The sequence below is a fragment of the Adiantum capillus-veneris genome, chromosome 24 (assembly GCF_014529385.1).
Source record: "Adiantum capillus-veneris isolate H3 chromosome 24, ASM1452938v2, whole genome shotgun sequence".
Lineage (NCBI taxonomy): Eukaryota > Viridiplantae > Streptophyta > Polypodiopsida > Polypodiales > Pteridaceae > Adiantum > Adiantum capillus-veneris.
Window position 1 is genome coordinate 63231686 of NC_140954.1, and position 72089 is coordinate 63303774.

The following is a 72089-nucleotide window of genomic DNA, read 5'->3' on the forward strand; positions in this document are numbered from 1 at the left end:
CCGCCATGGCTCTCTCTCTCTTCTCTCTCTCTCTCTCTCTCTCTCAACCTGTTTTGCCATCTGTCATATGGCAAAATACCCCTCAAATTTAAGAAAATCCTAGAGCACATATTTGTGATAAATTCCCAAAAACGCGCTTCAAATTTTTCGAAAATAATTGTAGCTTTTCATAAGAAGACTGATTGTCTATCAATACAAATATAAAACCACAATTTGAGCTGGTTATAAATTTTAGACATAATTGCTTCTTTTTGCGACGCAATCCAGCACTAAAAAGAGGATCTCAATTGTAAAAACAAATAAAGATCAGAAAATATTTATCAACCCAATCAAAATAGATAAAGGGTACTTCTTGAGATTTTAGGCGTATTTTGGAAATTTTCACAGATTATAGAGGTATTTTGCTATTACACCTGAAGTTTAGTTGGGAAAGTTGAGAGCATTCTCCAACCCTCCCTATCCCCGTTTGCCTTTCCTTACCTACCTTTACTTTTACATCCCTTTTAACAAAGGTATCTCCCTAGATTCCTAGAAAAAGAAATAGAAAAAAGATTAGGGAGACATATTTGATGCATGCATATAAACTATGTACTTTATTTATTTTATAAAATTATACACCTTTAGATGTATCCATAGAATGAGCAAGAGAGAGATTCCATGTGTGTGCACTTTGAGTAGCATTGACTAAGAGGGGAAGCTTACACTTACAGAAGAGGATGGGGATTTGGGGATTCAATGATCAGAGTTGAATCATCTTGGTAGATGCTTGAGGGCATCGAAGCCTTGAGTATAAGGTTATTCTCTAGAAACCTAAGACAAGAAAAAGCATTACGTTAAGAAGAAGAGGGTGTGGGTGAGTGGGCGCAATCCACTAAAACTAGTATGTGCCCACGATTTTTGAAAAAGAAAACCGTGGAGAATCTTGGCAAATGCGGATATGGAGCCTAGAAGTCCCGATTGCAGCGAACGGGGAGAGAGAGAGAAACAATTTTGTTTAAAATTTGGGACGCTTAAGGCCTATGTCACATTGGGACAGGCACGAGCAAGCCAAACTTAGCTGGCGACAGTTTATTGGCTGCGAAAAAAAGCTGCATATGGCCTCGCGCATTGTCAGAGGGGCGGCCTAGACTGCCCGATCAAGTATGCACAGGCGTGGCCGACTGCAAAAGCGTGCGCTCGAACTCAATTGAGAGGATTTGAGCTCTGACAGCTAGCGGAGAAGGCGGATGCCTATACATTTGGCTATTAAACATTTGCTGGATGGAGATTTTAAATTATGGTCAAGTGTGACATGGAGCAGCCGCCCACACTTCCAAGAAGGAGGCGAACGCCCGCCCTAGTGTGACAAGGGCCTTAGGCTTATGTCACACTGGGGCGAGCGCCCAAGATATTTTTTGGAAGGAGGCCGGCTGCTTTATGTCACACAAGGAAATATTATAATTGTCACACCCACAGGACATCAAATCGACGATAGCCAAATGGTGGGATTTCCGGCTTCCACGCTGCGAATCAGTGTTCAAGCCCTATCGGCGGTCTTCCCGCGTTCACTTTATGCAGTTGGCCACAACCTTCAAAAGTGGGGCAAGAAACATAGGCCGTCCCTCTGACAGCGCTCGCGGCCACCTGCAGCTTTTGGCGTGTGCAAATAGATGCGTGCCAACTCAGCTTGGCTTGCTTGTGCCCGTCCCAGTGTGACATAGGCCTTAGAGTCGACTGGATGTAGAGTTGGCTGTAATTGCTGCAAACGAGGCGCTCAATCACCTCTTACTGATCTCAAAATCGTGAGTTTTCAAAGGACTTAGCGATGGCGCGCGTGAAGGTGCAGGGTAGGAGGGAGACGACGCTACAGGTTTTGTGGCGGTGGTTAGGCTTTGAGGGCCCTTGCTGGTGGTTGTTGTGCGTGTGAGCAGGCTTGGAGTTGTTCTGCTCATCTTAGCTTTCCGTTGGCAGGGGCGTTCGCCTGCGGGCCTTGATTGGGGGTGCCGTTCTGCAGTGCTGCAGTAAGCCTGGCTCAGCCTTGTGGCAGTAAGCTTTGTAGCCCTGTCATAAGCTTGCGGTGGCTTGCGCGATGATCTTTCTGTGAAGGCTGCCATTGGATCACCATCTATTCTCAAACTGAGTGAGTGTCGGGGGTTGAACGAAGCTCAGGCTGCTGGAGGCTTCGTTTGCTAGGTGCTCAAAGCTCACCGAGGGCAAGCTCGGGTGCAGTCGGCTTGGGCATTCGAAGGTGCAGCCAGCCTTGGGAGCACGATCCATCACTACTTGGATCGCGATCCATCTGATTTTTAGACGCTTGGGCCACTCAGTTGACCCCTGCAGTCGAGAGTCGGCCATGGTTACCGTAGAGGCCCATGAACAAGCAAAGGATTCAGCGCCGGACAGAGCGGACAAAGGTCCGGGAGGGGTTTCGAGCCCTCCCCATGAGGGTAGCAAGGAGGTACTAAAAGAGCTCAAGGTGCAGATCGAGAAAAAACGCGCCCTCCGAGCCCTTCGATGTCGCCAAGGGTGATAGGGCCTATCAGGTTATGAAAAAACGCTCCCGCAAAGAGTGGAAGTGGAGGGATGCACTTACTGTTGCCGTCCCTCTTGCTTTGATCAAGAAACGCCTCGTTGAGGTTGCTAAATCTCCGCTTCTCTTCAGATTTATGGACAGGGTGCGTGCCAAAGCTGAGCTTATCAATTGGCTTCATAGCTCTTACGTCCTAAATCAAGAAGGAGCAGTACTACTTAACATGCAATATCTAGCATAATGCTTCTTCTTCATGCAATTCAGCGATGAGGCGGCAGTCACCAAGGTGATAACTGAAAGTCCGTTGTTTCTCTATAAGTCGTTGATGTGTGTACTTCCTTGGGATCCTTCATTCGAATCCCCTGATGCAGCTTCTAGGATATGTGCCCGATTTAGGTGAAATTTGTCAACCTTCTTGTGTGGTAAGAAGCAACTTGAAAGACCTTGTAGTAGCTCTCGGTTTCCCTTTATTTGTACCTTCAAATAGGGAAGTCGGTAACGCCACCAATAAAGTGTGCATTTGGTGGGACCTTAGGAAGCCTCAACCCAAAAATCTGGTGATGAATGTGGGGGCCGGTCTTAATGTTGTTCCTTTGAACGTTGGCACCTTCTTCGGTGCTCGCTTCAAGTGCAACAAATTTGGACACTTTGCTAGGTCATGTCCAACTACCTTGGTCTCCAACCCTAGCCCAGTTGTTGGGAAGAAAAGCATGCCTCCTACGCTTCAGATGGATATAGAATCAATGTCTTCTCCACCAAATATTAATGAACATACATGAGTGGAAGGGCTACCTAACACTAACAAACAAATCCACGAGAATCCGGAGAAGCCGAGCATAGTAATGGAAAGGCCAGCCCAAGATAGCGCTTCGCATCTGTCGCCCAGAAGAAAACAACCTCCCAGTGTTTCGGAAGATTGTTTTGTCACGCCTCGGGGGGTTCACCATTCAGTACCCCCCTATATAACGTGCGTTCGTGGGGTATTAAAAAAACCCCTCCTTTAACATGTCTGATCGAATAAATTAATGACCCCTTATTTTATAATTGTTTTCCGAAATTGAATATTAAAACCCCTTATTTTAATGTATCTCTGTTAAGTTGCCTACTTTTTTTGTATTTTAAAACCCCTTTTGACTTCACGTTATACATTAACATGATGCACCCCCCCCCCCCCCCCTTCCCCCCGAGTGTCACCCCCATTTGGTAAAAAGAATGAAGGTTGGTAGCATATATCTAATATCTCTTGCAAGAGGTTCAAATCATAGGCAAAGGCATCCGGCTTATGGAAGAAGCCCCGCCAAATATTCCCAAACCCCCCTTCTTCTATGATAATATCTTTGAGGTTCTTCACAATGCCAACCTGGAAAACCTCAAGGTAATTGAGGAGAAAGGGAAAGGACCAATGGAGAAGGACATTAGGAAAGGGGGCATGGAGGAAGAGTCCCTTGAGGTGGAGGATTTCGTACCCCTCTCCCAATAATGGAAGAGTTTATTTTTCAATCATGGAACGTGAAGGGGATTAAACGTGGAACTCTTCTGGAAAGAAGTCAAAAAAGGCAAGGATATATATTGTTGGACAATCCAGGAGCATCAATTTGATGCTAAAAGTAAAAGAAAGTAAGTAGTAGAAAAGAATCTAGTTCTCAACGAAGAGGGAGCTGATGGGTACAGTGACGTCCTTTCTATAGTGGACAGGGATATAGAGCCAAAGGTGGTCTTCAATCATCGTTTTGGGAGAGCTCTAGGAGTAAAAATCAAGTGGGCGGATCATCATATGGCTATCTTCAACATCTATGGACCTGCTCTACGAAGGAAAGGGCTGTGGGAACATCTTAAAGATATCCACGTGGAAGATGAATGGATTTTGGTGGCAGAATTCAATATGGCAGTGAAGAGAAAGGACATGACTGAATCCTCAAACATGCAATATCTGAAAGGACCAAATGGCTAAGTCTATGTGAGAAGTGGGCACTAACGGATTTGTGGGGCGTGGGCCCTTGGAATAGCTTGAGAGGGTTAACGTACACAAGCTTGTAGTATGTCGGTATGGCCTCTCGCCTCGATCATTGCTACACTTCACACCAAGCCGACTGGCTGCCCTAATGGCTGGAAATGAAGGTGATAACTTCTCAATTCTTGTCGGATCACCTTCATTCATTTGAGCATGAAATTAAAACGGAACAAAGGAGAGGGACTTTGCCCCTAAGGGAATAGAGAAGCTTCTTAGGATAGGGGTTCATCTTTTTAAAGACCCTCTCTTCAAAAGCCTAGCCTTGAAAGCCATGAAAAAGCTTCATAAAGATGTGGATTCAACAAGTCCTAAGGCCTGGTATATCTTTGCCAAGAATATTCAAAAAGCAATCAAAACTACGGGTCCTACAAGGAAGAAAGACCGTGAGGAGCACTTGAAGCTGCTCGTGGCAAAGTAGAGCTATTAACAACTTAAAAGAACACAAGATCGGCTTCAAACGTTGAGCATAAAAAGTGGCTAGAATCTAAGTGTGAATTGTCCGAACTGATACTCGAGGAGGTGAGAAAGGCCATAATACTATCGAAGAGACCTTTCTCCTATCGGAGGAGGGTAATCAAGCTCACTTCTATAGAGACCTCAAAGTCAAGATAAATCGAGGCCTTGTCACTGATGGGAAAGGAAATGATATTAATGACCCAAATGAAATGGCCATTTTGATGCTTGATCACCTACAGTAAACTATAGGGCAACCTAAGCCCCACTCCTTGGAGATGAATGAATCCAGAGCTACTCTTCATGGAGGTCTTAAAAAATTGGTTTCCCTTTCTCACGCCAACCTGTTGGAGAGGGTGTTCACCAAGGAGGAATGCTCTCGAGCATTACAAGCTTTGGGTAAAGAGAAGTCTCCGAGTTGGGATGGCTTGACTATGGAGTTTTCCAAAGAATTCTAGGATGATCTCAAGTCCCCCATAACAAAGTTGGCTAACCAAGCCCTGACCGAGGGAGTCCTTGATTGTAATGGAATTTGCCTATTCAATTTGAGAGTAGCAGAATTTAATGAGAGTACTTTCAAGAAATGATTTTGTGAGCATAGCGGGTTGACATAATTGAAGATAGCAACATAATCATAGCAATTAGTTAACTTGGTATAGACAATACTTTTGCAAGAGAGAGAATTTAGAGAACATGACAACAGTTGAGGACCGGATTTATGTGGAGCCGGTCCCCCCTCCAATAGGCATTTGTATTATGATTTCTCCCATAAAGAGAGACTTGTTACAATACATTCTTTGTGTTCCTTGTGACCTAGGTGAAGCAATGAAGATGGAAAGCTTCATGCATCATCATCATAGCATAACCTAAACTTGAAGAAAGCTTTAACTATACCAAGCCTCAGTCCCAAGACCTCAAACACCTTCGAAGGTGGAGAGAGCTAGCAGGGAATGAGGGTAGGGAAGAGGAAGAAGAAACATTTCATACGAGAAAGAGCTAGTTCCTCACTTATCATAACTCTTGTGCTAGCATACATAATAGCATAGTAATGAAGAAGAAATAGATGGCAAGCTCAAGCATTGAAGCATGGCTCTTGGATGGATTTGCACTCCATAGCCAAGAGTGTTGGTGTAGGCTCTCAACCTCTACTTCCTTGGAGAAAGAGAGGGAGCTCTTGCACTTTGCATAGTACACAATGAGAGTGTTTGTGAGTGTGTGTGGGTGAGTATACCCCCTAAGCACCCCCCTAGCTTGCTTGGGTCGACCCCCCCTTGTAGCTCATGCTTGAAGCTCATTAGACCCCTCCAGGCCTAGCCAATCACAAGCAGAAGCCATTACAAGCAACAGGGATAGCCTTGGGACAAGTGTCCCCCTTTCCCCTTTGAGAGAGAGGACTTGATAAATGCAAAATCAATTAATTAAATATCCTTTATTATCATTGGACCCCTTGGGTGGCCAACCAATAGGTTTCAGGCACACCATGAGGGCAACATGAGGAGGAACTTGACAAGTGTCCTTGCTGCCTCTTCAAGCTGGGGCTTCCCTTGTGTGTGTTCTCTCTCATCCCCCCCCCCCCCCCCCCCCCCCCCTTGTAGGCTTGCCCCCCTCCTTGTAGGGATCTTTTTGACTTTGGATGAGCAAGCCCCTTAGTCATCAAGCATGACTAAGCACTTGAAGTAGGGGGTGTTCCCACAAGCATCTCAGGCAAGCTTCTTAAGCACCTTAATCATGCACCAAGTCAAGCACCTCAAGCATGGAGCCAGTCAAGCACCTCAAGCATCTTAATCAAGCACCTAAAGCATGACAAGCACCTCAAGCAGGACAAGCACCTCAAGCACGACAAGCACCTCGAGTTTGGGCCGGGTTCCCACCTCAAGCTCAGCCCTAGCTTACCTAAGGTCAAAGGACTTTTACACACATTATTGGAGGTCTTCAATGAAGCTAACCCTAAGGTCTTATGCTCCATTGGTTAGCCTTGCTCTTGATAGACCATCTCCCATTTGGGCCCCTTTACTATTGGCCCCGTGTTGAGATAGATCTATAAGCACATATCTATATCTTAACACTTGTTCCCGTTTATTCTCCCACATTAAGTGATCAATTTAACATGAGAAAATCATTTGGGTTGGTTAGATATTAGATTTTATGACATTAACTCTCTCTTGAAATCATAGTCGTCCTCGACTATGAGGTAGAAGAGATAAAGCCTTAGTCATTAGTCAATCGTACTTAGCGGGTAGAGGATCCCTTTTTTACCCTACGACATCTTTCCAAGATGGATGACTAATCCATTTGGTGTTTGGGAGACATAGCTGCCGCAAGCATGTCTGCTCTTTAGTCCATTTCATTCTCCCAAAGTAGAGTGACAAATTCTACTTGGTGTTTGAGAGACGTCGTCATCACAAACATGATTCTAAGCATGCATACTAGTTAAATTTGTGCACAATTAAAAAGAGGACTATTCTTATAAGACAAAAACATGAGTCATTTAAAAGAAATTTGTACATTTGCTTACTCTAATGTAGCATTGTAAGCATTGACAAGGTTCATACTATCCTAAAGTTGTACTCCTTGCATCCATGTAGCATCTTCAAAAGGATAATTTTTGAACTTAATAAGATACCGTCGGATTATCTTACCATGTCGTAGTACCTTGTCTTCATGCCGAAGGACAGCTTCGGGTTGTAGCACCTCTTCTTGGTCTTCAACTTCGGGAGGGTCTTCAATAATTGGTTCAGTTGGTGGCTCTCCTTTGTAGGGCTTAAATAGGCTTACATGAAAGGCATTGTGTATAAGCCAATGGTTGGGCAACTTGAGTTGATAAGGGGTCTCATTGATGGGCTTCAAGATTTGGAAAGGACCATAGTATCTTTTTGCTAGTTTAGCATAATACTTTTGATGGCCCGTAGGATTTTTGCCCGTCGTTTGCCTTAATCGAGCCTTAGGAAACTTGAGTAAGACCCAATCATTTTCTTTGAACATTAAGGTTCTTCTGTGCTTATCAGCAGCAGCTTTTTGCCTTTGTTGAGAGATGGCTATAGCCTCCCTAATGTTTTGAAAAGATTCTTATAGGTCACGGCTATACTCATCGGCGGCGAAGATCTTCCCATGTACTTTGAGTAGCAAGGGACTTTTAGGTCTTCCCTCTAGATCTCGAAAGGTGCTTTCCCTGTAGAAGTATGGACAGTATTATTGTAGGCATACTCTACTAGAGGTAAATACTTTTCCCATTGTGAGTGTTGATCTACTTCGGTAACATAAGTCTTGAGTAGATCGAGTATCGTAAGATTGACTATCTCACTTTGGCCATCCGTTTGTGGGTGATAGGCCGAAGAGAAATTCAATCTTGTTCCTAGATTTTCAAAGAGACCTTTCCAGAAATTACTGGTCATTCTAGGATCTCTATCTGACACGATGGATGTGGGTAATCCATGGTGCTTGAAAATCTGAGATATGAAGAGAGTTGCCATTTGATGTGCCGTAATAGTCTTTTTGACAGGAATAAATGTGCTTGCTTGCTAAACCTGTCGACTATTGTCCATATTCCTGTATTCCCATGGATAGACTTGGGTAATCCAAAGATGAAATCCATGGATATACTCTCCCATGGTGAATTTGGAATAGGCAATGGCTGGAGTAATCCAGGTTGCTTCCCTCTATCATACTTGGTCTTTTGGCATACTACACATTTTGAAACATACTCTTGTATGTCCACTTTCATGGTAGGCCAATAGAAATACGTCTCTACTCCTCGGAGAGTAGGTTGAATACCTCTATGCCCTGCATATGGAGGAGCATGGGATTCATACATAACCTTCTCACGAAGGGAATGGGTAACACATAGCCTATTGCCGTGGAGAAGATAACCATCCTGCAAGGTGAATGGTTCCTCTTTCTTCCCCAAAGCAAGGGCTGACATTATGTCTCTAAAGTCAGGGTCAGTAGCATACTCATCTATCATGGAGGATAGATCATTGTGAGTAGCTATAGACACCGCATTAACTTTTGGTCGTCGTGAAAGTGCATCGGCAACTTGATTGTGCTTACCAGCTATGTGAGCAATATGGAAATTAAATTGCGAAAGAAAATTTGCCCACCTCATTTGTTTGTCGGAAAGCTTGGTTTGCGTCATGAAATACTTGAGACTTTGGTGGTCGGTTCGTAGGATAAATGGAGTCCCCAATAGGTAGTGCTTCCATGTGTCTAGGGCATGTAGAACAACTAAAAGCTCTTTCTCATAAATGCCCAAGACTCGTTCATCACTATTGAGCCTTCGGCTCTCATATGCTATGGCATGCCCTTCTTGAAGCAAAACCGCTCCAAGGCAATCACCACACGCATCACATTGGACCTCAAATAGCTTTGAGAGATCCGGAAGCATGAGGACTAGTTGGGAAGTAAGCTTCTCTTTGCGTTTTTCAAAAGCATTTTGCTCCTTAGCAGTCCATACAAACTTAACGTTCTTCTTTGTTAAGTCGTGTAGTGGTCCTGCTACTTGAGAGAATTTTGCTATGAAGCGTCTATAGTATGCACACATACCAATAAAGCTTCTTAGCTCATGTAGATTCCTTGGGTTAGGCCATGATTTTATTACCTCTAACTTTGATGGATCCATACGAATACCATCGTGAGAGATAATATGACCTAGATATTGAATCTCTTGAAGGAAGAATTCACTTTTCTTTTGGTTGAGAAAAAGTTTGTTCTCCCTCAAGGCTTGAAAAATCACTTGGAGATGTTGCTTATGTTCCTCCAAAGACTTGGAGTAGATGATGATATCATCAAAGAACACTCCAGTGAATTTACGATATGGTCTAAAAATTTTCTCCATGAGACGATTGAAAGTAGCTGGTGCATTAGTCAAGCCAAAAGGCATGACTAGATATTCATAAAGACCAAATGTTGTGCGAAACGCGGTCTTTAGGATATCTTCATCCACTATCCTTATTTGATGATAGCCACTCTTAAGGTCAATCCTACTGAAGTAGGTAGAGCCTTGTATCTTATCAAACAGATCTTCTACCCGAGCAGGGGAAATCTGTTTTTGATAGTGATATGGTTTAGTGCTCGATAGTCCACACACATACGGTATGTACCATCTTTCTTTTGCACTAAAAGGACTAGAGAACAAAAGGGAGAGGAACTAAGCCTCACCATCCCTTTGTCTACCAATTCCTGTACTTGCCTCATAATCTCCTCTTGTTGAGCTTGTGAGACTCGATAAGGAGGTTTGTTAGGCGGTGAGCTTCCTGGAAGGAGCTCAATACGATGGTCATCATCCCCTCGTTTTGGAGGTAGGTCCATAGGGATATCATCGATGAACACATCTTGGAATCCTTTTAGAAAAGTAGATAAGTCTAACTCTTCTTGATTCCTATCATTTTCATTTGATGAAACATTATTAGCTTTTAGAGACTCTTTGACATAAATCATGTACGCAGAAACTGAGCTCTTCATTGATTTATCAAAAGAAAGAGGATTTACAAGTGGAATAGTGCGACCACGCTCACTAGCATCTATATACATGTTCTTTCCCCTGTAGGTGAAGTAAATTCTCCTTTCAGGGAACTTCATGTTGGCAGCCATGCGATCAAACCATGGTGCCCCTAGGATAACATCGTGATGTTGGAGAGGAGAGATGAAGAAGTCTTCTTTGTCGACATAGCTTTGGACATGAAGCCTCAACTTCCCAATCAAGGGAGTAACGGAGGCTTGTTGCCCCTTGAAAGCTGCATCAACTGTTACTATATCTCCCATCTCAAAAGCTTGAATGCCCAACTTGGTGGCCAACTCTATTGATATGAAGTTGAGAGTAGAGCCTGGGTTAAACAAGATGAAGGCATCATGCTCTCTTACCTTTCCCCACGCATAGGAAAGTGATGATCATTTGCAATGAGCATCCTCTTTTGGAGCTTCGATGGTGGAAGCCCTAGGAGTCTCATTGCGAGTATTCTTCTTGGGGCAAGAACGATAGCCATGTCCTTGCTCCCCACACTTGAAACACTTATGGTCCTTGCGAAAAGCTTCAAGCTCTTCAGGAGAGAGTTTGTTTTTACCTTTGTTAACTCCCTTCTCCTTGGACCGATTGTTGTTGTTGTTATTGTTGTTGTTGGAAGTGCCTTGGGAATTATTTTGAGCATTGGATTTCCCCTTTGCATCATTTTTATCTTTGTTTTCCATGGGCTTGACATTACGTCTAGCCCCTTGATGGAAATTGATGCGTGAAGCAACCATGGTGTGGTGGATTACTTCAGTAATAGTACTGGGCCGTTGAGAGTTGATGTATTCGGCCATCTCTTCAGGTAATCCCGCACAGAATTGCTGTCTTTGCTCGGCAAAGTCTATCTTTTGAAAGACAGTAGCTTTGAGATGTAAATCCCAAAACTTGTCTACATACTTGTTGATAGACTCATGAGAGAGAAGCTTCAAGCCGCGCCATTCGGTAAGAACTTTATCTTTAGTATCACTTGGAAGAAATTGCTTCATGATGGAAACTCGTAGAGTTTTCCATGTCTTTGGGGCTTCTCCATTGCCACGAAGGCTAGCCCACCATTGACGAGCTGATTTTTGGAAGTGCATAGCTACATGGCGTAGCTTGGAGGACTCTGTGAAGCCCTCGTCCCCAAAGGCCGCATCAAATTGCTGGATGAAGGCCAACACTTTGTCGGTAGCACCAAAGGTGCCATCATAGGTGAGAAAAGAGATACTCTTTCCTCCCTCCTTGAACTTCTTTAGCTTTTGTGACCTTTGCCATGCAGGAAATGATTTGCGATGTCCTCCCCTCTTGTATTCTCTAGGAGAATAGCCATAACTTTCATCGGAAGAGGAGGAAGGTGAAGAAGAAGGAGAAGAGGGTGACCTCTTCCTAGCCCTTTTCTTCCTTTGTTTCCTCTCTTGCCTTTCAGAGTGATGAGGAGAAGGACTATGGGTTGCTCTTTTCCTCTTGGGAGGAGTAGGCGATCGTCTAGACCGCCGTCTTCGTGGAGCCACATCTTCAGAAGAACTTAGACTGTCATTGCTTTCTTTCTCTTTGGATTCCTCCTCTCGAATGGGAGAGAGTCTTCTTTTGGGGGTCTCTTCAAGAGGCCTCCTAAGCTCTCTCTCCTCTGGGAGAGGAAGGGAAATTCCATAAGCACGAAGTTGTTGAGTAACTTCGGCTTGCAAAACAGGGTTGCCCATAGCTTGTTGCAACCTAGTGACGAGATAATTCACAAACATGGGAGCATCATCATTAGCACCTTCATGTGCAAAATCAAAGCTATCAATGTTCATTCTACTGTCTTGATTATTGTCAGCCATGTTAACAAAATTTATGTTTATACTTAGTGTATGCTTTGGCAATACAAAACCTTAGTTGCCACTCCTCTTAGCCTTTGAAAATCGGCTCTTAAGTATCTACACCCACGGCTCAAAGTGGTTAATTATAGAGAGTAGAGGAGTAGGTCTAACATAGCAGAGTTGCCAAGGGCTAGCTCTTTTCGGACTTCTTATGGCTCAATAATGGTAAAGCCGTAGGCAAGTCTAAAATGACTCCATTATTAAGTCCAAAGCTCCCGAGGTGTGCACCATCCCCCACATAGTGGGCTTAACAAAACCGATATTAGATCCCAATTCCACTTACTCTATTATAATTAACAACATCAACCATTTATAGGCTACTGAAGGACCTCTCTTCTTAAGCAAGAAAAGAGAAACCAAATGCTCTGATACCAATGTAATGGAATTTGCCTATTCAATTTGAGAGTAGCGGAATTTAATGAGAGTACTTTCAAGAAATGATTTTGTGAGCATAGCGGGTTGACATAATTGAAGATAGCAACATAATCATAGCAATTAGTTAACTTGGCATAGACAATACTTTTGCAAGAGAGAGAATTTAGAGAACATGACAACAGTTGAGGACCGGATTTATGTGGAGCCGGTCCCCCCTCCAATAGGCATTTGTATTATGATTTCTCCCATAAAGAGAGACTTGTTACAATATATTCTTTGTGTTCCTTGTGACCTAGGTGAAGCAATGAAGATGGAAAGCTTCATGCATCATCATCATAGCATAACCTAAACTTGAAGAAAGCTTTAACTATGCCAAGCCTCAGTCCCAAGACCTCAAACACCTTCGAAGGTGGAGAGAGCTAGCAGGGAATGAGGGTAGGGAAGAGGAAGAAGAAACATTTCATACGAGAAAGAGCTAGTTCCTCACTTATCATAACTCTTGTGCTAGCATACATAATAGCATAGTAATGAAGAAGAAATAGATGGCAAGCTCAAGCATTGAAGCATGGCTCTTGGATGGATTTGCACTCCATAGCCAAGAGTGTTGGTGTAGGCTCTCAACCTCTACTTGCTTGGAGAAAGAGAGGGAGCTCTTGCACTTTTCATAGTACACAATGAGAGTGTTTGTGAGTGTGTGTGGGTGAGTATACCCCCTAAGCACCCCCCTAGCTTGCTTGGGTCGACCCCCCCTTGTAGCTCATGCTTGAAGCTCATTGGACCCCTCCAGGCCTAGCCAATCACAAGGAGAAGCCATTACAAGCAACAGGGATAGCCTTGGGACAAGTGTCCCCCTTTCCCCTTTGAGAGAGAGGACTTGATAAATGCAAAATCAATTAATTAAATATCCTTTATTATCATTGGACCCCTTGGGTGGCCAACCAATAGGTTTCAGGCACACCATGAGGCCAACATGAGGAGGAACTTGACAAGTGTCCTTGCTGCCTCTTCAAGCTGGGGCTTCCCTTGTGTGTGTTCTCTCTCATCCCCCCCCCCCCGCCCTTGTAGGCTTGCCCCCCTCCTTGTAGGGATCTTTTTGACTTTGGATGAGCAAGCCCCTTAGTCATCAAGCATGACTAAGCACTTGAAGTAGGGGGTGTTCCCACAAGCATCTCAGGCAAGCTTCTCAAGCACCTTAATCATGCACCAAGTCAAGCACCTCAAGCATGGAGCCAGTCAAGCACCTCAAGCACGACAAGCACGACAAGCACCTCGAGTTTGGGCCGGGTTCCCACCTCAAGCTCAGCCCTAGCTTACCTAAGGTCAAAGGACTTTTACACACATTATTGGAGGCCTTCAATGAAGCTAACCCTAAGGTCTTATGCTCCATTGGTTAGCCTTGCTCTTGATAGACCATCTCCCATTTGGGCCCCTTTACTATTGGCCCTGTGTTGAGATAGATCTATAAGCACATATCTATATCTTAACACTTGTTCCCGTTTATTCTCCCACATTAAGTGATCAATTTAATATGAGAAAATCATTTGGGTTGGTTAGATATTAGATTTTATGACATTGACTCGAGCATTGAAACCTATCCCCAAACAAATATGCTGCTCCCAGCTGAAACATTGGCGCCCCATTATTACGATACCGGTGGCCTATAAAATTATTGCCAAATCCATAGACCTAAGACTTTCTCCCCTTCTAGACAAAGTTATCACTCTCCACCAGCATGGATTATCAAGGGGAGATCAATCTATGATAACATTCTAGCTGCCATGGTCAGCATAGAGTATACAACATTCACTAAACTAGAGTGTATTCTGCAGCAACTGGATCTTGATAAAGCTTATGATAGGATCACATGGTCGTTCATCGAAGATGTTATGAAAGTTTTATTCTTTGGACTGCGGATGTGGCACTTGGTTAGCACCCTTGGTGAGGGTAGACATCCTGAGCTCCTACTCAACGAAAGAGTTGTGGGGGCATTCAAGGTTAAAAGATCAATCAAGCAAGGCTTCCCCTTAGCCCCTATGCGAGTTAAGCAAGCACCACCACTCCAAATTTTGAGACCACCTATGCAACAATAGCCATCACCTACCACCTCAAGTTTCTATCCCTCCCTTTGCAAGCAAAACCTACTGCTAGATATCACGTAGTATGCATCATTAGCTTGGATGACAAAAGTCATTCTTGTCTCTGTGTTGTTGTAAGAGGCTCACTATAGAAAAACTAGGGCTAACCACTGTAGTGTCAAATAGGAAGTTTTGGCCTCATAGCAAAAGAAAAATGCCAATGTTGCCACTTTGAATGCTTTCATAGGTAGAAGACATGCCCACTCAGTTACTGCTTTTGTACGAGACTGGGCACCCTCCTGTTGTATGTGGTTACCTGCAATTGGGATAGCTGGCATAATGGTTAATTATTTGTTGTCTATTTGATTTTACTAATAGTGAGTTGATGATGATTTGATTGGAATTCTGGGAGTTGAAAAGGAGCGCTAGCAAATAATAACCCTCTCGGTCCATTTTACCTTTGCACAATATTTTAGACTTTTATTCAATAAGCCACTATGGCTGCTTGTAAATAGCTCTAGTGAGAACTCACCCTTATGGGACATGCAATAAGTGATGTGCTCCACTCAAGTACTAAAGTGGACTAGATGTTAAAGAGGGGCCTCCAATTTTGGCACCCAAAAAATCAAATAATAAATAAAATAACAAACTCCACAAGAAGAGGTGCCTTGGAGTTTGGGGCTATGATTTTAGGCCATTCACTTGCAAGATTCTCTGCTCTTCTCTCTTAGACTATGCTAAATCATGTCCTATACCCTCTAATCATGTTTACATCTTTTACAATCTCTTACACTCTGTCTTTGTCAAATCTATTCTCGTGTGTGTGTGTGTGTGTATTGTCCTAGTCTAGGTGTGTTATGTGTACTTGGATTTGGGGGAGAAGGTGATATGTTCATGGTGATGTGTGTGAGGAAGTGTTGAATTGCCTAAGCAATCGGTCTCCCCATCTCCCAACAATGGCATCAGAGCAAGGCAACGCTCTTGGAAACACGACCACCACGGAGATGAAGATTCATATTGGAAATTGGAGCTTTCGAAATCCTCTTAGCGAAGCAACAATTTCCAACCGTGAAGATCTTATCATCAATCATTAGAGCTAAGTTGATTTTATTTATGTAATGATTAATTTCAAGGGGATTTTTAATCTCATTAAAATTAAAGCATGATTCCTATTGGGTTATAAGAAAGAAGGTGATAATAATTTAGTAGTAAATAATGAGAGAGATCTTGTCCAACAACATCAACAATACGACTACCAATGAATTTGAAAGAGAATGGAAGCAAGAGTTTCATTGCAATTGTGAGCAAGCAATTGCATGAAGCTAAACTTTCAAAAAAATAAAAAAAGCTTTGCACCAATTGTGAGACATGCAAGACAATGCGCCGTTTGATGCTTGTGAAGAAGAAAGACTTTGACATTGTAGGAACAATCCCATAGAAGAGGGCGACAAGGTATTCAATCTCAAAAACGTACTCAAGGATTCACGATTTGAGTGCTCAAAGGTTTGAATTCCTCGGGAGCTATCTCTTGCACACACTTAAGCATCAACACGACTACCGATGAATTCGAAAGAGACTGGAAGCAAGAATTTCATTGCAATTGTGAGCAAGCAATTGCATGAAGCTAAACTTTCAAAAAAATAAAAATAAAAAAAAGCTTTGCACCAATTGTGAGACATGCAAGACAGTGCGTTTGAAGCTTGTGAAGAAGAAATATTTTGACATCGTAGGAACAATCCCATAGAAGAGGGCGAAAAGGTATTCAATCTCAAAAACGTACTCAAGGATTCATGATTTCAGTGCTCAAAGGTTTGAATTCCGTGGGAGCTGTTGCTTACACATACTTAAGCATCAACATCAGCCTCAACAAAAAAGTTTCCAAGTTGCTCTCATCTAGATCGCCTTCCCCTCCCAAACATTTTTTTGTGTGTGTTATTGCATTCTCTCGAGAGGCGTGCCATAGCTCATCCCATCACCTTCAACTTCGATCTCCCTCTGTGCACGACATCACTTTCCCCTCTTTTTTGCCTGCACGTTTGCTGCAGCTAAAATGTAAGGCTAGGGTCACACTGGAGCGGTAGCTATAGAGCTGAAAAAGTGTAATAGGACTTATTTATGGAAATTCTTAAAGTCAAAAAGAATGTAATAGGCAATACCTTTAGTTAAGCACGACTTGAAAGATTGTTGAATAGTCTATTAGATAGAGAGTATTAGTCTTATATAAATGAGTTTAAGATATTGAGAGAGAAAATATATTCTCTTCTTTTAAAATAAAACACTAAGGACATATTTGATAAAGATTAATGTATAATAGATAGTCTGTCTATGAACAATACAATAAAACGGTAGTTAAAAAATATATTTTTATTAATATCAATGTTTTATTTTTATGTGTTTTAGCGTAAAATACATGGGTAAGCTTAAAATAAGTTGAAAATGTCGTGGAGACCCAAAAATAAGGTTTCTATGGGTCGTGACCTTAAAGTTGCATTTTAGCCAAAAGAAGAGGTTTTTCGTAATTCTGTTCACGTAACCTTGTAGACCTGATATGTTCACGTCGTTTTGAGTACCTGGAAGTCTATATTCCGATTTCTATGAAAAAGTTATGGTGAAAACAAATTTCGACCAGCAACAGGGTAATTTACAAGCAGCAAAAGGTTAGCTTACAAATAGATATACACAGATAACACTGAAGTTGCATAAATCAATGTGTGAAACGGGATATGTGTAAGGTGCCATGATATTGAGATTGTGATCGTGTTACGATTCGGATTATGATCATTGTTGCCATCCAGAGATTTGAGTTGAACTATCTTGTGCATGATTTAGATTTAGTTAAAAAATATATTTTCACTTAGCCATTACTCAATTATAAGTAGAAGTGATGGCTTCAACCATTATGTGAGTATGATTTTAATTGAAATATTTGGATTGAGAGTGTGATTGAGATAAGGTCACCAATGCCTTGAGTCAAAGACGGATATGTAATATCATTTAGGTGGTCCGTGGTGATTTGACTGATTAAGTTTGATATGAAGTGAATAATGATCGTTTTATACTCTAGCATTATCTCTTATCTAAATCCTCATGTGGGAGAGATGTTTGAGAGAAAATTTTGTTTGCACAAGGGTAACTTGTATTATAATGATTACTTATATATGTCTGTAATACAAATGTCAAAATATATTCTTTTTAAGATAACCTTGTTTTAAATGAAAGATATAAAATAGCGAAATAGTCATTTTAAGGGTAATACTAGAAATCATTCGAAGTGTAGAGTTGGGTAGCTTAGAAGTAGAATTCTTGATCTTAAAGTTTTGGTTAAGTAAGATGTATCCTGTAAACGATGCCTCTTGGGTTAACTTCGATGTTTTGTATGTTGAAAACCCCTCTTTTCAACTCTGAGGACAAAGTTAATTTTGATAAGGGGAGAATGTAATAGAACTTATTTATGGAAATTCTTAAAGTCGAAAATAATATGATAGGCTATATCTTTCGCTAAGCACGACTTGAAAGATTGTTGAATAGTCTATGAGATAGAGAGTATTAGTCTTATATAAATGAGTTTAAGCTATTGAGAGAAAAAATATATTCTCTTTTTTTTAAATAATACATTAAGAACATATTTGATAAAGATTAATGTATAACAGATAGTCTGTCTATGAACAGTACAATAAAAATGTACTTAAAATTGATATTGTTATTAATATCAATGCTTTATTTTTATGTCCTTTAGCTTAAAATACATGGTTAAGCTTAAAATAAGTTGAAAATATCATGGAGACCCAAAAATAAGGTTTTTATCAGTTGCAAAAAAGTTGCTTTTTAAGCCAAAAGAAGAGTTTTTTTCGCAATTCTATCTATAGACCCCTTGGGGGATTCACTCTATTTACAAAATGGGACGCCACCTGCGATCGGACAACTTTGATAAAACCCCTATATATAACTCATATTAAAGAATATGACCCCCTTTCTACACTTATACGATAATCAATGCAGAAAACTATCATACCCCTATCTTACATATAAAATGTAGGTCTCACATTATCTAACTGAGTAAAACTAGTCAAAGAGCATGTAGCATAGTGATTGGCAATGTACAAAGGAACCACTTTTGTTGATAACTAGATGTACCCTCAATGTGTCTTAGTTTGACTTTCAAACTATGTGTCCGTTCAGCCTGCACTCTAGCTACTTGTCCAACTTGAACCCATCTAAATTACTCAAAAAACATGGTTATAAAGTTGTGTTAGATTCTCCGTGTAAATTTGCATATATACAAGCTCTTTATAGCTTTCATCCCTCAACAAATGAACTATAATCACAAAACAAGCAATTGATACAAAGCAATGCTAGTTCTTGCATGTATATTTGTAACTATTGACTCACAAGTTTGAGGGAAGACTCTTTTGGGAAGCCATGATTTTGAAACACAAAAACTTCCTCCCATCCCCCCCCCCCCCTAAATATGATACCCCTTCCCTTATTTTTAAGCTTGGGAGATAAATTATTAGGGGTCTTCCCCCTAACTTATACGCTTATGTAACTTGTAAAAAAACCCCCTCCCCTACACTTACGTGGTGCGGTAAGTTTTCCATGGTGAATCCCCCGGGATAGAGCCTTGTAGACCAGATCTGTTCCCGTCGTTTTGAGTATCTGGAAGTCTATATACTGAGTTTATATGACAAAGTTATGGTGGAAACAAATTGCCAGCAGCAGTAGGGGAACCTACAAGCAGCAAAGGGTTAACTTACAAATAGATATACACAGATAACACAGAAGTTGCAGAAATCAATGTGTGAAATGGGATATGTGCAAGGTGTCACGATATTGAGATTGTGATCGTGTCATGATTCGGATTATATTGATCGTTGTTGACATCCAGAGATTGAGAGTGTGATTGTGATTGAGATTGCGATTGTGATTTAGAGTGAGATTGAGATAGATCGGGGGTGGTTGGGAGGTTATGAAACGAGCTATGCTCTTCTTGTAATGATTACCTTACATCCATACAGACTCTTTATTTTATCTATTCACTCTCCGTGGTCTATATGCTCTTCTTGTAATGATTATCTTACATCCATACAAACCCTTTATTTTATCTATTCACTCTGTGTAGTATGTATTTTCCTTGTTAATCAATCTATTTTGCTCTCCCGTGTCGCGTCACAAAAAGAGTCTTTTTTTGGGTCGAACACCTAAGATATACAATCTTTTGTCGCCCTTAGAGTCACTCTAAAGGGTGGAAAAGTACTTAGACCACTCTTATGTCATTGCCTCAAGGTTCACACTTAGGCCACCAAAGAGTGTAAACATACCATTGCAAAACCTTGGTAGAGCACCATAAAACACAATACAAGCAATTTAACTATTGTCACGATACTTGTGCTAATCGCTCCGATGTGAGCCATCCCTTCTTGGTCGGTTGCCAGGAACAATCAGTTATCATCGAATGATACTTTGAACCTTTCTCTCTAGTGTCTATGCAAACAAGATATTGGCAAGAGATTTTTGCCTCTCTCTCTCTCTCTCTCTCTCTCTCTCTCTCTCTCTCTCTCTCTCTCTCTCTCTCTCTCTCTCGACACACGCCCATCGTCGCCCACACACAAAGGCTGAGCAGATGCATGCGCCTATTGCCGGTCATCTCTCTCTATCTTACACACACACACACAAAGGCTGTGCGCCACATGCTACAACTCTCTCTCTCTCTCTCTCACACACACACACACTCACACACACACACACACACACACACACACACACACACACGCTGCTGTTAAAACGAGGATTAACTCCCTCTGGTATACTAGAGGGGCCTGTCTCCATTGCCTCAGTATAATTAACTGGGGTTTAGTCTCAATATCTTGGGTTCAATCCCCCCTTGGCGACCTGAAGACATGTTCCAAGTCCCTAGGGACTATTCCCATATGTGTGTGTGTGTGTGTGTGTGTGTATGTGTGTGATGGGATGCCTCTCTCCCTACCTGTGAGGCCATTGTACATAGGGTGTGTGCGTGTGTTTCAAAGTTCTTGTACTCTCTAAAAATAAAAAAGAATCTTGTATTGACCTAGGAAATCTCTTGTAAAAAAGAGGGGTGTGAATCTAAGAAGTGAAATTCTTAAATAGGAAAATTGTTGGTGGATTCTTAATATATTACCTAACACCTAGTGAGTTAAGGAAGCGTTTGGGCGAGCTAGCTCGACTCTGCATACTGTGTCCTCTAAGCTTGATGATGCGGTGGCCCCCCTGACAACATCTGCCATACAACGCATCTCTTGCGCTCTCATTCTCTCTCTCTCTCTCTCTCTACGAGGCGGCACTGATGCTTTTTCCCCCCTCTTGAAGACGGACCCGCCTTGCTGCTATGAATGGAATGTAGCTACTGTCTCCGAAGCCTATAAAAGGTGAGCTTCCATGCTCACTTAACATTGGTACTGTTGTACGTCTATGGTACGTATGTGTACTAGTGAAAGGTGTTTGTACCTTGAGATTGTGAGGATTGAGCCCGGAAGGGGGTGTGTGTTGTTGGCTCTATGGAAAAAGGCAAGGACAAGCAAGCCATTGTGGAGCTAGCTGCTCTGACTCAATCTCAAGTGACTTTGAAATCAATATGGACTATTGTTCAAGCTACTTGGTTGTGGTGTGATTCACCTTTTGATATTGTAGTAGAACTCATGCATGTTCTTCACTATACTAAGTCGAGATGTATGACAATTATGAAAATAGTGTTGGGGTATAGGCGCCTGTGCCTTGCCCGGCCGCCCAGAGTCTGGGCGCCCACTGACTTGTATACCTTATACATAGCATAAGTGTATAGGGGGCTGCTCACTCTTTGGAGTCTCCCCACCCATATCTGTGTGTCGTGTGTCTCCTTCTCTCTCTCTCACTCTCCGTCTGTGGTGCTCCCCGATCCCCTTCAATTGGTATCAGAGCTATGGTGACCGCGGAGAGCACGACGGCTTTGAGAGCTTCGAGGCGATAGCTCGCTCGCTCTCGACGGTGGAGTTCGATCGCGGAGTTTCACGGAGAGCGATTTTAGCTTGAGGAGCATTGTATTTGGAGCTTAGGAGCTTGGTGTGGTCAAGCTTGGTCGAGGAGGCGGTTGCGGCTTCCTTGGTGAGAGGAGCTTTTGAGCTCAGTGGAGCTCGTTAGAGAAGTGCTCGGCGGAGGAGAGCTTGACATTCGAGTGCTTGGATGCTGTTGTGGCAGAGCTCTTGTGTTGGAGCTTGCATTGAGAGGACATTGCATCACGCAGAGTGGAGCAGGAGCAGGTTCAAGACTGTGTGCAGCTCGTTTTTGCCATTTTCGGGCTCTAAAACGCAGTTTTTTGCGTAGCTCCGTCATACAGAGTCAGATCTACATGATCCAGGAGTCTAGGTCAGGGTTTTGGCACGCTCCGGACGCGATGGTGATGTCTAGTTGCTGAAATTATGCTTTGAATTACAGCAGGTACAGCAGCAAGTTTATTTGTGCACTCTCGGGTCCCAAAAACACTGTTTTTGGCATAGCTTTCACACCCGGACTCGGATACATATGATCCAGGAGTCTACCTTGGGGTTTTGGCATGCTCCGGACGCGCTCGTCATATCAGAATTTTAAAATTCTGAACGCTGAATTTTCTGCAGCAGCAGCAGTTGTTTATTGTGTGTCGAGGATTCCACACATGGTTTGCTTTCAGATGTGAGAGTGATATTTGCTGCAAGTTTCCTCACAGGTGGGAGGATACGATGTATGCCTTATGTGGTTTGATGCTCAGGGAGACTAATGTGATTGCATTTTGAGCTCGGCAATGTATGCCTCGAGCATGTTTTTTGGCAGTCACAGGTAGAGCAGATATTTGTGTACTAGATTTGCAGGTGTTTGCAATGATGTATGCAAAATGTGGAGATTGGTGCATGCATTTGGAGTGTGATTTGATGCGCTTTGGTTGCTCATGGTTTTGAGCGTGCAGTCAGTTTGGTTACTGGTTTTGTGGCCATTTTACTGACGAAACTCTGGCGAAATTTTCCCAGGAGTTTTATGCGCATCATTTATGCGATCTAGGTAGAGATTGCGGGTTGCACTCAACATTTGTGTGCGGTGTTCTCTGCAGGTGGGAGATTTGTGCGTGTGTATGCATCGATACCGCACAGTGTGGGCTTGGTGATTAGCTCACAGATTGTAGTGTGATACTAGAGCAGGCGAGGCTTGTATTGACATTGCGGGAGCTCTATTTTGGAGTGTGTCTCACAGGTTTTACATTGTGTTTCTGGCCATATTGGTAGACAGTTTCCAGGTGTTATTGGTGAGGTGGTTTTGCTTTCTAGTTTGCTACATTGTGCTCATGGCAGAGACAGGTGATCGATCAGATTGTGACCTCTCACAGATGCGCGTGTTTGATGGGTCAGACTTTGCGGCATGGAGAGAGTGTATGCTTGATGCATTGACACAGCGAGGATTGCATCGACCATTGAGTGGTGATGCAGGTAGACCTTCAAACATGTCTGACGATCAGTGGCAGGAGCTAGAGGAGATGGCACTATCTACGCTCTCTTTGCACCTTGCGGAATCTGTATATGCTCTTGTTATGTATGAGACTACTTCGAGAGCACTTTGGCGCAGATTACATGATATGTATGATAGATCTGAGTCATCACGGACTCGTGTGAGACATGTACATTCACGAGCACGCCGACAGGTAACATGTTGGTATTGTGGTCATTCTGGACACGTTAGACGGCGCTGTTTTCGTCGTATGCGACATCGTAGGAGACATGGCAGTCTCAGAGATGTATGTAGTGATGCCATGGACTCAGTTGCTTTGACAGTTGAGGCACATGTAGTGTCGGAGTATACTAGTGACGGGGACGTCACTTTTACCTCGAGCTATGCACGAGATGCTATACATGTGGATAGTGCACTCCCTTCGCAGTGGTTGCTAGACGCAGATGCTATGTTTCATGTCACGCCGCATCGTGCATGGTTTTGTAGCTATTCTAGCGGGATGCTTGGCAGTGTACGTTTGACCGATGGATCGGTGCATGCGATAGCAGGTGCAGGAGATGTGAGACTGTCATTACCGAGTGGTGCATCTTACTTGTTACGACATGTGCGCTATGTACCAGATTTGACAGTGAGTTTGATCTCGATTGGTCAGCTTAGAGATTGTGGATGTCAGATTTCGCTACGAGAGCGAGATTTTGTGATGCATTTGGGTTCGCTAGTGATTGCGAGAGGTGCCAGGAGTGGTACAGGTTACCCATTGCATGTGGATCACGCGAGAGACGGTGTTGTCTCTGTGATCACGCAGCCAGGTAGAGAGCGAGAGAGCAGGCGAGTCTCTTTTGCTTGTGGGTTGCAGGATGCTTTGCATGGAGTGCAGAGTAGTGAGCTCGTTGTGCACACAGTTGGGGCACGACTTGAGCAGTCACACAGAGAGGTGACAGAGTCAGACACGCATGCTTTGCTAGTGACTGAGCAAAGTAGAGAGTCAGTTGTGCGAGATACTTCTATGCAGGATAGACAGGTAGAGCGGTCTTGCTCTAGTGAGTCACGACAGGAGGACGTTGTGCAAGAGTCTATGCATACGGAGTTAGAGCATGAGAGCTCTAGTGAGTCACAGCAGATTGAGTGGTCATGTTTGCAGTGGATGATTGCAGAGGAGGCTGAGATGTCAGCGATTATGCAGTCATTCCTTTCTATGCTCAACAGTGAGCATGGGGATATAGTTGTGCAGGATATGTCTTCCAGCAGACACCTAGAGCAGCTGGTTTGCTCTGAGGTTGCACGACAGGTTGATGCGTCTTTTGCGGACAGTCAGGGGATGCATGTGGCTGACACGCCTTGTCAGTCAGAGATGCCTATTGCCAGGGACATATATGTTGATGCATGCTCCGTAGAGCTAGCAGGGCCCGCTAGCATTGCATCGGCATTCGGTGGTCTCATGTATGAGATGCTGATCTTGAGACCGGATATCGTAGCTGCAGTGGGAGCATATGTAGTTGGGATTGTCAGTCGTTTGTTGACTGATGATGGCATAGTGCACGAGGGAGATATGCAGGTATTGCGTACATACTTGCAGTACGTGTGCGGTACGTCTGGTGGTGTATGGACTTACACGGGAGCAGGACAGCCGGATGCACACGATCACAGCCAGCCAGTGGGCATCGGTTGAGAGCGGTTTTCTCTCACCTTTTTTAGTCTTTAGACTAGGTTCCCTTGCTTAAAGGCACAGTCGCCTTTAAGTGGGAGGTTGTTGGGGTATAGGCGCCTGTGCCTTGCCCGGCCGCCCAGAGTCTGGGCGCCCACTGACTTGTATACCTTATACATAGCATAAGTGTATAGGGGGCTGCTCACTCTTTGGAGTCTCCCCACCCATATCTGTGTGTCGTGTGTCTCCTTCTCTCTCTCTCACTCTCCGTCTGTGGTGCTCCCCGATCCCCTTCAAATAGCTGGCTACTTCATCTGCTGACCTTAGATATCCGCAGCTCTGATTTTTTTAAATCTCTTTCGAGTTCAATGGAAATTTCCAAATTTTGTCTACTAAACTGTCGTAGGGATATATATTCATAGTAAAATACATTGAAAGCTCTTTCTCAATGCAAGTTAATGGTTGACTTGTGTTTCCTTAAAAAAAAGTAATGTTTGATGGTTCTATGACCCTAATTTATGGTAGGTATTGGCTTACCTTTGCGGTATAAGTCAAACGGCCTGGAAATGTTTGTTGGGACAACTACTGTGGTCACATTTCTTCGATGTAGTGCTTCTAGGGCTTTGGTATTAAGCTTACCTATCTTACTCAGGTACGGTCTATACTTGTTGATTGTTGTGTGATAGATCACTGCCAAGATACTCATGTGGCCAAATACAGTTGTATGGTTAAAATGGTAAGTGGCCGAATATGGTTATGAGTGGTTGTGAAGGGTATGAAATGTGGCCAAATATGTTGTGCCTAGTATGTTATGGCTACCCAATGGACAATATGGGTGCTACATATGGATATGGCTACTCATATGGCCAAGTGGTTGTGAATATGTTAATAAGGGTTGTGGGAATATCGTTGTGGATATGGTTGCCAAGTATGGTTGCGCATGGTACCTTGTGGCTGCTTATATGGCCAAATATGGTGTTTGTTGCATCTTATATAATGGGTATTGATAACACGGCCTGGGCATATGGAACAATTAGGTGACTCTGGAATGTCTCACTGTTATGGGTTTATGGTTAAAGGGATTTGAGCATTCATACTTACTATCTTTTATATGGTTTTTTGGACTCCAGCTAGGTACAAAGTAGTACACACTAACTAACATCTCTTTGTGTGTAATGTCTAATGGTTCTCTTACAAACTGGTAGATGACCCTATTTTAGGTAGGTATTGGCTTACCTTTGCGGTTTAATTCATGCGACCTGGGAATGCTGTGTTGGGAAGCTACTGCAGTTATATTTTTGGTGTAGTGCCTCTAGGGTTTTGGTATTAAGATTACCTATCTTACTTAGGTACGATATATACTTGTTGATCGTAGTGTGATAGATCATTGGCAAAGCTACTCTTGTGGCAGAATACGGTTAAGATGGTTGTGGCCGAATATGGTTATGATTATGGTTGTGAAAGGTATGAAATGTGACGAATATGTTATGCATTGTACCTTATGGCTGCCCAAGTGGCCGAATATGTTTGCTTTTTTTGAATATGACTTCTCATACGGCCGAGTGGCTATGAATATGGTAAGAAGGGTTCTGGCCAAACATGGTTGTGGATATGGTTACCAAGTATGGTGTGCATGGTACCGTATGGCTGCTTATATGGTCAAATATGGTTGTTTATTGCATCTTATGTGATGGACATTGGTAATATACTCCCTCGGCTTATGGAACAACCAGGGGACTCTAAAATGTCTCACAATTTTGTAATTTTATGGTTAAAAGGAATTGAGCATTCATACTTACTATCTTTTATAGGTTTTTTTGACTCTATCTAGGTAGGAGTAGTACACGCTTACTAACATCTCTTTGTGTTAACATGTGACTCCAAAGTAAAGATTGACTGCACGTATGAGCACTATTACTGACCCAAAAAATATAGCAGTAATTAAGCCCAAACTTTCTAAAGTTAAGAAATATGTATATGTAGCCCACTTTGGGGCTAAAAAACCTCACATAAAACACGTCTCCGGCCATATCTTATGAGAACTTGCAAAGCAAAAAAGGCCCCATTTGGTTTCCCTTCAACCCCCTGTAAATGAAACATCTCTGAATATATGTTATAGGTTTTTACTATTTATCTTTGAAAGCAATTTAGTTGGGTGACATCTACAACACATGGGATACCCATACATCACTTGCATACGGTGCCAATGCTAACTAAATGTTGTGTTGTTTCCATGGGTGCAGGTGAGGGTTACCTCTCAACTATGGTTTTCAAAGTTCCTTGGCTTGAAGATGGTGGATTTATATATCTTCAGGCTCTTGATTTTCTTTTACTTGTGTATAAGTCCGTTCTGTACTATGAATGGGAATTATGCCACCTTTTTATTGACATAATTTCTAGTGTCTTTTGTAATTTGAAAGGATTCTTTGGTGTTTATGTTATATTGTTACTGGAAAACACACACACACACACACACACACACACACACACACACACACACACACACACACACACACACACACACACACACACACACACACACAAAGTTAGAGTCCAAACGCTTGCACAATGCAAACAGTCCACGCGAGGCAAAAAGGCTGCAGTTTGGGACTCTGGGATAATCTAATGAGAAGACAAAGAGCACTACAGCCTCAGAGGCAGATCACAGATTTCTTCGGATCCAGAGTAGCAAAAGTGGAAGGAGAAGCAAGAGGCCAGCATCCAGCACAAAGGAGTACCCACATTCATACCAAAGGCACCCTCATTGACAGGGATTGAGCTTAGGAAATTGAGACGACCGCGACCGAGATGCAGAAGCACACTTCACCGGAGGAGACTACAACAAAGGATTAGAAGCATTCTAGCCAGACACCCAGAATGCTCCTAGGAAGTTTATTTAATACTTTGTATTTAGTTTCTCACATTTATTTTCACACTTTCACACTTTTCACACTTAGTACTTTGGTACTAAGGTACCCAGACAATGTAACAGATTCACCACTTTTGTATCAGTTTGGTCTCATAGGTCATTCCGGCCTTTTGAAGACGTTAATATAACATTTCATCTCATTTCGATTCTCTCTCTCTCTCTCTCTCTCTCACACACACACACACACACACACACACACACACACACACACACACACACACACACACACACACACACACACACACACACACACACACACACACAAACTTTTTGCTTGGCAATCAAAAATGTCTGGTGAGGGCAAGAAGGGGAAAAGGCAAATTTATTTTTCCCCAAAAACAAGAAAAGTAGTGTAAAAACCCAAAAAAATAACCTAATTTTCTAATTTTTTTGCTTGGAATATTCAAGGACAGCGGATCGAGCGCATAAATTTCCCCGAGTACTGACATGCATTGCAACCCCATGGAGTGCATAAATATGTGGACATATGGTTGGCCTCAAGAGGGCAATTTCGCAGAGCATAAGTCTGTGGATAGATGGCGCCAAGCTGAGATAGGTGGGAGAGAATGAAAAAATTGAGCTGAAAGCCGATAGCTCCAATGCAATCCTTGGAGCCTTTGCAACTACAAGGCAACTATATCTCTTGTTGCCGTAATGCATGCATTTGGTGGCTTGAAGAGAGAGAGAGAGAGAGAGAGAGAGAGAGAGAGAGAGAGAGAGAGAGAGAGAGAGAGAGAGAGAGAGACACTTGTTTAAACCCAAAAAAAGTTCAAACGTTCATAACCTTCCAAAATATGACGCGTAGGGGGGTTCTTTGAGCTTGAAAATTTTAAGCTCCGTTATAAAAAGTATAGATGGTAAAGCTATTAGAAGATTAAAAAGAAACAAGTGAAAGAGTCACTGTGGGTTTCTAAAATAACAAGAAAATGATAAAATCATTTGGTAGAGTTTAACTAGAATTGTATAAGGTAAAGCATTGTTCACGAATATCTCTAAAGCCTTGCATGGTTGGCGGCTAAAACTCCCAAAAGCCATAATATTTTAAGGCTTTTAACACCTTGAGGCTTAAGAAACATCATACATTTAAAATTTTAGAAAAGCCCAACTCCCATTAAGGTTTGGGATTGTTCTCTCAGCTCCATTACAATATTGTTACACATGTAACGAAGACACGGATATTGGGGAGAACTCTCCTTATATGGATATCCTACCCGGAATGGCTGAGTCAGACAATGTCGATTGGGTGCACCTAGCGGCAACTTTAAAATTTTATATAGTAACTCATGAAGTAAAATTTCAAGCCGACGGAGCACACATCCATTGTGGCTAGGCCCCTCATTTAAATTTCCCTTTTACTTATTATGATTTACTTATTATGTTTATTTAATTTTTTAAATATGCTAAAATTGGGATAACTGCTAATCAAGACCAAGTAGTCTTGTTTTGAGGTATTTTTGAAAGGAACTATACATTCCACTCCAACAATCAAAGCTAATGAACAATATATGGCTCTCGTTCGAACATGGACACCAAGTCCACAAATCAGCAAGAAATTGGTTTGCGAATGGAGCTTAAATGTCAAGCATTGTTGTCATAATCATGCCAAGCAAGGGACCATCTCAACAGGAGCCTGCGTGCCTAATAAATTGATAAGTCTTCTTACCATCCATAAAATTCTACACTTACAAATTTATACATTTAGTTGACTGGTGTCACATATATATAATTTTTAACTTCTTTAGTCCTTCAACATATCCAATATACACATTTGGAAGGTGTACCATTTCTCTCCTTATATCTTTGGAAGCTATCCAATCAACAAGCTACCAAAATGGGGCTAGATTGGTCACATGGCATATCCAGTGTATGTCTGTGAATATGACTGTTCACATTTGTAATTTTTTCTCCTTTCTCTCTTCGAACAAAAGTTATTATTCATGGTAATATTCATTTTTTTGTTATCATTTATGAAAAATTTATGTGACGGTTGTGTTTAATAATTGATGATTGCATATTACATATTTTTCAATCTTGACGCTACTAATCAAGGCATAAAGGCCACTTTTAATGTTGATATACCCCAAAAGCAATCTCTCTTGAGTGGTGATGAGTCAAGCATTCTAAAAACTAAAAATAAGTATCCAGCTTCCAATTGTTTGAACTCTTATTGGAGAAAAAGCCAAAATGCCATGTTATTCAATTGCTACTAGGCTTGTATCACTAATTTATTTACTACTAGTATGTTAAGTAAATTTCTAGATAGAAACATATATGTATCATGAAACACACCAATTGCTCAATAATAACCTTTAAATATTTGATTGTGAAATGCAATTCAACAAAATCAATAGGATACTGTATCTTGCACTTACTTACATTGCAACATCACGCTTACTAGCCTATGAGGTACTAAATTTTTGGTGGTGAAGTTTTCTTTTCAGATATTCAAATTTGTGGCCACTCTATGTGCCACTTCTAGGGATTTTAATGAAGCATATGATGGGCAAGAGGAATGTTAAGATTTTGTCCATTCTCCGTGCCCTTAGCTCATGTTTGGATAGTCACTACCTTTTGGGTCATGGTGTAATGCCCAAGGAGATTTAAAATGAATACGTAACCTTGTAATGTATTTTAATAGTTAATTACCTTCACATTAGCTGTCATTAAATCTAATATCTAACCAACCCAAATGATTTTCTCATATTAAACTGGTCATTTACTGTGGGATAATAAACGGGAACAAAGGTTAGAATATAGACATGTGCTTATGATCTATCTCAACACGGGGCCAATAAATGAGAGATGGTATGTCAAAGAGCAAGGTTAACTAATGGAGCTTCAAAGACCTTAGGGTTAGCTTCATTAAAGACCTCCAATGGTTAGTGTTAAAAGTCCTTTGACCTTAGGCACCTTAGGCAAGCTAGGGCTGAGCTTGAGGTGGGAACCTGACCTAAACTTGCCTTTGACCTTAGGCAAGCTAGGGCTGAGCTTGAGGTGGGAACTCCACCTAAGGTGCTTGTCATGCTTTATGACTAAGGTACTTGAGGTACTCGTCATAATTAATGAGGAAGGTGCTTGAGAAGCTTCCTATGCATGGGGGGTAATGTGCTTGAGTAAAAAAGAGACCCTACAAACTTAATGAGGAAGTTGCTTGAGAAGCTTCATATACATGGGGGGTAAGGTGTTTGAGTCAAAAAGAGACCCTACAAACTTAATGAGGAAGTTGCTTGAGAAGCTTCCTATGCATGAAAGTCCCAAAGTTAGGGGAATCTTTGACCTAACCTTCCACTCACCCAAAGGGCACCCCTTTTCTAAAAGGACACATGTGACATATGTTAGACTCTCACTAAGCTTAACCACATGGTGTGCTTGAATGCTATTGGTTGGGCTAAAGAGGGGTCCAATGAGCTTCTAGTTCCATCCAACAAGTATCTAGGTATTTTCAAGCTCTCTCTCTCTAAGGGGTAAGGAGGACACTTGTCAAAAGACTACCCATGTACTTGACTGCATGCTGCATGTGATTGGTAGGGGGAAAAGGGTCTAATGAGCTTGCAGCATGTGGAAAAGTTGCAACTCACCCCAAGCAAGCAAGGGGGGTGCTAGGGGGATATACACCACACACACACACACACACTCATTTTGTGGATCCATTCTCACTTGGTGAAAGTCGAGGAACTCCACCTCCTTCTCCAAGCTTGTGAGAAGTGAGAGCCTACACTAACACTCTTGGCTACATAATGCAAATCCAACCAAGAGCCATGCTTCAATGCTTAAGCTTGCCATCTTCTCCATCTTCATTACTATGCTATTATGTATGCTAGCAAGAAGAGTAATGATAAGTGAGGAACTATTTCTTTCTCCTATGGAATGTTTCTTCTTCCTCTTCCCTATCCTCATTCCCCGCTAGCTCTCTCCACCTTCGAAGGTGTTTGAGGCCTTGGGACTGAGGCTTGGGATAGTTGATGCTTTCTACAAAGTTTCTGTTATACTTGTGATGCACAAAGCTTTCCATCTTCATTGCATCACCTAAGTCACAAGGAACACAAAGATTGTATTGTACCAAGTCTCTCTTGATGGGAGAAACTATAATACAAATGCCTATTAGAGGGGGGACCGGCTCCATATGAATCCGGCCCTCAACTATTGCCATGTTCTCTAAACTCTCTCTCTTGCAAAAGTATTGTGCATGCCAAATTAAATAAGTACCATGTTTATGTTGCTACCATCAATCAATTAAGTTCACCCGCTATGCTCACAAAGTAATCTCTCAAAAGTGCTTCACCTAATTTCCTAATTCCACTACTTTCAAAGTTCATAGGCCATTTCCATTACATTAGCACATTCACAATGCATTTCATATTAGTTTATTATGACCCTTTGAGGACCCCTACCTACACATTACATATATGAGGAACCACCCACACTTGTAGATCAAGAAGAGAAACTCATACTTGACCAAATAGTTGATCAGGAGACCACCACCACATGCACTGACATGGTTTATAACCTCTATCTTTTGACTTTCAAAGGCCTCCCTAGAGAGGATGCCAAATGGATGCCTGAAAAGTTTTTCCGCAACTTCCCATACCTTCTCCACACTTTCCATCACTCATGGTCCAATTGATTCTCTATTGAGCAACTGAGGACAGTTGCTATCCCTCGTGGGAGGGATGTTACGAGACTGGGCACCCTCCTGTTGGGGGAGGGAGAGAGAGAGAGAGAGAGAGAGAGAGAGAGAGAGAGAGAGAGAGAGAGAGAGAGAGAGAGAGAAGTAGTGTTGTGGCACAGATGATCGACACAACCTATCGATCACAGTATGCCTTCTCGTGACCAAACCTCGGCATATGAAGATAGACCTTCATTTTATATTTGATATCACTAGTCCAAAAATTCCCTTATGCCTTCACTGTTGGACCACCACAAACACTCCCAAACATCATTCCCCCAAGCTATGCATGCATAACTGTCCTCCTACCATACTATCAAGATGATCCCTATGAATTTTTGCCAGTGTAGTACGAGATAGTGCTGCTATATGACTTCAGGGTATAAATGAGAATGAATGCACGTGCATTGGAGCCTCCTTGTTCTGGAATCATTTCTTCCTCTTAGCTACTAGATATACCCAAAAGGCACTTTGAGGGGGGGTCACAAAAAGCGCGCATCAAGAGCGTATGTTTAACAATATAATAGGAATCGCTCAATTTTGCACATCTTTGCTTCTCTCCTGCCAACTTTTCTTCTAATGGCTGTTGCTACAATCTAATCTTGGAGGTCTTGAAAGAGACTTTTCTCGTCTTTTTTCTCTCATTCTAGTGCTGCTTGCAGGCTTTCTTTGTTGTCATGGAGGCTATCAATCTATAGTTGGCACCTTGCATTCTCTCTAATGCTATGTTTGCCTCTTCTTTAGCATCTTTGGCATCCAATTCCCTCTTTGACATTCAATGAATCAATTGTGCTACAACTCTCTGGCATTGGAATTAGATTGTGATCATGTCTAAGTGCTACTCGAGCTCAAATTCTTCGATGAGCTTGTCAGCTTCTTCAATGGTAGCTCTAGATGGAGGTAGGACTTGTCCTCCCACTTGAGTAGTTGGTTGCCAGGAACTCCCTGGCATTGACTCTCCTTTTTCCTCTTTCTCTTGCTGGCTGCTCTTGTTCCACTTTTTTGTTGTTTTGAGTAGTTGTCTCCTTTAGATCTGCTTTTGCCTCTCTTTGGTCCTTTTAATCTTTGGCTTCTTCTTTTTTCTCATCAGTAGCAGGAGGAGGTGTTGCAGGCTTCAAGGAGACCTATTGTTGCTTATCTCCATCTCTGTCTCTTGTTGCTTATTAGTGGTATCTTCCTCTTTGGGCACTTCATCATGAGTGGAATGTAGGCTCCTTGGTGAATCCACTGAGGATTCCAAATCATTTGTCTTTTGTCTTTTAAAATCTTGTGCTTCCCTTTGTTTAGCTTTTCTTTTTGATACATCATGTATATGTTGCTTGAATGAGCCAACTAGCTCAACTTCCTCTTCAACTTTCTTGCATTGATGTCTTTTGATCTTTTCCATTTGTTTGAATTTAATATTCTTGAGTTTTTTATCAAGCTCAATGCCATCTTCACCCTCTGTTTTTGAGCCGGCTTATTCCATCTTCTTTTTCTCGGTTGCTATCTTTGCAAACCATTCTTCTCTCAACCACTGAGCTTCATCCATGGTTCTTTGGACTTGGGTTTTTGGAATTTGCTCAGTCGGTTGGGGTTTTTTAAAGGATAAGTGGGAATGTGGTATCAAAGGCTTCTTCATCTTCTTCTGTTGATTGATGCTTTGATGGAATATTGCAGTTCGTGGGCTTTATTTCTCCACTAAGCTCTATGTCTAATTCAGTTGCTTCACTGTCTCGGTCTCGGCACATGAGCTCAGTCCTCTGGTTTGTCTTTTTGTGGGTGTAGTAGAGGAACTTTCCATACGGAATGGACAACATGCCTTGCTTTATGGAGTAATTCTAGCTGGGAATTTCTAGGGCTTGGTAGGCTATCCACGTGAGGATTGGACTGCATTCAAGTACGTCTTGTTTCTTTCACTACCCTTGAGATTAGCTTCCACTAGATTCTGAAGGAGATAGTTTCCCAAATCACATTTCATTACTCTTGTTTCGGCTAATTCCATGGTCATAACCACCGATATGTGCAGATTGGGCTTCGCATAGCGTGGTGGATTTTGGACTTTAAGGTGTTGGGATATCAATCGTAATGGCAACTTTGTCTCTGAATAGATCAAATCTTTATAAGTGAATTGGTGGACTTGTTGTTTGATGAAGGCCTTGTCATTGTCAACTGCTTTGGTCTTGTGCAAAAGGTTGTGGTTGCCCATGGGGATATGGAGGGCTTGATTGATTAGCTCGTCTGTGATTCTCATTTTGATCGTGGCACCATCCTTATCTGTCAAGGTTGCCTCCCGGTTGTATTGTATGGAGCTCATAAGCTCATGGGCTCTTTGGAAGTTTGTACCCCATGGTGGCAACCTGAAAATATTATCGAATTGTAGGCACCTCAAACCCTCTATCACTTTTCTTTGATGGTGACGTATCCATAGCTCTCTTGGGAATATGGTTGTCTTTAGTTTTGTTCCATCAGCTGCTTGGAACTTCCCAATGAAAACATTGGATGGAATCTTTGCCAATTCTTCATCCGTTATGTGAGCTTTTTCATTGGATGAAATGTCTACAACTTCATACGGAGCAGCTTCCCACTCCTTTCCAGGTTTCCTTCATGGCATTCTGCTATCAAAAAAATCATCTCTTTAGCTCGGACAATTAGTCAAAAAGCTGTCAAAAAAGTTAAAAAAAAAACACAAACTTGACCATAAAATAAAAAATGAGTATAATTTGATCAAAACAACTCCAAATTTGACCAAACTTCACCACTGCAACTATGAAAACTATGGGCACTAGGTCATGTGGCTACAAGCCAATTCTAGGTTTGAGGTACACATTTGGAAATTTTGCTTACACCATCTGATAGAGTATATTATGGTGACGCTATGGTACAAAAGTTTTGTGATTTGGATCACTGGTTTGGAATTTATGCCAACTCTTGGAAATTTTTCGCAGACTTAGAGAATTTTGGCACTTTAGCTTGGGTTTTGGTGTCCAAATGACTTGATACTTTAGGGTTAGGCTCTATTTGGCATTTGAGACCTGCCGGTTAGGTTTTGGCATGGAAAGGTGAAAAAGGTACATGGATTGCGATCCATGTTTAACAACATTCTGGAGTGAAACTTGGCAGGCATGTCCCTATAGCCTATCATAGCACACTAGTAAAATCTTTTCAAATGTGGATAAGTTTTTCCTAAGTTTACCTAATTCCCTAGTTTATGACCTAGTTTGGTCTGATTTTGCCATATTGGATTCTTGATGCCAGCTTTGATGAATTCCTATAGCTTGACTAATTGAAGTTTTGTAGATTTGATGATTGGAAGTTGAAGTACCCTTTCAAAACTATTTGTCTATCAACTTTTAGAGCATTTGAGATTGGTTTGAGCACCCTAGCCTTGGTGGAAATTTTGGCCCATTTGACAAGCATTTTTTGCATTATACTGTGATACATTTGAGCATACCAAACTTTTCAATCCACTAGGCCAAACACTTGACATTAACACTTGCACTCTAAAACTACTTAACTTTGAAATATAAACATTTTTGAGCCCAAAACATTGAGAAATTGCTACGTTCTTTCATAGTTCACTTGTGCAATCACTTTTTTTTACTCAATTCTTAACAATTTTGCTCTTGAGGTACATGGATCATGATCCATGTTTTGTGACCAATTGATACCAAATTTTGTGGAAAGGGTCCTCATATGTTCCCCAAGCTATTGGTCATCATATTTTTTTTGCACTTCCTGGGTTAAAATGACCATTTGCAGATTGATTTTTTGTTTTGCCAAGGTTTTGGGATGATTCTATGTCCATTTTCTCCCAAATTTGTAGGGTGATACCCCAAGGCGATGTCTACCTATGGACCCAATTGCATACTTTTGGCAATGTAGGGTACATGGATCGCGATCCATGTTGGGCAACATTTTGGATATGTTGCATTTGCATGACTAGATTCTGCCCTTTGTGGGAAATTCACTGGTAAAATATTTTTGAATTTTGAACTTGTTTGATGTCCCAATGGGCCATTGCTGACAAGTTGCAAAATCCCCATCTTGGATTGATCTGTGTAGTTGTTTTGATGTTTTTTGTGCAGTGTGGACCATACACAATTGATCTTGCTTGGTTAAGATTCATACCTGTGAAATCTGGTGTAGTAAGAGGTCTCTGGGTGTTTGTAGCAAGTAGAAAACTGGCGGCTAGCTCTATGTCACCAAAGGTCTCTCTCTCTCTCTCTCTCTCTCTCTCTCTCTCTTTGACAAAATGCAAATGAGCTCTATCTTGCCCAAGTTTGTGTCACATACATGTGGTAGGGATGTGTGTGAACACACTTAGGATCGATGAGGCATTTTTCCCTCACTAGGAGGTTTCCCCCCTCGTGCATTGTTTATACACCCATCATGCTAGGGCTATCTATCTTTTCCATTGCACACTAAGTAATACACTCTTTGTTGTGTGCTTTGAGCTTCCTTTGTCTTCTCCAAGTTGCATATGTTTTCTTGCAACCCTAATTCCAACAATTGGTATCAGAGCAAGTTGCATCCTCCCGGGCTTAGTTGCCAGCAGCTCCAACACATGCCTACTCACTTTCGTCGATTTTTGTGAGCTTTGGCGAGCGTTCATAGGTCAAATTTATTTTGGGAGATCTCAAAGAGTTTAGTTTGCTCAGATTTTTAATTTGGGCTCATTTCGACCTCCGTTTCCACTACAGGCAATACTGCACATGCTATTTTGTCATTTTGTGTAGAATTTTTTTGTGATGTTTTTTGCATAACAGGCCCTTACAGTCTTCTACGGTTTGTGCTATAGAGCACGTGTTGTTCTTGCTTCGTTTCTCCTCTTTTTGGACAGTTTTCACATTAGGTGCATCATTTACCATGGATGACAACAACAGAAATGTGTTCAAGATGTTTGTTGCTGAGGACAGATTGGATGGGGACAATTACTCTATGCGGGCTTACATGATGCAACATGTTCTTGTGTCAAAGGTGGTCTAGAATATTGTGAAGGGCATTGATGTATGTCCTGGTTCTGAGGATGTAGGCGATATTGAGGATGTTGTAGGTCTTGCTACAAGGATTGATGCTGTTAGAATTGTTTTGCCTACGGTAGAACAAGCTCATTGAGATGTAAAGGATGCACAGGCTCATGCATTGGTTGCATTGTCTGTGAAGCGTACCATTACTCCTCACATCCGTTCAACGAAATCTACAAAACAAGCTTGGGATGTTCTGACTAGTCTTTGTGCAAGCCGTAATGTGGAAAAATTTTCATTGCTGCGTAAAGAGCTAGAGTCAAAGATTATGCATGATGAAGATGATATGGACACTGTCCTTGCTGGTGTCAAGGATATCAATAAGAAACTTATTTCTGTAGGTGAAGTCATTTCAGACAATTCCCTTTGTGCAGATTGTTCTTGATGCCTTGCCAGACTCTTACTAGACCTTTGCTAGTACTTGGAGACTCATGACCCAAGGAAATCCTGAAGTTGTCAAGTTCGATGCATTGTGCACATTGTTGTTGCAAGAGTCACTTTCCACAAAAAAACAGGACTAGAGAGCATGAAGTTGAACATGCTTTTATTGTTGCTCAAAGAAAGGGTGGTAACAACAATGTAGCCACTTCTTATGGTTCTTTTGCGAGTGGAAAATCACCCAAGCTGGCAGCAATTCGTCTGGAAATTCTGGTGATAAGGGAAAAAAGAAGATGCGCTGCCATTATTGTAAAGGTAAAGATCACTTGATCAAGTAGTGTCCTAAAGTTGAAGTCCAAAGAGGCTAAGAAGAAAGAGGGTGGTTCCACTGCAAATGCTGGTTCCACTACAAATGCAGCTATTATTGAGTCTTCTGTGAAAGGAGACTGTGATGATGATGTTGATGCAAAATGGGCTTTTAGTGTAGAGTATACCTATAACCCTGTTGTCCCTGATGCATGCATGTCAATTGCTGCAGAGTCACATGTGTGGTATTTTGATAGTGGTGCTACAAAGCACATTACCTCACCTCGTGATTTGTTCACCTCTCTTGAGTCAGTCCCTCACGGGAATTTAGTTACTTGTGCCAACAATGCCTCTTATTCGGTTCAGAGAGTTGGAAAGATTGTGCTTACTGTTGCAAATGGAAGTTCTTTCACACTTGTTGATACACTTTATGTACCTGGGATCAAGAAGAATTTTTTGTCTCTATCTGCACTGCTAGACTTGTTTTGTAGTCAAATTTATGGATGACAGATGTACAGTACATTATCTCAGTTTTGGTGATGAAATTGTTGCATCTAGCATTTTATGCCGTGGGCTGCATAAGCTCACTTTGTATGACAAGTGTAGGCAGAATTTTCAAATGCAGCTGTGGATTCAAAGGCTATTTTAGATGCAAAATTTTGGCATGCACGTTTTGGTCATCTGAATTTTGTGAGTTTGCTATGTTTGCACAAATCTAATATGGTCGCTTCTTTGCCACCTCTTGAAGCACCTGTCAAATATGTTTGTGAAGGCTGTATTTTGGTAAGATGCATCGCTCAAAGTTTCCAAAGGATGGTCCAATTAGGTCCATATGCAGGTTGCGGCTTGTGCATAGTGATGTTTGTGGGCCCATACAAACTCCGTCCTTGGGCAATTACCTTTACTTCATGAATTTCATTGATGATTACTCCAGGCATGCATGGGTATTTCCGCTTAAAGCGAAGCCCAAAGTTTTTATGTGCTTCAAAGAATTTTTACCTAATGCTGAAACTTGTTACCGTTTTCTTGAATGGTGACATATTTGAGGAAGTTTATGTAACACAGCCTCACGGTGTTGCCAAGAAAGGACAAGAGGATAAGGTGTGCAAATGTAGCAAAGCTTTGTATGGGTTGAAGCAATCTCCTTGTGCTTGGTATGAGAAGGATGACACTCATTTGGTCAAATGAGGCTTTTGTAACAGTCCAATAGAAAGCACATTGTATGTAAAGCATGAGGGTGATGTACTTCTTATTGTGGTTCTTTATGTAGATGATTTGCTGATCACTGGACCAAATGAGAGACATATTGCTGAATTTAAGGCTCATTTGAATGCTACTTTCAAGATGAAAGATTTGGGGCTGTTGCATCATTACTTGTGTATACAATTTAAGCAATGTGATGGTGGTATTGCCTTGTGTCAGAAAAATTACATAGAGACAACGTTGCTATGTAAGTTTAAACTTGAGGATTGCAATCCTATTGCCACTCCCATGGAAACAGGTTTGAAATTGAGTTTTCATGATGCTGGTGATCCTGCAGATGTCACTCTTTACCAATTTGTTGTTGGATGCCTCATTTATGTATGCAACCGAGGCCAGATATTCAGTTTGCAGTCTCACAAGGCATCATATTTATGCAGAGCCCAAGGTCTAAGCATTGGCAGATTGTCAAGAGGATTTTCCACTACTTGAGTGGCACTCTACATCTTGGCTTGTTTTATCCCAAGGGGGGATCATTGCCACCAGACTTACATGCTTTTTTGGACTTAGATTGGGCTGGTTGTTTTAGCATGCGAGTGTCCACATGTGGTTTTTGTTTCATGCTTGGCAGTTCATGTATATCATGGTTGAGCAAGAAGCAACCTACTGTGGCTACTTCTAGTTGTGAGGCTGATTATATGACAATCTTCACAACTATGGTTGAGTGTGTATAGTTCAGACGCCTTATGTGGCTGATTTGGGTGTTGGACAGGACACTACCAACACTATCTACACTGACAGTCAGAGTGCATTGGCAGTTGCAAGAAACCCAGTTTTTCATGCTTGCACAAAGCACATTGAGGTGAATTACCACTATGCTAGGGAGAGGCTCTCAACAGGAGAGATCAGCTTGGCTTATGTGCCAACACAAGACAACCTTGCATATATTTTCACAAAGGCATTGTCTCGTGAGAAGTTCGAAGGAATTCACAAAGCTTTGGGCTTACTCATCTTTGTGGAATGATCATGTCCTCAGGGCATGGCACTTACCTTTACTCATGTGCCATCTCTCATTCACCGCATCACTCCACGTGGGATATGTTACCATATACATGTGGTAGTGATGTGTGTGAACACATCACTACCACATGAACACAATTGTGTGAACACAATTAGGAATGCCGGGTCATATTTTCCTCACTAGGAGGTTTTTTCCCCCTTGCATTGTATATATGCCCATAATTCTAGGGCTATCTATCTTTTCCATTGCACACTAAGTAATACACTCTGTTGTGTGCCTCGAGCTTCTTTCGTCTTCTCCAAGCTGTGTGTGTTTTCTTGCAACCCTAATTCCAATAGTTTGCCTATATGTGTCCGACCTACTCGGAGTACAAAGTGTATACTTACGTTGTTTGCTCTCATTTACCATGGCTCATTGTTTGGTTGCTCGGTCGTTAATTGCCCTCGATTTTGCAATTTTGGTCTAAGTTGGCCCAAATTTTACCTTGTGTCAAATCCTTCCAAATTTGACATGCTCAAAGCTCTTGCTTTGTAGATTTGGCTTTTGCTTTCAAAATTTGAGTTTGGATTTTTTGGCTTTGGTTATTAATTTTTGATTCTTATTAGGTCAAAAAGGAAAGAAAGTTATTGAAAAACTGTTATTATTTGGCCAAAAATTTATCCAAAATTATTCCATACTCTCATATATACATATTCTCACTCTAAGCATCATGTCTGCCAAAATTTATTGTCATGGATCATTATTATGCCCGATAAGGGTTAAATCCTACGAAAAAGCAAAAATTTAAGCAAAAAAATATACCTTGTACACTATATACACAATTTCTCAGCATCTTGTAGCTTTAGTTGTTGCAATAAGGTGCCCAAGCTACTATTACTCCCACCTTCCTATTGTGAATCGTCTCGGAAGAAGGTTTGTGCAATGTGCATGTGCGCGAACGACATGTCTATGCAAGGCTATGGAATGTGGCCCTATTATGCGTATGGAAGAGAAACATTGGGTAACAATTTGATGTGCAATATGCGGGTACTAAAATGATTTTTCAATGGTTTTCGTTAGCAAGGTTCCATCTAAAGTGCATCGTCCAAATAGAAGTTGTTGAAGATAGTGCGCCCTTTCCTTGACGGTTGGCATTGGGATTACTTTTGGGGGGCTGATCCTTGATACCACATTCCCACTTACCTTCGGCCTCATGGGTATATGCAACCCCTCTAAACCCCGCACAACACCCCCCCCCCCGAAAAAAAGGAATTCCACCCGTAATTGACAAAACCCTACCTCAGTGAACTTGGACCTCATGTATATATGCAACTCTTCCAAACTCCACCCATTCCCTAGGCTAAGTCAAATCCCCCCCTTTTTTTTGTCTAGTCCCCTTCCTGTACAATTTTGCCACTCCTTGCCCTAATGACTCTCCACCTTTCCCTCCCTTTTTTGTAAGTACCCACCTAAGATGAGCAATAACTTGTCTTTAAGTTAGCCTATCCTACCTCAAATGTGGTACCATTACAGTTTTTTGAGCCACATCACACCTCACTATTAATAGACCCTCCATACCCTCCTTTTTGTTTACACCACTGATGAGCTAATGAAAGCGCAACGCATTTGGTGTAAATTTGTATCTTTCTCCCTTCTTCCTTTCCCCTCTCCCGTCCCTCGTGTTTTTTTTCTCGCCACACCACCAAAAACTCGTATAGCTTTGTTTACTTTTCCGGCGTGTTGCCTAAGCAAAATTTTCACTCGCTAAGTCGGTTGCTTTTAAAAATCTCTGAGTAAAGTTGGTTTTTTGGAGGTTGGTTTCTTGTCTAATTTGGACTTTGGAATCCATTTATACTCGGGTTGATCAAATAAAGAGTTGGTCCGCTTTGTGGATTGCTTCTTCCAAGTATAACTGCTTTGAGTGCTCCTGTTTCCTCTTGATTGTGGTTTGATTAGACTAGGAGGCATATTTGAAGTTGGTGGTTTGGGAAGCCACAACTCCTTTGGTTTAGTTGCCATGATCAATTTCTTTACCCAAACTTGCTTTATTTGCTTTCCATGAGTTTGTGTAGAGTGTTTAGGCAGCAATCCCAAGGGATTCACCATGGAAAAATTACTGCACCACGTAAGTGCAGGGGAGGGTTTTTTTTTAACAAGCTACATAAGTGTATAAGTTAGGGGTAGTCCCACAATCATTATCTCCCAAGCTTAAAAATAAGGGAGAGGGGGGGGGGGGGGGGGGGGGGGGAGGGGGGACCTGACCAGGGTTGATTACTTGTAATGATTGTTCACTGATGTTCACTAGAGCTCGAATGAATTTAGGGAAAGTTTTTCATCAGGTCACACATCAAATTTTGCATCAAACTGGATAATGGCTTATTTGGAGAAGGTCAAGGGTTGATTTACACCAGGTTTGGATGGGTCGAAATTGGACGAGTAGACAGAGTGTAGGCGGATTAGGCACATAGTTTGAAAGTCAAACTAAGACACATTATGGGTACATCTAGTTATCAACATAAGTGGTTCCTTAGTACATTGCTAGTCACTATGCTACACACTCTTTGACTAGTTTTACTTAGTTAGATAATGTGAGACCTAAATTTTTTATGTAAGATAGGGGTATGATAGTTTTCTTCATTGATTGTAGTATAAGCGTAGAAAGGGGGGTCATATTCCATAATATGAGTCGTATATAGGGATTTTATCAACGTTGTCTGCTTGTAGGTGACGTCCTGCTTTGTATATAGACTAAATCCCCCAGGACTACAATGCAGGCTGTGATTTTGGTTGTACTAGCTGTACCTTTAAAATACGATTTGTTGGTGCCAAGGGAGTGACATATGATAAGTTGTTATCACTTCCTAGTCCACCCTCTAATGCGTGGTTCCTTTTTTGACTACTACTGTAAAATCAAACTCAAGCATTATAATAAACCATCAAACAATTTGTCGCGTATTGCATGGTTTGTTCACCAAGTACATTAGTACGTGATGATCCATAAAGAATACAAATTTATTTGTGAGAAGGTAGTGTATAATTTTTTCATTGCATAGACCATTCCCAATCCTTCTCTTTTTGTGATCGTGTAATTTCCCCCCCCACTATTAAGTTGTATGCTCGAGTAACAGATGGTAAAATCCATATTGTTATGTCTAGGCTAGGCTAGAATGCATTTGGTCGCATATGTCGATGCATCAACATGGACATGAAATATTTTATTCCAATCAAGAGCTTTTAGAATTGAAGCAGAAATCAATCTTTGCTTCAATTGTTGAAATGATTTCTTGCACTCTTCAGTCCACTCAAACTTTGTGATGAGAGCATAGAGAGGTTTTGCAATGATTGCATACATATGGATAAACCTTATGTAGTAACCACAATGACCCATAAAGGCTTGTATCTGTCTAACTTTTGTGGATCTTGAAAGAAAAACAATGACTTTCATCTTCTCAAGATCAGTGGAAATTCCATTTTTGGACACAATGTGTCCTTAAATTTTTCCTTGTCTTACTTTGAACACACATTTCTTTGGATTCAAGCAAATACAATAAGTCTTGCATTTCTCAAAGATCTTTTTTCAAATGCTCTATATGTTTGTTTCTCAAGAGAGAATATACGCATAAGTTATTCATGTAAATTTCCAAGAATTGTCTTAGATATTCTTTGAAGGCGTGACTCATTAGCCTTTGGAAAATGATAGGTGTATTTGTCAAGCTGAATGGAATTACTCTATAAGCAAATATGCCTTATTCTACTACAAAAACCATTTTTTTGCTGATCTTCTAACTTGATAGCAAGCTGATTGTAGCAGCCTAAAAAGCCATCAAGAAAGCTGTAAGCTTCCTTACTTGCAACTCTCTCAATCACATGATCTGCAATAGGGAAGGGATAGTTATCTATTATGGTGGAGTGTTTATCTATTTGAGATTTACATTCACTCGCAATTTGTCATTCTTTTTGGGTATTACCACAATTCTATGTGCTCGATCTCATAGATAAACTCCTCTTCTGTCATTCTCAAGCCCATCAGAAGATGTGTCCGATTCTTTGAGTTCCCTCATTGGCTGGTTGGGGGCTGGTTAACTATTTTGTCTTTTCATGTTAGATCCCTCTTTACTTTCCATCTCCATTGTCCAAACTTAGTTTAGGGTCTATTTTAGATTTTGATATTCACATTTTTGCTCATTTTTGGACATTTTTGTTGATGTTTCAACTATGTTATTGGGTCTCCTTTTACTTTGCTTCTTTTGATTTATATAGAAGCTAGTTTCTTTGGTTTTTGTGTGATCTTGTCCTTGACACAGTCATCTGCTCCAATGACCATAAAATACAACGAATTTCTCAATAATCAAGGCATTTATTTACTTCTTTGATTTCTCACTCGTTTCATTTAATATCTTTGTCGTCTTTTTTATTTTTGATTTGGAAAATAATAGAAAATCACCTCGTGATGTTTTAGTTTATCCTCGTGTTTAGAGCTACTTGATATCTCATCCTCATCATCAATCTCTACCTCTGCATCCTTGAATCTTGGAGCTCATCATCACTTATGTCAGTGATATCTCAAATGGAAACCTCATCCACTATTGTCTTTTGAGTTTTTGACGTTTCAGTTTTTACTTCAGGTTCCAAGATAGCATTCATTATCTGGAAGGGCATTATATCAAAACCTTCCTCGTCAGATTTTTTTGTGGGTGTTAGCTCATTTATGCACACATCTAAAGTCATTAGTATTTGATCCCATTCAAAGGATTCAAACAATTCCTCAAGAAATGTCTCTCAAATATAGCTCTTATCCCCTACTGACCACTCCACGATGCCATCTTCCTTTCTCAGGATTCCACATTTAGACACTCTGCACATCCAAACATGTGTATGGTTTGTTAAAAATGCAGGTAGTTGTTTATCAATAACAGTAGTTACGTCAAAGTACTTCATCGAGTTTCAATTAACGTCTTTGTAACAATGGTCCTTGATGCTAACCCTCGTTGTTATGCCCTTATGCTGCAAGTAGAGGTGGTCATAGCCCAAATTTTGCACCATTTTGAGTTGATGCATGAATCCCAAAATAACATCAAAGTGATTGATTTTACCAAAGTCTACTAAGGCAAAAGTATGCTCATATTCAATCCCACAAGAGGAGACAAATATCCGCTCTAGCATACACAAAAGGTATTTCTACAAATCCATTTGCTAGTTGTAATTTCATTCGTGTCTTCCTGAGAGCTAGCCTTTTCCAGTTCTCCCAAATTTCTTTTGTAGCTATGGCTATTCCAGTCCCGCTATCAAGTATGTCTATCGTTTTCAATCCCTTGTGTTCTAATGGTAAGGTGGTGTTCCCTTCTTCCCCTTTGCAATAATCACCCATCTTGTTCATAGGCACATGTTTTGCTTTTGATTTCTCAAGTTAAGTTATCCATGTTTTCAAATATAGGAACATCTTGAGGAGGGATTTTCAACCCCACCCTTTCCAGGATTTTTCGCATATGGTCCCATAGATGCGGTCTAATATGCAAGAGTTCTGAGAGAGTAATGGTGCATCTTATAGGAGATGACATCAATTCATGGAGACTTTTTGTATCCATCATCTGTGGAATTGGATTCCATTGAGAAGGCATGACCTTAAACTCTAAATCGTGTTCCCCTATAAAAGAAGGTAAAGTCTTTAATGTTCTACATTTACTCTTTGCAGACACTTCTATCCTTGCATCCCTTTATAATGATTGCATATCCCCAAGATAAATCTCATGATCCATGTTGACTTTTGGGATAGGTGCTGAATTGAAAGTAGCACTACCATCTTTGCAGTTTCCGATTGTTTTTCACAAGGATTATGGCCACGACTCTTCCACTTTTGGAATACTCCCAAGGCTTGGCCTCATCCGTTTTGTTATGTATCTAATGGTGTTTCATTTTCAGGTCCCATTAGTTCACTTGTTTTTTTTTTTGTGCTCACTTTGTCCTCCTTTTGAGGTATCGGTACTTCTTGTTTGGAAATATTGAAGGTTTCTAGCTATATTAGGGCTTGGACTGCCTCTATGAGCCATCTGCACATCTCCAATCTTCTTGTCTCAGTTTTTGGATGGGGATACGTCAACCATCTTTGCTCTAAGATACAGGTTGTTTTTCAGTCTCACCTTGTAGGCTTGTAACATAGCGTCTAATGGCTCCAGTACCTTTTCTATCAAGATTGAACCACCTGATAAAGTTTTTGACGCTTTTGCTCCCTCAACTTTTCCTTTATTTTCTAATTTGTGTTTGAGTTGTTCCCTTGTTTGCTACAGCTGTGTCTCTAAGACCGTCTTTTATTTAGCCTTTTTGCTTTCATTTTTTCTCTTTTTGCTTACCACGATTTTCTTTGAGTCCTGACCGTTAAACTCTCAAACTCAAATTGTTATGGAAGTTTTGGATCGTTGTCCTCGTCCGACATGTTTCTTGTAGCTTTCTGAGCTTGAGCTTTATCCCCACATTGACAGGAACGTTTGGTTATAATTTAAAAAATCAACTCGAACAAGGAAAAACTCCAATGACATTCACAATTGGTTTCCCTTTGTTTTCAGGATTCTTGGGCAATGTGGTATCAGGTGATCTATTGCGCAACCTTCACAAAACCCAAATATCTTTATTCTCTCCCCCTTGTGTGGAAAAAATCGTGCCCAATGGTTACCTCACATTCATAGCAAGGACCTTCTGGTTGAGTGGCTAGTGTTGCCTCCATTGGCTGTCCTGTCCTATGAGGATATCCCCTAGGTTCATAGTTGTGGTTTGCTATGAACATGAGCGTGTTTTCATCCATCATGTAATGGTTTTTTGTTGGTTGAGCCACATATGAAGGGTATGTATCCTCCTGAGCTTACCCAGGAAGGATAACTCTTGTTGGCATAGGCCACTCCTTTAGGCTCTTTCCCATAGGTTGCCACTGACTCCTCATAATAAGAAGTTGGTGGCAACATTTGTTGACTTGTGAGTGGCTCAATCGGCTATGTATATTGAGCAATAATCCTATTTTCCTGAGGTAAAGGGTTCTTTTTGGGCCAACATAGCATGTGGTTTATCTCCTTGTTGTACTATGTTGTTTGGTCCTATTTGGTACCTCAATGGTGGGGTGGCAAAGGTTGCATCCCTGGAGGTCTATATGGCCTTTCTCTTATGTAATTTTGGTTGTAAAAACATGCATTTGTCTCATGATTGGTGTATTTTTCCTTGATTGCACACCACTTCAAAGCTCTCAGTACATTTGTGTCATGTGGCAATTGTTGTTGTAGATTTGAATTTTGTCTATAGGTCTGATTCATCCTTCAGATCACTTGCTCAATCACTTGATCTACATATGATGTGATTGAAGTAAAGCGTTGTGTTTTATTAATGACTCACAGATGGTTTGACGAGGCACTGATGGTGGTTGTGTCTGTGTCCTCCGATACCTCTCCATAAGTTTTATGGTTCTCTCATGACCTGCTCAAATGTGGTGCACATCTTCAAGTGCAAAATTTTCTTGAGATTTTCATTTTTCAATCCCTCTATGAAGAGAACTAACGATTGTTCATCGTGCGTTAACTCTTGTGCATAGGACACCTTTCAATGTATTGCTTGAAGAAAAACAAAGCTTCCTTCACCTTTTTGTTCTCTTTTTGTTTAAAGGCATAGATTTTAGACACTGTATTGTGCTTGATTCCTCTTTTAGAGAGTTCCTCTGCGAACTCTCACAGGACTTGCTAGATATTTGGAAAATTTATGCTATTCAATGGCTGGAACCATGTCATGTTGTTCCTTCCAAGGTTAACCCAAATCCCTCGTACAGAGTGTGCAACTTGTTCAGCTCTTAAGCCTTACATAAATAGTGAAACATGTGCGTATGGATGCCTTGACCCGTTGAACTTTTTGGCAACATATTTTTCCACTTGAGATGGTCGCATCCATTGTGTTTTAGCTACCATTCTCATTACTCTAGGCTCTCCCAATACAACGTCTCTTGTTTTATATCCACCATTAGAAACTCTAATGAGAGTTCTCCAAGTGGTTCTCTCATTGGGTTGCACATCCCAAGCTTCGGTCCAGGTGTTTGGAACTCTCATAGTATGGATAGTGTCTGGAGTGCCAATGCCCCGATTTGTGGTCATTGGAACCCTCAAATTCAAAGATCCCATGAGTCTAAGTATATAAAAGTGTGGTCGACTAAACAAATCCTCCATTCTAGTTCTAACAGGACTAGCTCTTACGGTTTTTGGCTTCAACTCTAAGACAATTGGTCTATATATGCTAGAAGTGACATAGTGATGAGGAAGAGGTCCTCCAAAGTATGTGCTCCTTGTGGATCAATCTTTAGTCAAACTATCACACAGGTACATGGATCTCGATCCATGTTCCTCCAACTAATAGGATGAAACTTTCCAGTTTGATTCTTGTGGATTTGTAATCCCCTTTTGCATCAAACTTCTTAGTTTTGATCAGTTTTCAAGCTCTGACCATCAAATTTTTCATTTTTCAGAGTTATGGTCATTTTTGCCAAAATATGGTTTTCGACAATTTTCGCTCTAAACTTTTCAGCGCAATTTGATGGTAGTATTTGCTACTTACCCTACTCCTAGGTATTTCTAATGGCTTCAAAGAAAATAAAAGGCCAAAAACTCAAAGATTCCAAAATATTAAAAGAATGGAAAGCTTCCGTCCAGATGTGTAGAACTCTCATAATATGGATAGTGTTTAGAGCGCCAGTGCCCCGATGTGTTGTCATTGGAACCCTCGAATTCAAAGGTCCCATCAGTCTAAGTATAGAAAAGTGTGGTCGACTAAACAAGTCTTCCACTCTAGTTCTAACATGACACGCTCTTGCAGTTTTTGGCTTCAACTCTAAGACAATTGGTATGTATGTGCTAGAAGCGATGTAGTGATGAGGAAGAGGTCCTTCAAAGTATGTATACCTTTCCAGCTCTTGGTGGTCTACATCACATTACCTTTTGCCATACTTATCAAGCATGATCACTTGGATATCTCTACCTTCTTTGTGTGTAAAAACATACAAGCATTTTTGCTTTGATATCTCCCCAATGTTGGACACGTCACATTTGTAATAGAGCATTTCCTCTCCATTATTGTACTTGTACAAATCCACACGTGTATTTGTTATGGATAAGGGATATGTACATTTATTAATCAAGTGCGAGCTATATTCATTTGTGCCGGCCGGCTAATGTGTATTTATTTTGAGCATTGAAGAATCTATAAATAAAATACGCGCAAGAGGGAAATGCTCACTCTTGCACGGGGGAGATTGTACCCAGTGCTTGTATGTTTCTTCTCTCCCCTCCTCTCTTCTCTCTTGCCATGCCGGTGTGGCACTCCGCTCTAGGAGGTGCATATGCATGTGCTCTTCTGCTGTCTCATGCATCATATCTCTCTTTGTTGGCGTATGACTTCTAGTCCGTGATCAGGATATTTTCAAGGTATGCAACTTTTTCTGTTTTATGGGTCGCAGTATTTTGTCTTTGGTATTTTGCAGGGTCTTCCACGCATCCATTCGTAGTAGTGGCATCAGAGTCAAGGTCACGCACTTGGGAGTTCTATCAATCATGGATATGGGGAATCAAAGTTAAGTGTTGCATCATCTTTCTTTCTCTTTTGCCAAATTTTTAATGTTGTGTCTTATCACTTACATTACAAGTTTATGCTTGATTTGTATATGTTTGATTGCTGATTCATAGCTAAATATGGCTATATAAATAGCATAATAGAGAGATTAACTACTTATAGAGAGTAATTGGTATGTATAATGTTGATATAGTAAATACATTTACAGTCAATTTGTGTGCATTTGATCACGTTACAAGTAGCATGCTAGGAACGAATGAAGGGTTTGGTGCGAGTGAGAAGGTACAAGGGAAGAAGAAGCTAGACCGAGAAGTTTTTCATAGGCTTGTGAATAAGGAGAGGGAGGAGTAAAGGCAAAATTATTTTTTCATCATAGGAGTTGATCCACAAAGATGAAATAGGAGTAAAATTGATGAATACCTCAGATGTCGTGAGAACAATCCAAAGAGGCCTACCACCTATGATGAGCCGATGTTATCAACATGGGAAACTACCCAAAGAGACGATCTTAAAATTTGAGATTTCAGCAGTCATCCTGCTCAAGCCACCTGCTCAAAATATTCAATTACTTGCAAGCCGAGAAATAAAGACGGAGAGCGTTAACAATTGAGATCGTATGGCTTGTAGCTAGTTTGCACTACTGTCAGCCTACTGAAAGCCGTTTGCCATGTCAGGAGCACTGGCCTGAGCGTCTAGCTTTGCCCCCTGTCCCAACCTCTCTCTCCCTCACATGCCATCCTTCCAACGAGTAGCCACTTGACCAACTGCACTCAAAGTGCGCATGCAGCCACTCGATTGCATGGGCAGGGCACACAGGTGACAGAGCCGCCCTCCATAATTTCATTCAGTATCGCTAGTAATCGACACACAAGAAAAATAAATTTATATTTTTAAAAATAATAGAGCTCAATCATTGCATGGCTGCACCGTCAAGTAGCCAGTTTCCACCCTCTTATATCTCCATATAGGCTACCAAGCAGCAAATTGCTTCACTCTCAGGCACCTCACCAAACATGATGGCACCAATTCTATGCCACTTGTTTTTTCTTCAGCTTTAATTGGGGTTGGTTCGGCTCTAATTACTGCAAGCCGCTCACTCACACAAACACACACACTTTTTTGACCTGTGGCATCGCCGACCAACTTTTTTTTATGTTTATCTCCCTTACCAATGGCCATCAGCACATCACTACCAACCTACCTTTTCAATCTCTTTCTCTCTCTCTCTCTCTCTCTCTCTCTCTCTATATATATATATATATATATATATATATATATATATATATATATATATATATACATCGGACAATTTTTCCTCTCTCCCTTTGTTTGCTACACAGGTGAACCCTCACTTTCGCCCCACTTTTCTGAAGTGTTATGCATGGCACCGTCGACCAACCATGACCACACACCAAACTAGTCTCTCTCTGGCCACTCCTTGCTATAATCTACTAACATAATATGGCGGAAGGGGGAGCCCTTTACACGTGTTGAAATCTGCGACCTGAAGGCTAAAGTCCAAAACAAAAACAAGCCCCTTTGCACGCGATAAAGAGGGAGAGAGGGGGAGAGAGAGAGGCCACCGAAGGCGGCCGGCCATTCTAGTATTTATTATATCTCTCCCACTGCAGACTCGCCAGTTACAACCTACTATGTGTAGCACATCTTTGCCAACCCACAACTTCTGACCCCTCCTCATCAATAGGTCCTACAACCGATGGCCCCGCGCGGTGCTTTTGGCCCTCCTCTATGAACAGGCAGCCTCCCTCTCTGGAGCTGGACTCTGCAGCCCCTCTTTTAGCTGCAACTCTCTTCTTGGGGTGCTGGCGGATCCCAGCCCTTTGAATGGCCTCCTGGACAGCTCCTCCTTCTGGTCAAAGCTCTTCAAAGGCTACTGCGGTGATTTCTCGGACAACTTATCAATGATGATGATTTTTGACTAACATTTTCATTTTTAATCTGTACCTAGGCATTGGATCAGATTCACACGGATTGTATTAGGTTGGCATCATATGCAATTTTGGCCTTTTGAAAACTGTTAATATAACATTTCATTTCATTTCTCTCTCTATTTCCCCCCTCTCCCCCTTTCTTTTGGACGATGATCTCGATATTCATGATCACACCACACTATAGGCCCTACCTTTGAATTTGATTCCCACAACCTCGCAAGTCAATGATCTCTTGCCACCCACACACATTCACTCACCTTATTGGATGATATACGCAAACACAGACACACATACTGTGAGAGATCTACATGGTCTTTCAAAGCTAGTAGTTGATGTTCGAATCATTGTCCAAATAGTGCAACAAGATCATTATATTTTTTCTAAGGCTTAAGTTGTTAGGTTCTATTAGACGAGACTCCCGATTATTTTCTTCATGTTTAAACTTTTTGTCAAGCAATGGATCATTAGCGACTATGTTACTAAGCCTCAGCTAGGGTTTGCTAGTAAGAATTCTTTTCTGGTTTTTGGTGTCAAGTGTGAGGTGCTCACATACTACGATACTCAGATTTAGGACCACATGTGGTGTCATGTCTTCTCTCTTTTTCTCTCTCTCCGAGCCATACTGACACGCTTTGCACCACTTTTGTGAGTGACATCACTCTTCACCTTTTGGGGCTTATTGTGTATAGCAAAAGAAGGACGCATTTTGGTCGACGAACTGACAAGGCCGCTGGTCAAGGAAACATGTATATGAACCAAAAAAATGATTTAAAAAAGGGTTATTCTTTGAGATATTACCTGCACAATCTCTAAGGCACATGTCACCTCTATATATTGAGATATTTAAAGGCTTAAATTATAATTATAGCATGTGGGACATGCTAGGTATCTGTCATTGGGATGTATTTTCAGTAACCTTAAATATTTTACGCATGGTCAAGATGTATCAAGCCTAAGGATTCTAACAAGGGGGAGCATATGAGAACTCTAACAAGATACACTTCTAGCTACAAAAACTTAAAGTGACTGCTATCCCGATTACAAATGGATATATTCTTACAATACATAATTAATGGCGTAATATACAAACAATGATGTAATGGAATTCAGTTTTCAAACTGACTGCTCTATTTTATCTTTAATGTTCCATCATATGGTATAATGGTAGTGCAATTTTTGTTACATATTACTCTATATAGTTTCATTGATTTCCTCTTGTATGACATCCATGCTATTGTTTCTACTACTCTTCTGTAGATGATTAATGTAAACCATGCTAAATATAAGGTCATATAGTTGGAATGAATTTTTATTTTCTTTTAATTTTTCATATTTTATCAACCAAATGCCCCATGATTAGTTTCTTCATTGGACCTACTATTTGACCTTCGTATTGTTTTCACACAACATGAATCTCTATTGACTCCCATCCCTACATTGTAAACAACTTTAATTACAAACTTTTAAAATGTTAACACAGTTAGTGTGTGCTTCAATTAGTTTTCCAATTGATAAGAAGTCATTTTTACTGCTTTGTCTTTGAGAATTACTATTGCAAATAAAGCTACGTGTAATGGTTTCACATCAGAGAACCTCCAAGTATAAATTTTTCCACAAACCCTTGGTCACATTACCCCGCACATTGGTTGAGACATTGTGCATTGTCATGACAAGGATCTTATGGGTTGAACTCAATTGGATTGGCAAAATTTCTACACATGTTAGAGCTCCTATGCCTAAAGAGGGCACGACTCTCCGCTCAACAGTTATGGAAACGTATGGTTATTGAAATGTGTCTTCGAGTGCCTACGCCTTGTGAGGAAGGCCTCCGCTTTGCAATATTGTTAAGGAAATTTATCGATGTCAATACATGTGTACTAGAGTGCCTACGCCTAGTAAGGGAGGACTCTCCGTGTGTTACATTATATGTGGAACTGGCCCACCACATTTGATATGGATTGATATGAAAGGATATAATGAATTGGTATGGAAAGTTGGAATGGTGACAAATGGTGGTCTATTTGTAACAACATTTCTAACCAATATTGCCCTCCGCACTTATGCACCTTTACTTCATTTTATGCACTCCCATCACACCATGCAAATCTTACACATTTTTCCACTTTTAAATTGCTACCTACTAATCATTGTTACTCCTTTGGTTGTTAGTTACTCATTGTGCTATGTAAGCATATACCTAGCATCTTGTACCTCGCACTCGGCTCCACCACTTATGTACCTCTCAACTGAGGGTATGTTATGGATGAGGGATATGTACATTTATTACTCAAGTGCTCATTACAAACTCTGGTCATTTGTGCCGATTGGCTAATGTGTATTCATTTTGAGCATTGAAGAATCCATAAATAAAATACGTGCAAGAGGGAAATGCTTACTCTTGCACGGGGGGAGATTATACCCAGTGCTTGTGTGTTTCTTCTCTCCCCTCCTCTCTTCTCTCTTGTAGTATTGGTGTGGCACTCTGCTCTAGGAGGCGCATATGCACATGCTCTTTTGCTCTCTCATGCACTCTATCTCTCTCTTTTGGCATACGAATTCTATTCTATGCTCCCAATATTTGCCAGGTATGCAGATTTTCCTGGTTTATGGGTTGCAATATGTTGTCTTTGGTATTTTGTAGGGTCTTCCATGCATCCATTTGTAGCAGTATTATCTCTATTGACTCGAGTTGTCATATTTACTCGCCTAAGCTTCGTATTAGGAATGTTAAGCTTTGTCGGGTTTTCTTCAGGTTCGACATCAAAATTATCGTTTGTGCTTGTTAATCCCCATTTGTAAACATATAGGGATTCTGCACAACTAAGTATATGGTACCATCTTCATTGAAGTATCGATCACCTCTATAGTCCACAAGCACTATGTTTTTAAACTCACTAGGTCTTTATTGTAATTTCACACAATAGCGATCCATACCGTCTTTGTAAAATTTTGCACTTTGTTCATTTTCAAATTGATATTTCAAGCACAATAGTTTCATGGTTCGTGCAGGTTGGGATGGTCCTACTCCCATGTTTGTTCCCTCTTTGAAATGCACACTCTTGAACCCTTCAGTCATGTAGGTGTAAGATCTCTCCGAAGAAGCATTATAAAGATTTTCTTCTAGAATGAGCTCTAAGGTCGGCAAAGGTCCTTGAACACTCTCTTCAATCAAAATATGACTAACATGGTCTTTTACAACAGGATTTCTACTATGATATAGTCTACTTGATCGCAAATACATCTTGAAAACACTATTGCAAAACCCTAACATGTTACTTGCTTGACGCATCCAAATCCTTTGATAAAAATCACTTTGAGCCACACACCTTAGCTCTTACAATATGTATAAAAAGCATTTGGTGGCTATGAGTTTACAGGCGCTTTGTTAGTGAAAGTATGAAGTCAATAAAATTTTATCACACTTTTTGGCAAAAATTCTTATTTTACTTGCAAAATCCACAAATCAAGTCCAAATTCAAATTTGAAAAGACCACTATGCTCCTTGTGACTAGCTCTAGCTATAATACAAGTCTAAGCTCAATCTTGACAAAGGAACATGGATCGCGATCCATGTACCTTTGTGTCATAATTTGATGAAACTTGGTACATAGCTTTCCCCTGGTCTTTTGATCTTAGGTATATGCTTTTTGTGTGATTTGGATAACTTTAGGTCATCCAAAAGTCAAACCCTAGGTTTGCTTGGTGATTTTTGGTCTTGAAGTATTTTTTTCCACTTTTGACCTACTCTTTAAATTGTTTTGGCTACCTTGCTTTTGAAAGTTTTGTTTGAAATCTTCTCTGTTAACAGGTTGGTATAGTCTCTGTCCAAAAAATAAAAAAAGGAACATAGATCGCGATCCATGTTCCATCAAATCTTGACCCAAAGTTGACCTGCTGGTTACTTGTGGTGTCAATAAGCTTCTCCCAAACCTTTTGTTGGTTTGGACAACTCTTTGCCAATCATAAGCAAAATTTTGTGTCTGCTTAGCGATTTTTGGCTAGCTTTTAATGTTTTGTTGATTTAATAAACTTTTTGCACTTTTTTCTATTGTGCCTTTTGGAAAAGTTGTTTCAAATGGTCGCAGCTATCCAATGATCAAGTCTCAATCCCAAATGATCAAAAGGTACATGGATCCCGATCCATGTTTGACAGCATTTTGGCATGACATATGTCTTGTAGAGGTCAATTCCCAACCTTTTTTGAATTTGGATCAGTAAAAGTAGAAAACCCCCAAATTTTGGTCAATTTCCCAATCTTTTGTAGGTTTTGTCCAATTTCTTGATTTTGAGTGTGTTTTTGGTGGCAATTTCTCCCTAGAGTTGTAGATCATGTTGCTAGGAAGCACACTTGACCCACTATATCAATATCTAGTCAAACTATCACAAAGGTACATGGATCTCGATCCATGTTCAAGCACACTGCCCATCAAATTTTTCATTTTTCAGAGTTATGGGCTTTTTTGCCAATATATGGTTTTCGACAGTTTTTTCTCTAAACTTTTCAACCCAATTTGATGGTAGTATTTTCTACTCACCCTACTCCTAGGTATTCCTAATGGCTTCAAAGAAAATAAAAGGCCAAAAACTCAAAGATTCCAAAATATTAAAAGAATGGAAAGCTTCGGTCCAGGTGTCTAGAACTCTCATATTATGGATAGTGTCTTGAGTGTGAGTGCCCGATGTGTGGTCATTGGAATCCTTGAATTCAAAGATCCCATCAATTTAAGTATAGAAAAGTGTGGTTGACTAAACAATTCTAACATGACTCGCCTAGGTTTGACGTTTGGATGATCTAAACTAATCCAAATCATACAAAAAACATATAGTTGAGATCAGTAGACCAAGGCAAAGCGATGTACCAAGTTTCATTAAATTTTGACACAAAGGTACATGGATCGCGATCCATGTTCCTTTGTCAAAGATTGAGCTCAGACTTGTATCATAGTTAGAGCTAGCCACAAGGAGCATATTGGTCTTTTCGAAATGGCATTTGGACTTGATTTGTGGATTTTGCAAGTAAAATAAGAATTTTTGCCAAAAGTGCGATAAAATTTTGTTGACTTTAGATTTTGACTAACAGAGCAGCTGTAAACTCATCGCTACCAAGTGCTTTTTATACATTTGTAAGAGCTAAAGTGTGCAGCTCAAAGTGCTTTTTATCAAAAGATTTGGATGCGTGAAACAAGGTAACATGTTAGGGTTTTTCAATAGTGTTCTCTTGATGTATTTGCGATCAAGTAGACTATATCATAGTAGAAATCCTATTGTAAAAGACCATGTTAGTCATATTTTGACTGAAGAGAGTGTTCAAGGACCTTTGCTGACCTTAGAGCCCATTCTAGAAGAAAATCTTTCTAATACTTCTTCAGAGAGATCTTACACCTACATGGCTGAAGGATTCAAGAGTGTGCATTTCAAAGAGGGAACAAACATGGGAGCAGGACAATCCCAACCTGCACCAACTGTGAAACTATTGTGATTGAAATATCAAATAAAAAATGAACAAAGTGCAAAAAATTACAAAGCTGGTATGGATCGCTACTGTGTGAAATTAGAATAAAGACCTAGTGAGTTTAAAAACATAGTGCATGTTGACCATAGTGGTGATCAATAATCAATGACGAGGGTACCATGTACTTAGTTGTGCAGAATCCCTTTATGTAGACAAATGGGGTTTAACAAGCACCAAGGATAAGGTTGATGTCGAACCTGAAGAAAAACCGCCAAAGCTAAACATTACTAATATGAATCTTAGGCGAGTGAATATGGCAACTCGAGTCAACAAAGATAATACATGTGTGGGTTTGTACAAGTACGACAATGGAGATCAAATGCTCTATTACAAATATGACGAGCCCAACATTGGAGAGTTATCAGAGCAAAAATGCTTGTATGTTTTTACACACAAAGAAGGTAGAGATACCCAAGTGATCATGCTTGATAAGTGTGAAAGGAGGTAATTTGCTGTAGACCACCGGGAGCTGGAAAGATATACGTACTTTGGAGGACCTCTTACTTAGCACTATGTCACTCCTAGCACATATAGACCACTTGTCTTAGAGTTGAAGCCAAAAACTGCAAGAGCGAGTCGTGTTAGAACTTAAGTGGAATATTTGTTTAGTCGACCACACATTTCTATACTTAGAGTGATGGGATCTTTGAATTCAAGGGTTCCAATGACCACACATCGGGGCACTGGCGCTCTAAACACTATCCATATTATGAGAGCTCTAGACACCTGGATTGAAGCTTTCCATTCTTTTAATATTTTGGAATCTTTGAGTTTTTGGCCTTTTATTTTCTTTGAAGCCATTAGGAATACCTAAGAGTAGGGTAAGTAGAAAATACTACCATCAAATTGGGCAAAAAATTCAGAGCAAAAACTGTCAAAAACCATATTTTGGCAAAAATGACCATAGCTTCGAAAAATGAAAAATTTGATGGTCAGAGCTTGAAAACTGATCAAAACTGAGAAATTTGATGCAAAAGGGGATTACAAATCCACAAGAATCAAACTGGAAAGTTTCATCCTATTTGGTGGAGAAACATGGATCGAGGTCCATGTACCTGTGTGATAGTTTGACTAGAGATTGATACGAGTGGGTCAAGTGTGCTTCCTACCATTACGATCTACAAATTTAGGGAGAAATTGCCACAAAAAACTTCCAAAAGAAAGGCAGCCAAAACAATTTAAAGAGTAGGTCAAAAGTGGGCAAAAATAGTTCAAGACCAAAAATCACAAAGCAAACCTAGGGTTTGACTTTTGGATGACCTAAAGTGATCCAAAGCACACAAAAAGCATATAGCTGAGATCAATAGACCAAGGGAAATCTATGTACCAAGTTTCATCAATTATGACACAAAGGTACATGGATCTCGATTCATGTTCCTTTGTCAAAGATTGAGCTCAGACTTGTATCATAGCTACAACTAGTCACAAGGAGCATAGTGTTCTTTTCGAAATGGAATTTGGGCTTGATTTGTAGATTTTGCAAGTAAAATAAGATTTTTTGCCAAATCTACGATAAAATTTTGTTGACTTCAAATTTTTACTAACAGAGCGGCTATAAACTCATAGCCACCAAGTGCTTTTTATACATATTGTAAGAGCTAAAGTGTGTGACTCAAAGTGCTTTTTATCAAAGGATTTGGATGCGTGAAACAAGGTAACATGTTAGGGTTTTGCAATAGTATTTTCTTGATGTATTTGCAGTCAAGTAGGCTATCTCATAGTAGAAATCCTGTTGTCAAAGACCATGTTAGTCATATTTTGACTGAAGAGGGTGTTCAAGGACCTTTGCCAACCTTAGAGCCCATTCTAGAAGAAAATCTTTCGAATACTTCTTCAAAGAGATCTTACACCTACATGGCTGAAGGGTTCAAGAGTGTGCATTTCAAAGAGGGAACAAATATGGGAGCAGGACCATCCCAACCTGCACCAACCATGAAAATATTGTGCTTGAAATATCAATTTAGAAATGAACAAAGTGCAAAAATTTACAAAGACGGTATGGATCGCTACTGTGTCAATTAGAATAAAGACCTAGTGAGTTTAAAAACATAGTGCATGTGGACTATAGTGGTGATCAATACTTCAATGATGAGGGTACCGTGTACTTAGTTGTGCAAAATCCCTATATGTAGACAAATGGGGACGAACAAGCACCAAGGATAAGGATGATTTTTTACACACAAAGGAGGTAGAGTTACCCAAGTGATCATGCTTGATAAATATGGCAGAAGGTAATCTGCTATAGACCACTAGGATCTGGAAAGGTATACGTACTTTGGAGGACCTCTTCCTCAAACTATGTCACTTCTAGCACATATGAACTAATTGTCTTAGAGTTGAAGCCAAAAATCGCAAGAGCAAGTCTTGTTAGAACTAGAGTGGAAGATTTGTTTAGTTGACCACACTTTTCTATACTTAGACTGATGGGATCTTTGAATTCAAGGGTTCCAATCACCACACATCGGGGCACTGGTGCTTTGCACACTATCCACATTTTGAGAGTTCTAGACACCTGGACTGAAGCTTTTCATTTTGAATCTTTGAGTTTTTGGCCTTTTATTTTCTTTGAAGCCATTAGGAATACCTAGGAGTAGGGTGAGTAGAAAATACTAGCATCAAAATGGCCTGAAAAGTTCAGAGCAAAAATTGTCGAAAACCATATTTTGGCAAAAACGACCCTAACTCTGAAAAATGAAAAATTTGATGGTCAGAGCTTGGAAATTGATCGAAACTGAGAAGTTTGATGCAAAAGGGGATTACAAATCCACAAGAATCAAATTGGAAAGTTTCATCCTATTTGGTAAAGGAACATGGATTGAGATCCATGTACCTGTGTGATAGTTTGACTAGAGATTGATACCAGTGGGTCAAGTGTGCTTCCTAGCAACATGATCTACAACTTCAGGGAGATATTGCCACCAAAGACACACTCAAAATCAAGAAATTGGACAAAGCGTACAAAAGATAGAGAAACTGATCAATATTCGGGGGTTTTTTGCTTTTACCGATCCAAAGGTTGGGAATTGACCTCTACAAGACATATTTTCATGCCAAAATACTGTCAAACATGGATCACAATCCATGTACCTTATAATCATTTGGGGCTGAGTGTTGGAGTTTTTTTTGGATTGAGCAAGAGCATGACCTCATGAGCAATGCACTTGAAAAGAGCTCTTTTGTCTCCTATTTGTTAGCGATATTTGCGCTTGATCAACTAGTTACAACCGTTGTGCAGATAAAGTTAGGTCTTTGAGTGAGCTCAATTGAGAGAGCTTTGGAGCGAATTTTTTTTTTTTTTGGAGGACCTCCCTTCCTACCTCCCCTTACTCATCTTGCCGCCATGTCTTTCCTCCTCTTCCCTTTCTCCTCCACCTCAGCTTCCTCCTCCAACATCCTCCCTCTCCTCCACCTTCTCTCTCCATCCACTCCTCTAGCTGCCTTCCCTCCTCCATCTCCTTCTCTAGCAATCGCCCTTCTTCCTCAATATTCTCCTCTTCTTTATCTCTCTTTCCCTATCACTATATAACCTCCCCCCCCCCCCCCCCCCCCCTCTCTCTCTCTCTTCAATCACCCATCCCATTTTCCTCTCTCTCTCTCTCTCTCTCTCTCTCTCTCTCTCTCTCTCTCTCTCTCTCTCTCTCTCTCTCTCTCTCTCTCTCTCTCCCCCCACAACTCTCTTCATCGGATAGATCTTTAAGGTCTCTTGGGATAGTTCCGATGACGTTCAAATTCTCTTCTTCTTCTTCGTCTCTCTTGCTCTCTCTCTCTCTCTCTCTCTCTCTCTCTCTCTCTCTCTCTCTCTCTCTCTCTCTCTCTCTCTCTCTCTCTCTCTCCGCGCTAGAGTGAAACAGATAGGAGGGGGGGGGGGGGGGGGGGGGGGGGGGGGTCTCTCCGCGCTAGAGTGAAACAGATAGGAAGGGGGGGGGGGGGGGGGGGTGTCTCCGTGCTAGAGTGAGACAGATAGGAAGGGGGAGAGAGAGAGAGAGAGAGAGAGAGAGAGAGAGAGAGAGAGAGAGAGAGAGAGAGAGAGAGAGAGAGAGAGAGAGAGAGAGAGAGAGATAGGGATAGCGCTAGAGAAATACATTTTCTCTAACTGAAGAAAATAAGGGAAAACTTGAAATTCTCTTGATTTTTACGTCAATAATTGAAGGTTTTGCCGGTGTTTACACTTAAACTTGTGAATTTCTCGGTTTTCTTCAAGGAAATATCAACATATAATCGAGATTTTACAATTTTAACCGGTTGAAAACACTCTACCCCGTTTTATTTAACTCTGATAGGGGGGTTGGAGAGGGCGAGCGAGAGGAGGGGGGGGGGGGGGATTGAGAGAGGGAAAGAGGGGGAGAGCGTTGTCTTTTTTATTTTCATATAAAGAGGAAAAAAGTAATGTCCTTTTTTCCTTTTTATATGAAAATAAAAAAGACAACGCTCTCTCCCTCTCACAACCCCTCCCCCTCTCTCCCTCTCACAATCCCTCCCCCCCTCTCCCTCTTTTCTTTCTACCGGCCTCTCCCCCTCCCCCAACAAGCACCCTCCTCTCCAGCGTTGGCCTCCCTCAAGCGTGAAGGGCCACCTTGTGGGGTGGTGTTAGATCTTAGTTGTGCCTGTTGCAAGCCCACATGCATTCACTCTTTGCTCGTCTTGCTCTGCCTTGCAGTACATTCTTGCAACTCTACCTCCCATCACCTTTTTGCTCTACCTTGCTCAGCCTCGCAATTGAACATTGTAGTTCAGTCCTGCTGCTCACCCTTGCTCAACCTCAATGTGCCTCCTTTTGTGCCTCACACTCGACCAAGTAGCCAACACGATCGCCACATACATTAGCTTTTAGGTTTACACTAGTCTACACACTCACACACTTTAGCAGATGTTTCTACACTGCAAGCCAACCCAGTCCCATCGTGGGCAATATGACAACCAAAGAGAAAACTACAACCCCAAAACCTTGTGAGGACACGATCGAGATTTGCGGTTGTCCTGGCAGCTCGAAGCAAGCTTGGCTGCATTGAACACCTCCAAATGGCCCTCAATTGTGTCATGGGAATCACAATCTCAAAGCTTGCATTAACAAGCTCGAGGCACGATTCGATTCAATCATTAGACTCGTCACCGATCTGTGTGTGTGCGTGTGTGTGTGTGTGTGTGTGTGTGTGTGTGTGTGTGAGAGAGAGAGAGAGAGAGAGAGAGAGAGAGAGAGAGAGAGAGAGAGAGAGAGAGAGAGAGAGAGAGAGAGAGAGAGAGAGAGAGAGAGAGAGAGAGAGAGAGATTTTATTATCCTCATCGGAGGTCAAATATGACCTATGGGACTAATGTTACATGTGATGTAGTATGTGTGTAGCTGATGAGTGATACTCGATGCTCCAAAATTGTGGTGATGAGAGTCACAATGGAGAGCCCATACTGTGGATGGGAGAGGAAAGTATATAGGTCTAAGTCATGGCTGAAAATGTGAGGGAAGCAAGTTTGACTGTGACCAAAAGCTAAGCACTCTAGTAGTGTGTGGTACTCAGACTCTCAAACTTGCAGTGAGCATAAAAAGTGCACAATCGAATTGATTCTTCTCCATTGTCCGAACGCCCCGTCTCACACCGAAGGGAGTGGGAGCTAAGCCGAATGGCTACGATAGTGTGTATCACTGACAAGGGGATAGGCTCAAGCATGTGTGTGTGTGTGTGTGTGTGTGTGTGTGTGTGTGTGTGTGTGAGAGAGAGAGAGAGAGAGAGAGAGAGAGAGAGAGAGAGAGAGAGAGAGAGAGAGAGAGAGAGAGAGAGAGAGAGAGAGAGAGAGAGAGAGAGAAGGAAAGATGGGGGGGAGAGGGAGAGAGGGGGGTGCAGAGGGGCCAGCCACCAAGGGGGAGGAACACACACACACACACACACACACACACACACACACACACACACACACACACACACACACAGAGCACACACAGAGAGAGAGAGAGAGAGAGAGAGAGAGAGAGAGAGAGAGAGAGAGGAGGGGATGGGTTGGAGGGATCATGAGAGGGAGAGTTGGTTTGATACAAAGAGACCCAAGGCACTAGCGAAATTTCTAGTGCCTTGGCATTTGTGAGAGAGAGAGAGAGAGAGAGAGAGAGAGAGAGAGAGAGAGAGAGAGAGAGAGAGAGAGAGGTCCTTGGCTACTCCAATGGTGGGAGGGGAAGCAATGGTTGGTGGTGGTACGATTAGGGGCGGCTCATGGTGGCAGTAAGCTAGCACCACTAATCACCGGTGGTGGACTTAGGTGGGGGCGGTGATGGGTGCTAAGGGGCGGCAATGGGAGGTAGTGGTGGTGGCCCTCAAAAAAGGAAAAAAGCTCGCTCGTAAGATCAATTGCTAAAGACGAAGCTAGCATTCAACTTGATGCACCTCAAATCATAAGAGAAATGAAGATGAATCATTTGTAACAAGCGAACGAGAATGCAAGCATGTTACTTGTGGACATTTGGGCACTACTATTTTGCGAGGATTGGCATGAAGTGCCCGATCATCTGCATGAGAAGTTGTCAATATGATCGAGAAAGGAATGAAGTTTGAGAAAGCAGCCGTGAAGTTGATTGTGTATGAGGAGTTGTATGAGGCAATGTGCATGAGAGCATTGTGTGTGAGTGTGTGTGCTCTCTATTTAGTAGAGATATAGCCTCCCTAGAAAAATGAAGAGAGAGAGAGAGAGGAATCTCCTTCTGTAGGGATCGAGATGGAGAGAGAGAGAGAGAGAGAACTATCTCTTTGCAAGAAGTCATGAGAGTTGAGAGCCGAAAGCCAGGTCGGATGTGAATGAGAGCATGAGGAGGCTTTGTTAAATGGAAAAAAGGGTGTTTTAAGGGGTTTTTTTCAACAAGCTGATGAGAGGGTGGCAAGTTTGAAGGGGCAAAAAAATGTCGAGGGCGCCCTTTGCAAGCCATACTGAGCGAGGTCCATATTGAGGATGTGTGAACGGGAGTCTCAAAAGGCCTCTGTAAAGGAAAAAAAGAAATGTTTTAATATAACTTTATTATGACAAGTTGTCGATGAGAACCTCTCAAACGACGTGAGAGAGGGGGGGTGAGGTGGTGGCTAGGAGAGACTGGACGAGATTACGAGGAGGAGAGCCATGTTGGGGGAGTTGGTCACCATGAAGCATGAAGGGCCAGGTAGATGGAGAAATGAGGGTGCCGTTTTGGGTGCCCAGCCAGAAAGAGGGGCTTGTTGGTTTTGCGACCAGGGGTGAAGGAGAATGAGGAGATTTCGAGAGGGGCTTCATAGGAGAGAGGAGTCGTTGAGAGGGCTGAGAACGAGAGCAGGTCATGAATGTCTGGTATAACATAAAAGAGAGAGAGAAATGAGTTGAGAGTGAGTTTCTCTCATTACATCATCAAAGAGAGAGAAAGACGGGCGTCCTTGCTATAGTAAACGGAAGAAAGAGAGAATCTCTCTGTAAGTGAGTTGGAAGAGAGAGAGAATAAGGGCAATTGGGCCGGTGTTTTCATGCCGAGTGAAAGGGATGAGGTGTAGGAGCCGGGTAGGAAGCTGTCATGAGATGGAAATCGACAGAAAGAACCTCTTTTTAAGTCTACAAACCAATTTTTCCCTCGTTGGCTTTTGGGTTTCACATACAAAACCCTTTGGTTCTTTCATGTAGACATCTTCATCTAGATCCCCGTGAAGAAATGTTGTGTTCATGTCCATTTGGACAAGTTCCATGTCCTGGATAGCAACCAAGCCAAGCACAATGCGAAGTGTAGTCATCTTGACTATTATAGAGAAAATCTCATCGAAATCCACACCTTTTTGCTACTTAAAACCCTTGGCAACTAGACGAGCCTTGTACCTAGGCTCGGGATCTCTTGCTGTATACTTCTTCTTGTATACCCACTTGCAAGGTAAAGCATTTTTGCCTTTTGGTAATTCAACCAAATCCCATGTCTCATTAGCCACAATCGAATTGTATTTGGATTGCATAGCCTGCTTGTACTTAATGCTATTTTCCATTTGTATAGCTTCTTTGTAGCAGGTTGGCTCTCCACCACTGTCAGTGACCAAAATGTGGTGTATCCCCGGCTCAAACCGCTCGGGCATACGTGATACTCTTACAGAGTGTCTCAGTGCCTGACTGCTGGGCTCTACTCTCTCCAAAGCAATAGTAGTATCTTGCACTTGAGGATTAGGTGCAACATTACCGAACTGAGTTGGTTCTTTGTAGTAGGTTGGCTCTCCACTGTCAATGACCAAAATGTGGTGTATACCCAACTCAAACCGCTTGGGTGCACGTGATACTCTTACAGAGCATCTCAGTGCTAGACTGTTGGACTCTGCTCTCTCCGAAGCAATAGTAGTATCTGGCACTTGAGGATTAGGTGTAGCATTACTGAACTGAGTTGGTTCGGAGGCTACATCCTCAAAACGAATGCGTCTGTACTCAACTTCTTCAATGGGCTTCTTGTGCATTTTTGATTCATTGAAAATAACATGTGAGAGAGCTACGAATGACTTTGTTGGTTTCTGGGTACCAAAGATGATAGACCATCTCTCCATTTGCACCATAGCCGATAAAAATGCATTTGTGTAACCTGGGATCTAACTTACGACGAAGTTATTTGGGCACATGTGCATATGCCTCACATCCAAATACACGTAAATGCTCATAGCTTGGCGTTTTCCCAGTCCATCATTCCTCTGAAATTTTGAAATTCAAAGGATAACTAGGTGACCAATTGATGATGTGCACTGCTATCACAATTTATAATTCCTCTGAAATTTTGAAGTTCAAAGGATAACTAGGTGACCTATTGATGATGTGCACTACTGTCAGAACAGCTTTCCTCCAAAACTCTCGGGCAAGCTTTGCCATAGAAATCATAGAGATAACTCACTCTTGAATCAGCGATTCGTTTTTTTCTAGCTATCCCATTTTGTGCAGGTGTGTATGGAGCAGTAAACTGCTGAAGAATGCCTCTTCAATTGCAAAAATCCTTGACATCCGTGGAGACATATTCTCCACCATTGTCTATGCAAAAGCTTTGAGATTCTTTCCTGATTGGTTCTCAACTATGGCGAGGAATTTCTGGAACGTAGAAAAGACCTCTTCCTTACGCTTAAGGAGATACACCCACACCTTTCTGGTAGAATCATCTATGAACATGAGAAAGTAGTTTGCCCCCCCTAGAGATTTATGTGACATTGGACCACACAAATCACTATGCACTAAGTCTAGCGGCTCGCCTAGTTTCTTGTTCAATGGCAAAGATGTCAACCTAGTATGTTTTTCGTATAGAAAATGCTCACATAGTAGAAAGTTCGTGTAATCTAACACAGGTAAGTAGCCAAAATGATGAAGTGTTTTCATTCCCTTTTGGCAAATATACCATATCTTGCTATGCCACAACTCAGTAGATGGCAGCTTGACTACATAGATAGAGTGTTCTTTGACACTCAAAACAAATATAGAGTACAGGAATCCATTTTTACGACCTTTCATGATGACAAGGTTGTTCTTGTGGATCAGCCATTGCAGATCAGCCAAGAATGATTACCAAAATTTGTAGTGTAGCCGAGATCATCAATTGCCCTATAGAAAGCAAAAGTTTTTGTAAGCTTGGACACATGTCTGACATTGTGCAACACAAAAGTAGTGCCATTATGCATGTGAAGTTTCACATCACCAATGCCAATAATATCAAGCTCATAGGAATCACGAAGCTTGACTATGCCATGTATGGATGCATAAGAGGAAAACCACTCTCTATGCGTTGTGACATAAAAACTTCCACCAGAATCAAGAATCCAATTCTGTGCATAACCCTCATGTTGTGCAACCAAAGCATCTCGAGTGAGATTTGAAGTGAAAATGAGAACATATGAGGGATCTTCTGTCACCTCTACATAAATCTCCGTTGGCATAATTTTCATCACTGGAGGAGGAGCATCCTCTACTACAATGGTCAATACGGGAGACTCAACCACACTGAGCTCCTTAATCTTTACCGTACTTTTGCCTTTGCCAGAATTATCTTTTTGCATGTTTTTCTGATCTCTTAGGAAATTACAACAATCCTTTTTGTAATGGCCCTTCTTATGGCAATAGTAACACTCGACATTTCTGGCACTGTGGTCTCTACTTGAGTTCTTGTGTCTGCTAGGACTACGAGGATTACACTCTCTACTTTGGATTTTGTATTTGTTCCTCTCATGACCTCTTGCCTTTGTTGAACTACCAGCCATATATGCATCTCCATAACTAGCACCGTCGAGAGATTTACATCAAATTTCTTCAATGAGCAACACATTTGTGACGTCATTGAACACTAACTTGTCATTCAGAGCCGAATTGCTAATGGTTGTGCAAAAGATGTTCCATAAACTGGGTAGAGAGCATAACAAGAATATAGACTTGAGTTCGTCGTCAAACTCCTTAAAGCCCTAAGATCTCAACTGACTGAACAAGGAGTTGAACTCATTTAAGTGACCAGAAACTGTGCTACCTTCTTTCATGTTGAGCTTCATAAGCTTTATTATGAGAAAAACTTTGTTGGATGCACTTTTGGTCTCCCATGCTGAACATAAACTATCCCAAAGTTCCTTGGTTGTTGTCTTCCCTATATGATAGTGAAGAACACTAGCTCGGCTAGATGTAGACATATCGTAGCCATGACTCTCGCATCCAAAAGTGCCCATTGAGCTTGCGTATAGTCATCATCCTCTGCACGCTCTTTCAACGGTTCTGATAGGCCTTTGTTTGTCAAAAAATCTTTCATGCCCTTTTTCCACACGGTGAAGTTGCTACCATCGAACTTGCGAATGAAACACTCCTTCTTTTCTGAAGAAGAAGCCATCACTAACAAGAGGGTTTGAGAGGTGTCAAACTATGGCGAGAAGCTGCAAAAATTTGGACAAAGTACCCTTTGTATTGGGAGTAAAATATTAAACAAAATAGGCTCAAAGGTGCCAACAATGAAAGTTACGACTCGCGGAAAGGAAATTCAACAGGGTCTCCTTTGTATGAGGAGTCAAAACTCAACTCAAAATACACATAAATGTGCCAATTACACTAACTGGGCATCAAAAAACTGACACTTTCACTTCCAATGTGATCGTCAACTCGACGTCAAAAGCATACGAAACCGTCCTGATACATTTCCTATGGCGAGGGTACCAAAAATGGGGAACTCCAACTACCTGTATCACCAAAGGTGTCTCAACATTCGAGCACGCCCCAACTCAAAGAAACCTCATGCTATCGACCCTCCAAAGGCTAATGCAAGCACAAATGGACTAGCCACAGTCTCAAAAAGGGCTCTTCCAGTGTGAGTCTCAGAAAGCCGGCAAAAACTGTCAAACTAGCTAAAAAATGGCTCCACACGTAGTATAGTGGACAATGTCCGCAACTCAACGTACATGAGTGAACCGCGCTCTAACAGGCGCCAAGAACTGCTCCATGCAGTAAAAGTGATCCCTGCGGGGATATCTGCTCTCAAAAGAGCCCAGTAGCACTAGGTGTGCTCACACAAAAATGCATCTGTCAACGCATCTGTCTGCAGAGAAATTGCTGTCAAAATGACTGCCAAATCGCCTGTGAAAGCGTTGTGCCTGGAAAGCTGGAGAATCTCTGTGTGAACAAGCTCAAAAGCCCCTTGTAACCTGTAACCTGCCTGTCGGTGTAGGTCTATGCTGATTTTTGCGGCCGGGCAGAAATATGCTAATTGATTAGCCACACCAAAGGTGTCGTAGTCGAAAACCGTGCCGTAAAGCGTGATTGGTGCGCTCGGTGTCAATGCCGACTGTCACTCCTCTTTGGTAGAGACACCTCGCCCGTGCATGTGGAAAGCACAATTGTCGATCGCGGGGAAAGGGCATCCGCGTGAAATTGGTGTCGGGTCAAATGTGAAAAATCCGCCCATAATGGGAGTAATGTCCAGCCCATGCCGAAATATTGAGGAGAACCGCTAAAGTCGAGCCGCTAAATCACTGTTGTAAATTGACGCCAATAGCCGGTGCTCAATGTCGTGGAGGAGAAACGCAAGAAAATCGTTGAGTCAGTGTCGGAAACTGATGCCGATGTCGTCTCCCACCGTCGGGCGCGAATCTCCGATGCTGAGGCGAACGTGGAAGAAATGGGCCGATGCCGGGTAATGTCCGGGCTTACTCGCCACCTGTAGCCGAACACACTGTGTTCTCAAACATCTCTCTCTCTCTCTCTCTCTCTCTCTCTCTCTCTCTGTGTGTGTCTCAACTCACACGCTATCGCTCTCTCTCGCACTCTTGTCGCTTGCTTTCAAAATCAATGCCGGCATGAACCTCTCTCTTCCAACCGGGGTCCTTAATCTTGCAAGCTCTCTCTCTTTAGTTTGGACAGTCGGGTTCCGAGGTAGTTCATGTTAATGAGCTTATTGGCTGCGAATCGGGGGTGTGCACCCACCCTTGCATACAAGGGGTTGTGTAATTCAAAATTATGTTAAACAAAAAAGTCTCTTTCGAGGACTGTAGCAAAATCGCGAGATGCAGGAACTGGACGGGTCTGCCGGGGACAATGTGTGTGTGTGTGTGTGTCTGTGTGAGAGAGAGCAACACAACCAAGCAAAAACTTCTTCTCCTCCTTCTTGATTCTGCAGCTTCAATGCCAGCTTGCCTTGCTTGAGTGTGTGTGTGTGTGCGTGCATGTGTAACGACACACAACACTCTCGTGCTTTCAGTTGTCGGCTTGAACTACTCCCCAAGCCTTGGAGGATTCCAAAGCTCAACACCCCTTCTCAATTTCCCCTTGCTCAAGCTTTTGATTGCTCATGGCTCCATAACTCGTTTCCTGCTGCTACCCAACCTAATGCTCCATGCCTGCACTTGATTGCTAGCTTTTTGAATGGCTATCCGATTGTTGAGATGCTCGACCTGGTTGTCGTGACCTACTACCCTGCTCGATCCAATCCTTGCTTACACTAAAATTTTCCGATTCCCCTGCTTTGACTGTCTTGCTGTGATGCCCGAATTCCCAATTCCATGCTCGCCAGGTTGCCTCAATTGCCCTGCTGCACTGTGTGTGTGTGTGTGTGTGTAACATCACATCCAGCAACCCGCTGCTCGACAGTGCCCGCGTCTCAATTTCGCTAAGGGACCGCCACCACCGATCGCCGTAGCTCTGATACCAATTGTAGAGAATGCATGCGTGCGGATGCGGATGTGCATAGGTGCACTAGCAAGGGAGAATGTTTAAGGGGTAAGGGGGGAAGAAGGATAAGCATAGTGGGTTAGTGGAGTGGAAAGTGAGAGAGAGTTAACTCTCTCACTTTCTCTCCCTATATTGATTAGGGAAAGTGATAGTAAGGGTGGTTTTGCACGGCCACCTGGCCTACATCCCAACACGCATCGGATGGAACATGGATTGCAATCCATGTTCCTTTTCTAATGTTTTGAACAGAGACCATACCAACATGTAATAGAGAAGATTTCAAACAAAACTTCCAAAAGCAATATAGCCAAAACAATTCAAAAAGTAGGTTAAAAGTGGGCAAAAATACTTCAAGACCAAAAATCGCCAAGCAAACCTAGGGTTTGACTTTTGGATGACCTAAATTGATGCAAATCACACAAAAAGCATATAGCTGAGTTCAGTAGACCAAGGGAAAGCTATGTACCAAGTTTCATCAAATTTTGACACAAAGGTACATGGATCAGGATCCATGTTCCTTTGTCAAATATTGAGCTCAGACTTGCATCATAGCTAGAGCTAGTCAGAAGAAGCATAGTGGTATTTTTGAAATGGAATTTGGGCTTGATTTGTAGATTTTGCAAGTAAAATAAGATTTTTTGCCAAAATTGTGATAAAATTTTGTTGACTTCAGATTTTGACTAACAGAGCGGCTATAAACTCATAGTCACCAAGTGCTTTTTAAAATATTGTAAGAGCTAAATGTGACTCAAAGTGCTTTTTATCAATGGATTTGGATGCGTCAAACAAGGTAACATGTTAGGGTTTTGCAATAGTATTTTCTTGATGTATTTGCGATCAAGTAGATTATATCATAGTAGAAATCCTGTTGTAAAAGACCATGTTAGTCATATTTTCACTGAAGAGAATGTTCAAGGACCTTTGACGACCTTAGAACCCATTCTAGAATAAAATCTTTCTAATACTTCTTCAAAGAGATCTTACACCTACATGTCAAAAGGGTTCAAGAGTGTGCGTTTCAAAGAGGAACAAACATGGGAGCGGGACAAGCCCAACCTGCACCAACCATGAAACTATTGTGCTTGAAATATCAATTTGAAAATGAACAAAGTGTAAAAATTTACGAAGACGGTATGAATCACTACTGTGTGAAATTAGAATAAAGACCTAGTGAGTTTAAAAACATAATGCATGTGGACTATAGTGGTGATCGATACTTCAACAACGAGGGTACCATGTGCTTAGTTGTGCAGAATCCCTACATGTGGACAAATGGGGATTAACAAGCACCAAGAATAAGGTTGATGTCGAACCTGAAAAAAAACTGCTAAAGCTAAACATTCCTAATACGAAGCTTAGGCGAGTGAATATGGAAACTTGAGTCAACAGAGATAATACACGTGTGGGTTTGTACAAGTACAGCACGGAGATCAAATGCTCTATTACAAATATGAAGAGCCCAACATTGCGGAGTTATTAGAGCAAAAATGCTTGTATGTTTTTACACACAAAGAAGATAGAGACA